The sequence below is a fragment of the Hirsutella rhossiliensis genome, assembly GCF_020360975.1.
Source record: "Hirsutella rhossiliensis strain HR02 chromosome Unknown scaffold00003, whole genome shotgun sequence".
Classification (NCBI taxonomy): domain Eukaryota; kingdom Fungi; phylum Ascomycota; class Sordariomycetes; order Hypocreales; family Ophiocordycipitaceae; genus Hirsutella; species Hirsutella rhossiliensis.
Window position 1 is genome coordinate 8,258,934 of NW_025408669.1, and position 72,089 is coordinate 8,331,022.

At 34.3% G+C, this 72,089-nt stretch overlaps 2 protein-coding genes across 2 annotated transcripts; one reads left to right on the plus strand and one right to left on the minus strand.

The window, feature by feature from the left end:
• Window positions 1–29,284: 29,284 nt before the first annotated feature.
• Window positions 29,285–34,028, minus strand: HRG_04175 (cytochrome b5-like heme/Steroid binding domain-containing protein; the record flags this gene model as incomplete). Its single annotated transcript, XM_044862646.1, has 7 exons — window positions 29,285–29,335; window positions 29,425–32,536; window positions 32,596–32,887; window positions 32,952–32,992; window positions 33,047–33,721; window positions 33,777–33,817; window positions 33,873–34,028. The coding sequence occupies 7 exons, from the start codon at window positions 34,026–34,028 to the stop codon at window positions 29,285–29,287; spliced, it is 4,368 nt and encodes a 1,455-aa protein (XP_044723672.1).
• An 812-nt stretch (window positions 34,029–34,840) lies between these two features.
• On the plus strand, window positions 34,841–37,889 carry HRG_04176 (uncharacterized protein; the record flags this gene model as incomplete). Its single annotated transcript, XM_044862647.1, has 2 exons — window positions 34,841–35,160; window positions 37,883–37,889. The coding sequence occupies 2 exons, from the start codon at window positions 34,841–34,843 to the stop codon at window positions 37,887–37,889; spliced, it is 327 nt and encodes a 108-aa protein (XP_044723673.1).
• Window positions 37,890–72,089: the final 34,200 nt, after the last annotated feature.

Here is a 72,089-nt window from a genome sequence, read left to right on the forward strand (position 1 = left end):
CCTACGGCTGCAAGGCATACGCAATGACTGCCGATGCACAGCTAAAAAGGAAGAAGAAAAGAAAGCTTAATCCTAGAGCCTTTATTAGTTACCTCGTTAGTTATAATTCTACGAATATCTTCCGGATCTAGATTCCTCTTCTACGGAAGGTTATTTCGACTAGGGATGTGATTTTCGACGAATCTAGCTTTTTCGACGGAAAGAGGGATCAACAGCCCCTCTTACTCTCTCAACGTCAGCTAATTCAGAAGATTCAAATCCCCCCTTCCCAACAGTCTTAAGAAGAGGTCCTAGACGAGGAAACGGAAGAAGAAACCGACGTCGAAGTAGTCGAGGATAACGCCGACTTCGAAGAAGAGGAAGCTGCTAGATCAGATGATCTAGAGGAAGAAGGAGACTATAGGAAAGCGGTAGAGCTGGAATACGCCTACCTACCTACGCCTCCTCCTACGCAAGAAGAAGATCTAGAAGCAGCTTTTTTAGTTAGTCTTCCCGTCTCGACCCCTAAGGGGGTGGGAAAGGCACCTCTCTCGAAGGATTACCCGGCTGCCTTTTTGTCCCTACTTCGAGAAGCAAAGGAAGGTATAGGGCCCGATACGAAAGAAGACTAGTTTCTCCCCTATTTCGATCGTTTTTCCGACTTCTACCCAACGCTAATAGAAGACGGTTCCCACGGAGCGTTCACAGCAGGCCGGCTTTTCAAGCCTCTATCAGCAAGGAAGGTACACAAAAGAGACCTCCCGGACCCACCAGCAAACCAGAAGCAGCTAGAAAGACACCCTTTTAGAGACCAGTTTTTCTAGGCCCAGAAAGACCACCTAGCCTCACACGAAGAGATAGGGTCTTTCGAAGAGGTCCTTAAGGAAAAAGCAAGAGGAAAACAGGTCCTTAGCTATAAGTAGGTCTTTATCTATAAGACTAATAAACACGGCTTCCTTTAAAAGTGCAAAGCCCGGCTAGTTATCTGCGGGAACTAGCAAGAAAAAGGGGATCTTCCTACTAGGGCAACTACCCTAGCAGGGATGTCTTTTCGGACCCTTATAGCTATAGCAGCAGAATTCGACCTCGAGCTCGATTAGATGGATGCAGTCAACGCCTTTATTAACTGCCCACTCGAGGAAGAAGAAGTTATCTATATGCGCCTTCCACCAGGCTTCCAACAGCCAGGAAAGGTTCTACGGCTTAGGAAAGCTCTATACGGACTGCGAAGATCACCCCTTCTTTAGCAACAGCATTTAATAGGTTCCCTCGAAGCCCTAGGCTTTAAGAAAGTCCCTTAGGAACCGTATATAATGCAGAAGGGTAAAATCACGGTCTTCTTCTACGTCGACGACATCATCTAGGCCTACCCGAAAGAGGAAGAAGCAACTGCTAGGGAGGCTATAAAAGGCCTACAATAAAGGTATAAGATAACCAGGCTAGGGGAGCCAAAGTAGTTCCTAGGGATACGAATCCTTCGGAATAGGTCCCAACGGACTATCTAGCTTACCTAGGACGCCTATATCGACAAGGTCGCTTATAAATTCCTCCCTAATTCCCTCGATAAGAAGCTTCCCTCTACGCCTATATTAGACGAAGAGCTTTTGCCAGATCCGTCCTTTCAAGCCAGGGAGCAAGAGAAACACTAATATCAACAGAAGGTGGGCTCCCTGCTTTTTTTAGCTATTTCTACTAGACCGGATATCTCTTTTACGGTCTCCCGGCTAGCTAGGCACAACCAGAATCCTAGCCCTAGGCATTAAGAAGCAGTAGACAGAGCTATCCTTTATCTCTATTCAACGAGATCATACGGTCTGCGCCTAGGAGGGCAGGGAAGGAAACTAGCTGCCGAAATCTTCCTTTATTCGAGCGATTCGTCCTTTACGGACGATTCCTTAGATAGAAAGAGCTCATAAGGGTATATTATATCCCTTTTTAGAGGAACTATTTCTTAGAGAGCTTCGAAGCAAGCCACCGTTACGACTTCGAGTACGGAGGCAGAGCTACTAGCTCTTTTAGAAGCGTTAAAAGAAGCGATTTTCCTTAGCCGGCTGCTAATATCTTTACGACTGCAAATTCCGTCCCCGTTAGCTATAGAATGCGATAACACGCAGACTATACGAATTCTTACGGAGGAAAACAGTAAGCTGTCGACCCGGCTACGGCATATCGATATCCACCAGCATTAGTTACGCCAAGAGGTCTAAAGGGGACTAATTTCCGTCCGTTAGGTTCCAACGGCATCAATAAAAGCCGACGGTCTTACGAAGCCCCTGCCGAAGCAGAAGCTAGCTGTATTTTTACAGCAAATTGGGCTAGAAGACGTTCGAGAGAAGCTGTCCTTAGAGGCCCGCCTTAAGAGTCTACGAGAGGAGCTAATGGCACGTACGAGAAGGTGACGTCTGCAGCCGAAGAAAAGGAAGAGGTTTTTCCCTTTAGAGGGCCCCCTATTTTGATTGGGTTTTTCCCTTCTAAGAAGGCCCCCTTTCTTATAGGACTTTCCCCTCTTTAGGCCCCTATTCCTTAAGTAGGTCTAAAAGAGCCCAGGGACCCGAAAGGGCCCCTGCTTTCCTCGAGTAAAGGGAGAAGTGCAGAGCTAAGAACCTCCTCTATACGCTCACCAGCCCGAAGCCGTATTAGCTATGCCCTTACTATAGGGGCAGGCCATAGCTAAGGGTGTCGTCGAAGCGTGGCCTGATTTCGCAGTTCCCGGAGATATCCTTGGTACGAGGGACTAAGGAAGCTAAAAACACCCGGTATAGAAGAAGGAAGAAGGAGCTGAAAAGAGGTATAGGGAGGAGGGTAGGAGCATAAGGGGAAGTATAAGTGGCGAGAGATAAGAAGGATAAACCGGTAACGGCTAATAAGGAAGGGAAAACCGGCAAAAGGCTCGGTAGTCGAAAGGACATTAGTGGCTTCTTTAAGCAGGATCTTCTTTGTTAATTGAGGTGCTAGATAGGTATAAAAGGGGGCGTTGGATAGAGGAAAGAAGGACAATTAAGGCAATACAACAATCACTCCCCTACTGCAATTGCTGCCCCCGTAAGATTTAAACATCTCTGCCCTGCATATCCGACCCCTTACTTCTAATTTCACCTTCGTGCATTTTATATACACTTCTCGCATCTCTATACGCGAGAATACTATTAATAGTAACTAATAAGTTCTTAAAAATAAAGCTTTTTATCTTAAGCTATAATTAGTTTACTAATAAGGACTAAGCTAAGGTATTATTTACTAAGTTAATATACTATAACTAAGGGATTCCTACTTAGATTATCTCTAACTAAGACCTTAAGTTCCTTTTAGCGTTTTAGAAAGGACTATAGATAGTATATAGGTCTAAGTTACTAGTATTTATAGCTTAGTATCCTTAGACTAATAGCTTATTAAAATAATATAACTAGGTAGTTAAAACTATACTTTAGTTCTTTATAACCGACTTCCTATCCTATTAATAGGTTAACGCGTTATTATTACTTTAATTTACCCTTAATAACTCTTACTTTTTAGTAATTAATACCTTTCTAAGTAAGCTACTAACTAGGATATAAATAGATAATAGTAAGCGATACCTTAAAGAAGGCCCCTTATAAATAAATAAGGAGATACTTTAAGACTAAGCTAGGATCTTAATTACTCTAGCTTAAGTAAGAATAAAAAAGTAATATAACGTAAAGTACTAAGTATTAGAGTTTAAGCTAAGAGACTAGGTATAGCTCTAGCTTAGGAGAGGATATAGTATAGCTAATAGATAGGTAGTAAAGTTAAAAGAACGCTATATAGGACTATTTAAAGTCCTTAAATAAATCGGCTATCTAGCTTACTACCTCGACCTAGCTAGATCCTTAAGTATCTATAATATTATTTCCGATATATAGCTATAGCTAGCTAAATAACTAAACGCTTAACCTAGCCTAAAACCTAATACTAACTATTAGGAAGTAAAAAGAATCTTTAACTCTAAAACTTATAAATATAGCTAAGGGACCGCTTATATAAAATACCTTATTAGCTAGAAAGGCTAGCTAAGTAGCTATAATTCCTAGGTAGCTACTAAGGATATTATCGCTAAAGACCTTATTAAAGAATTTAATATATAGTAAGGAGCGTTATAAGGTTATATTACCTATACTTAAAAGCTTTACGCGCGCGCTATATAATAGTATAAGCCGCTATAGCTAAGGGAGAAATAATAGTATATAGTATATACTATTACTATTTATTCTCTAGAAGTCTAAGGAGAAGTTAACTAGCTAATAAGTATTAATAGGCCGCCTATAGTAAATAGTAATTTAATTTTATATTTTAGTACCTATATTTATTTTTATTTTAAGAACCTAATTTCCCTATCTTTTTATACTCCCTTTTTTATACTAAACCGCGCCCCTCTTATACCTATATTTAAGGTTCCTGCTATCTAAGGCTATAAGTATCGTAGTAAGGACTTAGTACTTTACTAGTATTTCTCTAACTAAATCTACCGCCGACCGCTACGCTTAAGCCTTAAGGGATTCTATTAAGTAGTCTAATTATATAAAAAAATAGTAGAGCTCCTTTATAACCTTAAGTTTAATATAGCTATATTTACTAAGTAGAAATAAGATAATTATAGTATATATACTAACTACTATAACCTCCTTACTAAAAAAGGGTATAATCTTAACGTAGGCCTAGTAAAAAACGGTATATACTATACCCCTTTATCTCTTCTTTTATTTAAAGCCTATAATCTATATAAATATAACTAGCTATACTTCTCTATACCTTATAGCGCCGCCGCTTATTATATTACTACTATAACTCTTATAACTACTTAAACTAGTAAGAATATAACGTTAACTATCTAACTATAGTAGGTCGGCGCTTTTTATCGCCTTATTCCTAGTACTCCTTTATATATTTACTTTAATAACTATGCCTTATCGCTATTAAGCTTTAGTAATTCGTTTAGTAACTTACTACCCTTAGTTTTAGGCATTATAAGGAAAACCCTTAGTACCCCTTAAAACGCTTATAGGTAGTTTACCTTCTTATTTAATAAGGATGAGCTTCTTCCCTTATTACTACGTAACCTAGATAGGGCTATCTTCCTTAATAAAACTAAGATAATAACTTGCGCCCTTAAAACTACGTAGATCGCTACTATCTTAGCTAACGTTATTAATAAGCTCCTATCTAAATAGGTCGCCTTTATAAACGCTAAGATACTTAAGATCGTTACTATTATTATTAGTATAAAGTACCCCCCTACTTATTTAAAGATATTTAAGGCCGCTACTATAAAGGAACGTAAGGCTATTAATATACTAAGAACGAGAAGCTTAAGTATACCTTAGCTAGGACTAAAAGATCTAGTATAGTAGACCTTACCTTTAACGAGCTATTAAGGAACCTATTTACTAAACGCTTACTCGCCGCCGCTATAGCCCTGCTTTTTACTCCCTCTAAGCGGGCTAACCTATTTACTAAGGAATAAGCCCTAATACTAGTTTAATAAAAGCTTAACCCTTTCTAGGTTCTAAGCTATAGAAAGCCTAGACTATTCCCTATTATACCTTTTATAGTATACTATAATAACCTAAGCAATATAGATAGCTATATAAGTATTATTTACTTTAGGTTAAAAGCGCTAGTTTATAAAGCCCTAAATATAGCTATAATTTAGGTAAATCTATTTACTACTATCTATAAAAAAGCTAACGCCGACCTCTCGCTTAGCTAGTATATATAACGACCGGTATTATTCTTAAGGGATAAACTTATTAAGGGGTTTATATTAGTAGATATAATAGGGCGTAGTCTAAGTAATAATATATATATTACGTTAGTAATAAGTCGGAGGTTATAGACTATAGACTATAACTAGGTAATTAAGTAATTAGAATTAAAGATAAGATCGTAATAAAGATCGTAATAATTATAATATTAAAAGCTATTAAGCTATCTATCTAAAGGAGTATTCTATTCCTTCTTTATATATCTTAAGAGCTTCCCTAGATTGCTAAGAGCGCTAGGTAATCCTATTATCTAGGAGCGCTAGAGCGCTAGAGCGATCCTACGATCCTAGCTATAGAGCGTTAAAGCGCTAAAGTAACCCGTCGCTTTAAACTTAATTAGCCTATCGGTCTATTTAATATTCCTTACTCTCTACGTTATATAACCTTATAATATATATTAGTCCCCGCGGTTCGCTAGACTATAGTCGTAATAAGATACCTCCCCTCCTTTTAGTCTTATCCTTAAGACCTACTACTTTAGCCGCTATATATAAATATACCCTTATCGCGTTATACGTAAGTATATCGTTCCTTATTCTTTTATCCTTTTAGGATATACTACTAATAGTATATCTAGTTATATTTAAAAATCCTATTCTTATAATTCTAATAAATCGTGTTAATAATCGAAGCTAGTATCCTAGACCGAGATCTATAGTATTAAAATTATACCTTACTCTTATTATTTTCGGTTAAGCCTAACTTATAAAGTTAGCGAGCGTTTTAATCGGTGTTTTAAATATACCTCTATAGGCCGTTCTTATAATAGTTATAATATAGCGTCCGCCTATTTATTTTATCCCTTTCCTTCCTTATTATTCTTTTTTACTAATATTCCTTCTTTTTTAGTTTATTATATTATAAATTAGTAGTAAAAGATTAATTAGGATAAATAGAAAGTAAAAGAAGCGTTAAAGGAAGCGATAGCTTACCTAGCTTAGATTAAGAAATAGAAGCGTTTCTTAAAGGACTAAGGTAATAAGTTATTTTAGTAGGGTATATAAGCTATTAATAAAGAAGATAGTATAACGCGTTCTTCTTAAGATAAATCGGTTCGTTTATTAAATAAGGAAACTATTACTATTAGCGAGGTTTAATCGTTTAAGGCCTTAAATATATTAGACTAAGATACTATTCTTAGTAACCCTATATTTTTAATTAAGGGTTCGCTTAGTAAAACTATCGGAGTAGAGAGCTATAGTAGGTTAAGTACTTAAGTAGTTCCTAGGTATTTTCCTTTAGTCTATATCCCTTTTACTTAATAAGGTATTCCTATTACTAACCTTATTTTCTTATATCTAGTATTTATTTAGCTTTATATTCCTAATTATTATCGACTTTAATTTTATCCTATAGTTTAGCGTTTTATAGTACTAGTTTTAATAATAAGATATAAAATACTAGGTATATCTATATTATTATTAGTAGCGAAAGTTTATAGTTAACTTTTAAAATAGCTTTCTTAACTTTAAACGGTCTAAGTTTCTTAAAATCTAATTTATTACTTAGCTATTTTATTTTAATATTTTATCGTATAAGGTAGATAATATCTTCCTTTTAAAAGATTAGTCCCTATAATCTTTTCCGATTATAATAAGTAGATATTCGTTTTCTAATAAATTAAAGTTCTTATTATATTTCTTTATATAATTTTTATAGCTAATCTACTTATAGTATCGCTCGTTTTACTTATAGTCCTTATTAAGTAACCTTAAATACTTCTAGGTTATATCTATAATTAGTATATACTAGTAAGAGCTTAGTTATTTTTAAAATTAAGCTATTATAAGCTAGTTACGCTATTAATAGCTATTTAACTTAATCGTTTTATTTATAACTAATATAGTATTATAAATATTATTTAAGCGTTTAGTTAAGTCGTTCTATTTATCTATTTATTTATAGGTAATAAGCTATACTAAGCTTATATTTCGTCCTTAATTATACTATAAGAGCTTACTAAAATTTAGCTATAAATATACTTCCTCTATTAAAGATAATCTTATTTAGTAGTCTATAATTACTAATAATTATTCGTAAGAATATATATACTAGCTCTTTTATATTACTTACTTCTTTATATAGTAAAAAGTATTTATATTTTATTAATCTATTAGTAATAATAAATATACTATTATACTTAACGTTAGTTATAAGTTCTTTTAATAGTAGTAGCTTTATAATATAATTAAAAGCTATTAAATCCTATAGTTTCTCTAGTACTAATAGCCGTTAAAATTTTTTATATAGTTTATATTATTTAGCTTTACTTTATACGTAAAGTTTATATTCTTTAATAACTTATTATACTACTTCCTTAAGCTATAGGAAGTTATATTATCGTTTAATCCGTTTTATTATTTTTTAGATTCCTTAATATCTATATATTAGATATTTATATATATCTTATATAACTTTATCTTATAATTTTAGTAGTATCTAGATTTTATTTTTATATATTAAAACTTCTAAATATTCTATATTATATCCGTTTAATACTTTATATTCTTTTATCTATTTTAGGATCTTTTAGTATATTAAGTTATTAGGTTATACCTTAAATATTATATTTAGCTATCGTTACTAGTAGTTTCCGTTTTTATTAATTTCTAAGAGCTATCCTTTTACTATAAGTGCTCTTATATTATAGTTACTTCGTTAACTAAAGGTATTAGCTCGACCGTTTTCTATTCCTCTTTTATAGATTATTTCGTAGTCGAATTCTAATAAATATTCGGCCTATTAGATCTATCGTCCGTTTAACTATTACGTTATTATAAAATATAAGATATTCTTATAATCTATATAGACCTTAACTTTATATTTACTTTTAAGAAGGTAGTATTAAAATTCCTTAAAAGCTTAAATAATTATAAGGAATTCTTTATTATAGATAGGGTAGTTACGTTCTACGCTATATAGCTTTTTTAAATAAAATATAATTAGTTATAGTCTTTCTTTATTATCTTTTTATCCGATTTATACTCTTAAAGTAAAGTTTAATATATTAGTTTTAAGTTCGATTTATTATTTTAAATTAAAGGTAATTAAGACTAGTTCTTATATAATCGTAGTTATAATATAATCGAAAGCTTTATTAGCTTTATCGTCCTATATAAATTCTTTTTCCTTCTTTATTAAGTTATATAGTAGTACTATAATCTTTCCGAAATCTTTAATAAATTATTAATAGTAATTTATAAATCCTAGGAAACTTTATACGTCCTTAATATTCTTTAGCGTTAGCTATTCTTTAACTAAGTTAATTTTATCTTATTATATTTATATCTCTCTTAATAAGATCGTATATTTAAGGAAGTCTACTTCCTATATATAGAACTTACTTTTCTTTAGTTTAACTAATAACTTTATATTCTAAAGTATATAGAGTACCTTATAAACGTATTCCTTATATTCTTCTAGGGTATCTAAGAAGATTAAGATATTATCTAGGTATACTACTATAAAGATATCTAAGTATTTATATAGGATATTATTAATTATCTATTAAAAGGTAGCTAGTATATTTATAAGTCTAAATAATATTACTAGATATTTAAATAGTCCGAATTTCGTTTTAAAGGCTATTATCTATTTATATCCCTTTTTTATATATATTAAGTTATAAGCGCTTTTAAGATTAAGGGCTATAAACTATTTTTTACTATATAGTTAATCTTATAGTTTAATATAAGCGGTAATAGTATTCGGTCCTTTATTATAATATCGTTTAAGCGTCTATAGTTAATAACTAGTTATAGCTTACCGTTTTTCTTTAAAATAAATATAACTAAGTAGCTTACTTTAGATATTAACGTTTATATATATCCCTTTTATAAATTCTTATCGAGGTAGTTATATAGCGTTTATAGTTACTTTTCGTTTAAGTTATAGATTTTATAAAATATTAGCGTTATTGTATCCTTAAGATAAATTTTATAGTCTTATTAGCTATATTTAAGTAACCTTATCTTAAGTTCTTCTTTAAAGAGTTTATTTTATTTCTAGTATTCTTAGGGGATATTCTTTATTCTATCTTATAGGCTTTATTCTTTCTTTTAAGAGCTAGTTTCTCTTAACTTAAGCTCTTTATTAATTTATTTAAGGTCTTTCCTTAAAGTAATAATAACTCTTTAAATCTTTATATTATATCCTTTATTTTATTTATATTAGATACTAAGCTATATAGCTATATTAGTTTATATATAGGTCTTATTAATCGATTTTATTATATTTACTAGTTCGGTTACTATTTTCGTTTATATTACTAAAGCCTATAATAATTTACTTAAACGGTTATCCTTTTTATCTTATTTAGTAGCTAAATTATCGTAAAAAATTACTTTCTCTTAATTCTACTAGTCTTAGAAACTTACGTCCTCGTTTTAATATAGCTAGCTAGTTTTCTAGTTAATTAGTAAGTTACTCTCCTATAGTTATAAAAGTCTTAATATAAGGTCGTATTCTTTAATATTTATAATATCGAAGTTAACTTATTTATTATAGCCCTAGATATTAATATTAAGGTAATTAATCTCTATATTAATAATTCCGTTATTATAGTTAAAGGCCTCTCCTTTAATATTTATAAGTTTATATAGATCTTTCTTATATCTTTATATAAGTTAGTAACGATTAATAACTTTAAGTAAAACGTAATTACCTATTACGCTATAGTCTAAAAGTATATATATATAATATTATTCGATTTAGATATCTAATACTATTTAGTTACTATAGTTTACTATTACTATATATAGGGTCCTTAGATCTTATTATATCGTGCTAGTCTATAGCCTTTTTATAAATAGCGTACCTTATTTTTTACCTAGTCCTTATTTATTTTATTTAAGTATTCTTCTTTAATTTATTATTAATATCGTTTCTTTATATTTTCGTTATATAGTATTATATTAAGGCTTAAGAAACTAATTTCTTATAGCTAATTAAAGATTTCTTATTTCTTAACGCTATATCGTTTATATTATACTACTTCGTAGTTAATTATATACTATACTTCGTAATTCTATTTATTTTCGTACTAAAGGTTAAGTTTTTATTTAGCGTCTTTTTATTTTTCGCGTAGTATTTCTATATTAATTTTTCCTTAGTTAAATATAGCTTATAGCCTTTATATATATTACTAATAATATTTTAGTATACTATTATATCGTTTATACTATACTTATACTTTTTTATATTTATAAACTCTATAGTTTAGGTATATATATTTATTATAATCTTCTTCGCTATATTTAACTTATTATATAAGTCCTTAAAAGATTAAGGGTTTAAATACTTTAAAGTAAGTAGCGTTATACTATTCCTCTATTTTAGTATATTTATAGATTTTATATATCTTTAAAAGATATCTTATTTATAAACCGTAATTATTATAGTATTTAAGTAGTATACTATAATCGGGTTTTAATAATATAACTTAGTCGTTTAGGTAGCGTTAATCGATTTTCTAGTAGTTTAGTTCTATACTTAAGTAGGGTTTTAAAAGTACTTATCCCTTAAACCTAACTAAGAAAGCGTTATATTATACCTTTATCTAAAAGTATATTATATAATCTAAGTAAACGTATAATATCTATAAGATATACTTATAGTACTTATAAGTAAGTAGTATTTATAGATCGTCTTTAAATTCTCCTTATAGTTACTATTCTTATTATAGAGCTATAAAGGTATCGACTATAGTAATAGCTATAGTATAGTCTCCTTCGCATAGTACTAGTTAATATCGAATTAATATAGCTTATTAGTTTTCTATAAGAATTTAAGGTATTTATTAGGTTTTAATTTTAAGTAATTTTTTAAATTCTTTAAAGTATAAAGCGTATTCTCTAATTATAGTATTCTCCCTTAATAGTAAGGGGGGTAGTATAAGTTCGTTCTTATCTTCCGTTTCTCTAGGTATTTCTTATTCTTTAGAGCTTATATCGTTAATACTTTATTATTCCTCCTTAGGTTATTATCTAAGTTTTATAAGTATAAGGGCTATATCTATATCTTCTTTATTATATTATTTATAGACTACCCGTTATTATTATTAATTTTTATTTTATATATCTTCTTAGAATCGTTTACCGTTCTTCTTAATCTAGTCTTTAGAGACTCCTTTAAGATAGGGGTATTCTAGTTCTATAAATTTAACTTATTTTTATATTTTAGGATCCCTTTATTATATTATTATAAGGGTTTTCCTTAGTAGCTTTAGGAACTATCTAATATTATTCTTTTTACTTAAGTATACTATATATTTATCGTCGTAGTATATAGTCTAACTAAGGAGTTTATACTTTAGTTCCTATTTATTAATAGCGTTTAGGTATTTCTTACCTTTTAAGGCTAGTACCTAGTAGGTTTTCTTCTCCTTATAAGGTTATCTATATTCTTTAGAGTAATATCTAGGTTTCCTATAGTTAAAATACTTTCCTTTACTTTTCTATATTATATCTAGATCTATCTTACCTAAGTTAGTTATATAAGTATAGGTAATAGGAGTTTCTCGCTTTTTTTTATAGTTAGCGCGTTAGTTAAAGTTATTCCTATAAAAAGGGTTTTAGTTTCCTCTTCCTTATTTCTTTTCTTAGCGTTACGTATACTATCTATTATCGATTTATACTACTATTATAATATAGTTTAAGAGGTTATTAGGTCGATTTTCCTTATAGAGCTCGTTCTTAACTTCTTTTTTAAGCTTATTATAGAATCGTAATATAAGAGGTTTATCGTCTTAATTAAGTTTTAAGGTAACTTAATAGAACTTTATAGTATAATCTAATACTAAGATCCTTTATTAAAGTTCTTAAAGTTTTTATTTAGCTTCTTATTCCTTATTAGTTATTTTAAATACCGTTATAATAGCCTCTTTAAATCCTTAGAAACTAGTAAAGACTTTATCTATCTTATTATCTCGTTACGTTAGTTAGTTATTAAGAAAGTCCCTTATAATAGGTCTAAACTAAGTAAGTGCTATTCTAAATAAATAATTTCTTATATAGAGTACTTTTTTAACTAGGTCTAAGAGTTTAGTAGGGTAAAACCGGTAGTAGGCCTTAAGTTAGGTAAGAAAGTCTCGAAGCGTGCTATAAGTACTATCGAATAGTCCTAGCTATTTTAGTTTAACTACTTCTTTAAGGTCCTTAACTTATCTATTGCCTCCTTTATTCCTAAGTAACTATACCTTATATTAAAGGGTAATAATCTTACGTATTATATCCTAAAGCGATATAGTAGCTTTAGAGTTAGTTAATCTAGCTTACTATATAGGTATATTAATAGTTACGATATTACTTAGAGTAACGCGGTATTATACTAAATAAGAGCTTTTAAAGTATAACGACCGGTATTATTTTTAAGGGATAAACCTATTAAGGGGTTTATATTAGTAGATATAATAGGGTATAGTCTAAGTAATAATATATATATTATATTAGTAATAAGTTAGAGGTTATAAACTATAGACTATAACTAGGTAATTAAGTAATTAGAATTAGAAATAAGATTATAATAGAGATTATAATAATTATAATATTAAAAGCTATCGAGCTATTTATCTAAAAGAGTATTCCGTTCCTTCCTTATATATCTCGAGAGCTTCCCTAGATCGCCGAGAGCGCTAGGTAATCCTATTATCTAAGAGCGCTAGAGCGCTAAAGCGATCCTACGATCCTAGCTATAGAGCGTTAAAGCGCTAAAGTAACCCGTCGCTCTAAACTTAATTAGCCCGTCGGTCTATTTAATATTCCTTACTCCCTACGTTACGTAACCTTATAATATTAGTCCCCGCGGTTCGCTAAACTATAGTCGTAATAGTACGCCGCCCTTACTAAAGTACCTACTAGCTTTATCTATTGGTCTACTTTTACCGCTTACCTCCTAGACGACTTACCTAAGCTTACTATAATATACTAAAATACTACTTATTTCGGCCCCTTATATACGCTAGTAGCGGCCCGCCCTTATATAGCTAATATAATAGCTTATTTTAACTTATTTAACTAAAAGTTTACTAATATATACTTAGGCGGATTCTAGAACCTAGGCCTAACTATATAGATACTAGTAGTAGCAATCTATAATTAAATTCTAGCTTCTTATAGTAAACTAGCTATAATACTCTTAGTAGAACCGGCCCTAAATAATACTTATAGTATGCCTATTTATAGAGCCTTTAATATATAAGATGCCCTAGCTAATATATTAGTAAGCCCTAAGGAACTAATAAAAGAGGAAGCTAAGGAGGAGATTCCCTGCCCTACCCTTACCCTTATAGCGTAAGACGGTCGGTTACTAGATTAGCCTCGTTATATCCCTAGCCCTATTTATTTTATTACTAGCTTAGCTATAAAGCGCCCTTAGTTATAATTAGTTTTCCCTAGCTTAGCTATATTATACCCTTAGCCCTACTTATTTATTGCCCCGGTTTAACTACTTAGCGCCCTTAGTCTTAATAGTATTTTACTCCTAGCTTAGCCGCCTCGCGCCCTTAGTATTAGTTATACTAGGTTATATTTTAAATAAGATATAAGTTATCCCTTATACTAACCTTAGAAATCTATAAAACTTTATTATAATTCCTTATTAGCGCGACTCCTACTTAAATACTATAGGAAACTAATAAGGATATTAGTTAATTCTTTTACCTTAGGTATTTATTATAGGATACCCTATAGTTAATAATCTAGGTACTTATAACGATATTTACTTTCCTTAGGGAAGTTACCCTTAACTCCTTAAGGCTCTTTATAAAAGAAGGAACCTAAAAGCTACTAAGTAAACTCTAGGAAATTACCTAGAAATCCTAAAAATAATAACTAAGCGGATTATATAGATATTTTATAGAGATTTCTCCTAAGGATATATTATATAAGGAGTATACTATAATTTCCTAACTAATAATAGCTTCTTAGGAACTATATTAAGATTTCCCTAAGAAGTTACTATAAGAATATAGTAGGGAAATTATAGAGAAATACCTATGCCTACCTAAGGAAAATACTAAGAAATATAGCTAATATATTATACTACTATTATATAATTATAAGGTTAGGATATTGCTTAGTTAACGCCTTAAGTAAGGTCTTACGCTTATTATAGTGTATATAGAGGATAGAGAACCTATTAAAGCTTAAGTAAGTAGAGATAAATATAAATAGTTATTACTACTCTTACTTTAACTTATAAGACTAGTAGCTAGTCTATATTTAACGCGCGTAATAATATATAGTAGCTAGTCTATATAATATATTTAATTATATATAGTAGCTAGTCTATTTATTTACCTATTAGACCTATACTAGATCTAGGTAAATAGCTAGGTTAAAGTATTAGCCTTATACTAAGGGACTAGTATATATTAAAGTAGCTATAATATACTCTCTTAATTATATAAGCTAATAAGTAGTATATTAATTATAAATAAAATCCTATATTATAAAGTAAGAATCGTATATTATCTTAAATATTATTATATATTAAACGGGTTAGTAGTTATTATATAATTAAGAATCGAAGAAATAGAGCTAGCTTAGAATACTAGCTAAGACCTATTAAGAATACTAGTATAACTAACCTCCTTTAAATATAAATATTAGTAGAACTAAGACACTTCTTAATATACCTAAGGTATTACTAAATTCCTTAGTCTTAGGGCTATATAGTAGCTTAAATCTAGTCCTAAAAGGTTCTTCTATTTAGCTATAATTATCTATATAAGATAGTATATCCGCTAGTAAATAAAAATAGAATTATTAACTTTAATACCTCTTCTATATACTAATATACTACTAATAAATTCCGTTGAAATTCCTACTTTATACTCCTTCTTCCCGTCTATTCTATAGTCTTATATAATTCCTTAAACTCCTAAATTTCCGCTTTTACTTATATACCTTAAGATAAAGGCTCTAAGATTAAGCTTTCTTTTCTTCTTCCTTTTTAGCTATATATTAGTAGTTATAGTATATACCTTATAGCTATAAGTATAAAGGTAAGCTAGCGAGGCCCTATTTTTTATAAAGAGCTTAAGGAGGGACTTTTAGTTTATTCCTTAGGTAGTCCCTCTAAGGGTCTAGTTCTATAAGTAATAAGCGGTCTTAACGACTTCCTTTTAAAGGTTATAGGGAAGCCTTATAGTAAGTCTTATTATATAGGCCCTTTTTATTATAGCACCCCTTAATCTTTCTACCTTTTTATTTTAGGCTTAGGTACTTAGTACTAATAAAAAGTATAAAATACCCCTTTTTTAAAGCTAGTTTAAGATATCTTTTATAAATAGCTTTTTATTAAACTATATCTTCTTTACCTTATAACTAAAGTAGGATTTTATTTAGTTAATAAAGTATTAAAGGGTAAACTAGTTATACTTACTTAGGTAGGTCTATAAGAAATAAGGGAAATCTATCCTTAAAAAAGTATTTATAAAAAACATTACTTTAATAAAGCTTTCTTAGTTATTAAAGATATTAGTTTAGTCGACTTAAATTTCCTTATATAGCTAGTCTAGCTATAAAGAGGTTTATTTAGAAATTCGTTTCCTAGTTTTTCCTTAGCTATAGTATTTATATTTAATAATCTTTAGGCCCTTAATTTAAACGCCTTATTATTAGCCTAGCTTATATAAAGGTAGAGGGCCTAGGTAACTAAGTTATATATACTAAAATAGACCGTCCCCTTAAGCTACTAAAAGAGGGTCCTTTATAATAGACCTATTCCTCTTAGTAAGGAAAGCTAACTTCTTAAGAGATTCCTTTCTAAGGATAGGTTAGAATTCGAGAATAAATTAACCGAATTTTTCCTTAATAAGCTTAACCGTTTAATTCTTTTAAACTAGCCTTATAAGCTTAAACGTTATATCCTAGAAGATTCCTTCCTTATAAAGAAAGTAGAAGGAAATTAAGCTTATTAAAAATCGAATATAAAAAGCTACCCTTTTTCTTCGAAGAATTTATATAGACCTATTAAGTAATTTTATCGTAAAATTTACCCTTTTATACCCCTTTATTTATACGGTTAATTCCCTAGTAATAAGATATTCCCTTTATACCTTCTTAAAGGACTAGAATTATAAGAGGGTATTATAGATATTAAGGGAAGTACTAAAGTTAAGGATAGCTAATTCTTATAAGGGATAGTTAAAGGGTCCTACTAAGCGGTCTTACTAATCTATAGGAAAGATAAAGGCTAGATTTACTATACTAATAATCTTACCTTAAATTTATAGCTTTAATAAGGGTAGTAGTATTAATTACTATTTCTTAGTAACCTAGATCTTATCTATCTTCTTTTATAATAAAGGGTCCTCCTTAAAAGACTATTATATTATTTCTTATAGCCTCTTTAAAAGGTTAAATCCTTTAGGTTGGTTTTCCTTAAAGACCTACTAGTATTATAATAACCTATAGCCTAGGGACTTTTAGGCTAAGTAGCTATTTCGTTTTTTAGTCTTTTATTTCTTTAAGGAATCCTCGTCTTAGTTTAGAAGGCTAGCTAAAAACCCCCCCTTTTTACCCCTTATTACTAATTTTAATAAAGAGGTTCGAATTCTATTAGTTCCTTAATTTTTCGACTAACGGACTAAAAGGTCTATAAAGGGACTAGTCGGGCCGGACAGACTAACGGGGCCGCGCTTAGAGTAGTAGGTAGAGCTAGGGCTAGGACTAAGGCGGCCGTTAAAGATAGGGTTAACGCTCTTAAGGGGGGAGGAGCTAGAGAGGTAATAGTAGTAATAGTAGCGGGGGCTATAGTAAGAAGGGCTATAGTAGCTATAGGGGTATTAGGTCGAGCTATCTAGTTAAGTGCTAGTTATAAAGAAATAAGACTACTTATTATTATACTTTAATAGCTTCTTTATTTAGTTCTTAGCTAGCTTCTTAAAAGATAGTTAAGTATCTATTACTAATAGGCTTTATTAATAGAGATATATCTTATAGCTACTAGCTAAAAAGAGCTTTTATTAAAAAGTATTAGTTAGCTTATTTATAGATCTTATCTTACTTAGCTAGCTATAAAGAAGCTAGTAGGTTCTTAGTAGAAAAGGCTCCTAGGTATATTATATAGGTCTTCTTAATATAGTTAGTTATATAGCCTTTTAAGGGAGCTATTAAGATCTTAAGCTTTAAAAGCTACTACTTAATAGTATCTTTCTCTTAAAGAGAGATTAGCTTTATAGTACTAATAGATTCTATTATCGCTATATATATAATAGTTAGTAGCTTTATCTTATAGTAGTATTCCTTATAGTAACTCTTATAGTTACTTAAGGTAGTAGAAAAAGCTCTTTACTATATAAAGGTTAGCTTAAAAAAAAGGGAAGCTCCCTTTATAAATTCTATTACCTTAAGATAAAGAGGGGGCTTAAGAGGGTCCTATTTATTAAAGAAAACTAAATTAAAAATAGTTTTATTTATATAAGCTTATAGCTCCTTTACCTACTTATCTTAATTTTAAGGCTTTATAAGAATCGTCTTATATACTATAGGGGCGGTAGAGTCGTTTTTTAATATTATTATAAAAGAAGGTAGAAAAGTTAGTTAAAAATTAGCTTTTCTTATAAAAGGGGTAAAAAGAAGCTATAAAAGATATAAGAAAGGTGCCTTTTATAGTAGCTAAAAGGTATAGGAGTTCTATTCCTCCTAGGCTTATAACTCTTATAAAGAGAGATATAAGAAGTATATAAAAATATATAAAGGAAAAATTAAAAGTAAGGGGTTAAATAGGTAGGCTAAAGCTTTTTAATTCTTATAAGGGTAGTAGTTATAGTAAGAGAGAAATTATTATATTACCTTATTTATCCCCTTTTCTTTTATTTAACGCCCTTTTTTATACCTATTTAGTATCTCGATTAATAAAGAAGATCCTATTTTAATAAGTATAATCGTACCCTTATAGATATTAGCCTATTAAAGGGATAAGACCCTTAGTACTCTTTATTTAACTTCTTTCTAAGTATACCTAAAGGCTTTATAAAGACCTTAATTATTTAATTAGGTATCTACCTTTAATATAGTTAATTCGAATTTTTATTTTTCCCCTTTAAAGTAAAGGCCGCTAGTTATATAACTTTAGTAAAGATAAAGAGGTATAAAGTAAAGAAATTTCTAAGACTTATATTAATAGCCTAAGACCCTTAGAGCTATATATAGGACCGATAATTAAATAATTATATAGTTAATTACTCTATTAATCCTTAGCTATATACTATACGTACTTTAAGTATATACCCTCGTCCTTATTAAACTACTTAAAGAAGCTACTAATATCCTTTTAACTACTAAGCTTTTTACTAGTTTTTCCCCTCTTTTCTAGCTATTACTAGTATATCCGTCTTATCTCTTACTACCTTTATAAGAAGCTATTGCTACTTTTACTTCCCCTCTTACCTTTACCCTCCTCTTTATACCTCCTTTTAGATCCTTTTTTAAGCCGGTTTTTTAGCTTCCTTAGTCCCTCTTACTAAGAAATATCTTTAAGAGCTATAAAATTAAGCTATACTTTATAATAAAAGTAAGCCTAGCTTATTATATTATTATATATATATAAATAGTAACGAGAAAACGATGTTCTATCTATTAAATCTAACGCTTAGCTAAAGTTAGTAAAACCCTTTATATATAGATAGGTAAAGGAGATATTATAATTATATTTAATCTTTAGGCTAGGGAGTTTATTTAAATATTTCTAAATTATATTTAAAGCCTTAAAATATATTTAGTCGGGCTTAGCCGCGAATCTAATATAGGAAACTATAGATTATAAGATATCTAGCTTAGTAAATAAAGCTAAATATAATAGAGATCCTATTTCTTTTTAAAACTATAATAAATCTTCCTTAAAAGGTAATTCCTTCACTTTTATAAGCTTAAAGCTTACTATAGTAGGTAAATTTAAAGTTCCTAAGCCTTCTTTATTACGTTCCTTTAATTTATTTAAGTTGTAATTTTCTTAGTATATATATAGCTCTTTATTATTATAGTTTAATTTAATATTTAGACCTAAGAAGTCTTTAATATCTCCTAAGATAATAAAATCTAGGAATTTAAATAATTCTTTAAATAACCTTTCTTTTATTATAGATTTAAAGGGCCCTATAATAAGAAAGTCGTCGACGTAGATTACTAAGGCTATACTATAGTCCTTATTTATAAATACTCTTTTATCTATTAAAAGAGGAAGAAACCTAAGTTTATTTAGTATAATTTTTAAATAATTATACTAGAGCTTAGGACTTTATTTTAGGCTATATAATACCTTCTTTAGCTTTACTTTAACTTACTAAGTTTTATAAAGGTCTAGGAATTTAGTTAAATTAATTCCTTTAGCTTTATAAGCTAATTTATATCTTAAATAATATTCTTTAAGAGTATATTCTTCGTAGCTTATAAGAAGATTAATATCTACTTTACTATTAATATTAGTATATCCGAAAGTATTTATTATATCTATTTATAAAGCTTTAAATTTATAGATATTAGCTAAAATAAGTAGAATTCTAATTAATTTAGGTCTAGCTATAGTTAAGAAGGTATCTAGGAAATCTAAGATATAGATTTACTTAAATCCCTATTTTATAAAACGGGCTTTATTTTTTATTATATTATTTTAACTATTCTTCTTTATAGTATAGATATAGTAGCCTTTTATAGCCTCCTTATCCTTAAGGAGGAAGGAAAATTCCTAAGTTTTATATTTAATTAGCTAGACTATTTCCTTAATTATAGCTTCTTCTTAAAATACTACTTTAGAGCTATTTATTACCTATTTATAGGTCTTTAGAATTTTTAGATCCTAATTTTATATACTTACTAAAACTAACTCTCTATAATCCTAGTTTAGAAATAAGGTAATATTAAGGTATTCGATATAATTAGAATCGAACCCTTTTAGATTCTTAGGTAATTCTATAACTATTTTACTAGTAGTTAAAATAGGATTATTATTTAAAGACTCTTCTTTTATAAGCGGTAAGGGATATTTATCTCTAGGTTCTTTAATAGCTTCCTCTATAATAATATAGCTTTCTAGCTTATCTTTATTTTAAATAAAATTAATATTAAAGGTATTATTACTTCTAGAAATTTCTAGAATTTCTAAAAAAGAATTCTAAGTATAGTAATATCTTTAAATATAGTTATCTTTCTCTTAAAGAAAACCTAGAGTTTATATATATTTTCTAAAAAGCCTATTATTATTCCCTTAAACGCTCTATTATCTAGCCTATCTTTAAAGGCTTTATTCTTATAATATATAAGGCTTCTAAAGGTCTTAAATTTATTTAAGGTCTTAAAGGGTAGAATAATATTATCCCTCTTTTTTATAAGACTTTTTAAATCTTATTATAGAATATAGTAATTTATTATATAAATAGGTAGCTATTAAAATAGCTTCTCCCTATAGGTATTTAAGAAGCTTAGTAGTAAATAAAAGAGCTTAAATATTCTCTAATATAGTATAATTTATTCTTTTTATTCTATTATTAGATTCTAGCGTCCTAGTAAGACTAAAATTAAAGGTAATTCCTTCTTTTTTAAAGTAAAGCTTTATTTTGTATATAAATTCTTTAGTATTATTTAAAAATACTTCTTTAATCCTAGTATTTTTAAGGTTATTTTCTACTTTATTCTTAAATTCTAGGAACCTATTTAAAGATTCCCTCTTATTTTAAAGAAGGTATATTTCTAGATACTAAGTTCTTATATCTAGGAAAGAAATAATATAGTAATATTTACTATAAGTAAGTACTTTAATAAGCTCTTAAATATCTAGTACTATTTTTTCTAAATAGGAATAAGACTTATATAAGGGTTATTTATAAACCTTATTTATTACTTTAGCTTTAATATATATTTCGTACTACCTTATTTTATTTTCCTCTCTTAAAAGTATTTTCTTATAAAGAGAGATATAAGAAGTATATATAAAATATATAAAGGTAAAATTAAAAGTAAGGGGTTAGATAGGTAAGGTAAATTTATTTAATTCTTATAAAGGCAGTAATTATAATAAGGGAGTAATTATTATATTACCTTAATTATCCTTCTTTCTTTTATTTAACGCCCCTTTTTATACCTATCTAGCATCTTAATTAATAAAGAAGATCCTACTTAAAGAAGCTATTAATATCCTTTTAACTACTAAGCTTTTTACTAGTTTTCCCCTTTTATTCTAGCCGTTCCTTATAAATCTATCTTATCTCTTACTACCTTTATAAGAAGCTATCGCTACTTCTACTTCCCCTTATACCCCTACCTTCCTCTCTATACCTCCCTTTAGCTCCTTATTCCTCCTTCTATACTAGTGTTTTTTAGCTTCTTAGGTCCTTCTTACTAAGGGATATCTCTAAGAATATAAATTAGGCTATGCTTTACGATATACCCTATTAGTTATAGCTTACCTATTAAGGGTAAAGCTAAATAACTAGGCTAGTAAGTATATTAAGGAGGTCTTAGTCTATACTTATCTTTTACTTAAGAAATCTAAGACTTTGCCCTAGGTTCTTTTAGACTTACTTTTAGGAAAAAGGGGCCTAAGAAGGAATTAAGTCTTATAAGAAAGGGGGTCTTCTTTAAGGATAAGTCCTTAAAAAGGGGGCCTTTAAGAAGAATAAGTCTTAATTAAGCTAAGGGCCCTCCTTTAAGATAAGTCCTAGTTACTCTCTTTAGCTATAGACGCCTCCTTCCTTATATATACTATTAGCTCCTCTTATAGACTCTTAAGGCGGGCTTTTAAAGATAGCTTCTCTCGAACGTTTTCTAGCCTAATTTATAATAAAAAGATAGCTAGCTTTTACTTTAGTAAAAGCTTTATAAGACTATTAGCTTTTATTAATACTATTAAAACCTAATAAACGGAAATAAGTCCCTTTTAAACCTCTTAGTATAGCTAATACTAATAGATATTAATATACTATAGCTAGGTTAATAGCTTTACGTTTTCTATAATAATTTATTTAGTTTATATATTATTATATTCTATAGCTAATAAGGTTAAAATTTCTAGTCGTAAAGATATAAGTAGCTAGCTAAGAAAATCGCTTCTTTTAATACTTTTAAAAGAGCTAGTAGCCCTACCTCTATACTAAACGTTATAACGGTAGGTTACTTTAAAGCCTTTTAATTAATCGATCCTTAAAAAAGGGATATAATATACCTTTAAGAGCTCTTTCTATCTAAGGAATTATCTATAAAAGACGAATCGCTTAAATAAAAGAAGATTTCTATAGCTAGTTTCTTCCTTCTTTACCCTCCTTAGTATAGATTATATAATCTCGTTAAATAGAGAGAAAGGATAGCTCTATCTACTACTTCTTAGTGCCTAGGGTTAGGAATCTAGTTATACCTAGCTAGCTAAGAGACCGTAAAAGATATATCTAGTCTAGTAGAAATAGTTAAAAAACGTAAGGAGCTTATATTCTATTAATATAGGTGTTTAACTTACTTCCTATCTTAAAGGATAGATTAAGTAAAAGCTCTTTATTTAATATAAGTATAAAGGGAAGCTTCTTATTAAGGGAATTAAGAAGGAATTTATAAGCGACCTTATCGATATAAGCGTCCTAGGTAAGCTAGATAGTTTATTAGGACCTATTTTAAAAGATTTAAATCCCTAGAAACTACTTTAGCTCCCTTAGCTTAGTTATCTTATACCTTTATTATAGGCCTTTTATAGCCTCCCTAGTAGTTACTTCTTCTTCTTTTAGGTAGGCTTAGATAATATTATTTATATAGAAGAAGACTATAATTTTACCCTTTTATATTATATACAGTTCTTAAAGAACTTTCTCTAAGCTTAGGGCTTTAAGGGAACCTATTAAATACTATTACTATAAAAGGGGTAATCTTTATAGTCTATATAAAGCTTTCCTAAGCTATAGAACCTTTCCTAGCTATTAAAAGTAAGCTTTATACTTTTAAAGGAAGCTATATTTATTAGTCTTATAAATAAAGACCTACTTATTTTCGCGAAGTATAGCCTAATTTCGTAGTTCTTAGAGATATCTTTAGTATAAGGGGCCTAGGAAGCTAAAAAATAGGTTTAGAAGAAGGAGCTAAAAGGAGGTATAAAGAGGAAGGTAAGGGTAAGAGGGGAAGTAAAAGTAGCGATAGCTTCTTATAAAAGTAGCGAGAGATAAAATAGATATACTAGTAATAGCTAGAATAAAGTAGGAAAACTAGTAAAAAGCTTAGTAGTTAAGAGGATATTAATAGCTTCTTTAAATAAGATCTTCTTTATTAATTAAGATACTAAATAGGTATAAAAAGGGGCGTTAGATAGAGGAAAGAAGGATAATTAAGGTAATATAATAATTACTCCCCTACTATAATTACTACCCTTATAAGAATTAAATATCTTTGCCTTACCTATCCGACCCCTTACTTTTAAATTTACCTTTATATATTTTATATATACTTCTTATATCTCTTTCTATAAGACTTATAGCCTAGGACTTAATTTCCTATTACCGTTTTTTAAAGGACCTCTTTAAAAGACCCTATCTCTTTATATAAGGCTAGGTAGTCTTTCTAGGCTTAGAAAAACTAGTCTTTAAAAAGGTATTTTTCTAGCTACTTTTAGTTTACTAGTAGGTTTAAGAGGTCTCTTTTATATACCTTCCTTACTAATAGAGGCTTAAAAGGCTAGCTTACTATAAATGCTTTATAGGAACTATCCTTTATAGGTATAGGATAAAGGTCGGAAAAAGAATTAAAATAAAAGAAAGATTAATCTTCTTTTATAACCGTATTAAGCCCTATACCTTCCTTTGCTTCTTAAAGTAAGGATAAAAAGGCAGCTAGGTAATCTTTTAAGAGAGGTGCTTTTCCTACCCCTTTAAGGGCCGAAATAAAAAGACTAATATAAAAAGCTACTTTTAGATCTTCTTATTCTATAAGAGGAAGTATAGGGAGGTAAGTATATTCTAGCTCTACCGCTTTCTTATAGTCTCCTTCTTTATTTAAATTATTTAATTTAATAGCTTCTTATTCTTTAAAGTTAGTATTATCCTTAACTACTTTAATATTAGTTTCTACTTTTATTTCCTTATCTAGGACCTCTTCTTAAGGCTATTAAGAAGGGGGAATTTAAATATTTTAAATTAGCTAACGTTAAGAGAGTAAAGGGGGCTATTATTCCCTCTTTTTATTAAAGAAGCTAGATTTATAGAAAATTATATCCTTAGTTAAAATAACCTTTTATAAAAGAGGAATCTAAATCTAAAAGATATTTATAGAATTATAACTAATAAAGTAACTAATAAAGGCTCTAAGATTAAGCTCTCTTTTCTTCTTCCTTTTTAGCTAGGCATCGGTAGTTATAAGGTATACTTTATAGCTATAAGTATAAAGGTAAGCTAGCGAGGCCCTCTTTTTTATAAAGAGCTTAAGGGGTAATTTTTAGTCTATTCCTTAGGTAGTACTTATAAGGTCCTTAGGGTCCCTAAGGGTCCGGTTCTAAAGGTAATAAGCGGTCTTAATAACTTCCCTTTAATGGTTATATAGAATCCTTATATTAAGTCTTATTATATAGGCCCTTTTTATTATAGCACCCCTTAATCTTTCTACCCCTCCGTTCTAAGCCTAGGTAATCGGTGCTAATAGGAAGGGTAATATACCCCCTTTTTAAAGCTAATTTAAGATATCCTTTATAAATAACTCTCTATTAAACTATATCTTCTTTACCTTATAGCTAAAGTAGGACTTTATTTAGTTAATAAAGTCTTAGAGGGCCGACTAGTTATACTTACTTAGGTAGGTCTATAAGAAATAAAGGAAGACTATCCTTAAAAAAGCGTCTATAAAATTTATTACCTTAATAAAGCTTTCTTAATCCTTAGAGAAGTTAGTTTAGTTAACTTAAATTTCCTTATATAGCTAGTCCGGCCTTAAAAGGGTTCGTTTAAAAATTCCTCTCTTAGTCTTCCCTTAGCTATAGTATTTATATTTAACGGTCTTAAGGCCCTTTATTTATACGCCCTGCTATTAGCTTAGCTTATATAAAGCTAGGGGGCCTAGGTAACTAAGTTATATATACTAAAGAAGACCGTCTCCTTAGGCTGCTAAAAGAAGGTCTTTTATAGTAGACCTATTCCTCTTAGTAGGGAAAGCTAACTTTTTAAGAAGTTCCTTTTTAAGGATAGGTCGGAATTTAAGAATAAATTAACCGAATTTTTCCTTAATAAGCTTAATCGTCTAACTCTTTTAGACTAGCCTTATAGGCTTAGAAGTCGTATCTTAAAAGATTCCTTCCTCTTAAAGAAGGTAGAAGGAAATTAAGCTCGTTAAAAATTAAGGGTAAAAGGCTACTCTTTTTCGTCGAAGAATTTATATAGACCTATTAAGTAATTTTATTGTAAAATTCACCCTTTTATATATTTCTATTTATATAGTTAATTCCCTAGTAATAAGGTATTCCCTCTATGCTTTTATAAAAGACCGGAATTATAAGAGGGTATTATAGATATTAAGGGAAGCGCCGGAATTAAAGATAGCTAATTTTTATAAGGGATAATCGGTAGGCTCTAATAGTTAGTCTTATCCTTATTAACTTATATAGAAGATAAAGGCCGGATTTACTATACTAATAATTTTTCTTTATATTTATAGGTTAAATAAAGGTAGCGGCGCTAGTTACTATTTTATAGTAACCTAAATCTTATTTATCTCCTTTTCTAATAAGGGGTCCTCCTTAAGAGACTATTATATTATTTCTTATAGCTTCTTTAAAGGGTTAAATCCTTTAAGTCGTTTTCCCTTAAAGACTTACTAGTATTATAATAACCTATAGCCTAGGGATTTATAGGCTAGGCAGCTGTTTCGTTTAGTCTTTTATTTTTTTAAGAAATCCTTGTCTTAGTTTAGAAGGTCTACTTAAAAACCCCCCCTTTTTACCCCTTATTACTAATTTTAATAAAGAGGTTCGATTTCGACTAGTTCCTTAATTTTTCGACTAACGGACTAATAGGTCTATTAGGGGACTAGTCGGGCTAGACGGACTACTAGGGCCGGGCCCGGAGTAGTAATCGGAGCCGGTGCCGGGATAGGGGCAGCCGTTAAAGATAGGGTCGAGGCTGTCGAGGGAGGAGGATCCGGAGGGGCAGCAGCAGTAGCAGCAGTAGCGGGGACCGTAGTAGCAGGGGCTATAGTAGCTATAAGGGCAGTAGGTCGAGCTATCTAGGTCGAATACTAGCTATAAAGGAATAAGACTACTTATTATTATACTCTAGTAGCCTCTTTATTTAGTTCCCGGCTAGCTTCTTAAAAGATAGCTAAGTAACTATTACTAATAAGCTTTCTTAGTATAGATATATCCTATAGTACCTAGTAGAAAAGAGCTTTAATTAGGAAGTATTAATTAGCTTCTTTAAGGATTTCTTCTTACTTAGCTAGCTATAAAGAGGCTAAAAGGTTCTTAATAAAAAGGGCTCCTAGGTAGGCCGTATAGGTCTTCTTAATATAGTTAGTTATATAGCCCTTTAAGGGAGCTATTAAGATCTTAAGCTTTAAAAGCTACTACCTAAGAGTCTCTTCTTCTTAAAGAGAGATTAGCTTTATAGTACTAACGGATTCCGTTATAGCTATATATATAGTAGTTAATAGCTTTATCCTATAATAGTATTTCTTACGGTAATTTTTATAGTTACCTAAGGTAGTAGAAAAAGCTCTCTACTATATAGAGGTTAGCTTAAAGAAGAGGGTAGCTCCCTCTATAAATTCTATTACTCTAGAATAAAGAGGGGGCTTAAGAGGGTCCTACTTATTAAAGAAGACTAAATTATAAATAGTCTTATCTATTAAAGCCTATAGCCCCCTTACTTACTTATCCTAATCTTAAGGCTTTATAAGACTCGTCTTATAGACTATAAAGGTAGTAGAGGAATTATTTATTAATATTATTATAGAAGAAGGTAGAAAGGTTAGTTAAAAATTAGCTTTTCTAGTAAAAAGGGTAAAAGGAAGCTATAAGGGATATAAGAAAGGTGCCTTTTATAATAGCTAGAAGGTATAGGAGTTCTATTCCTCTTAGGCTTATAACTCTTATAAAGAGATATATAAGAAGTATATAAAAATATATAAAGGAAAAATTAAAAGTAAGGGGTCGGATAGGCAGGGTAAAGCTTTTTAATTCTTATAAGGGTAGTAGTTATAATAAGGGAGAAATTATTATATTGCCTTATTTATCCCCTTTTCCTCTATCTAACGCCTATCTTTATACCTATTTAGTATCTCGATTAATAAAGAAGATCCTACTTAAAGAAGCTACTAATATCCTCTTAACTACTAAGCCTTTTACTAGTTTTTCCCCTTTATTCTAGCCGTTGCCGGTATATCTATCTTATCTCTCGCTACCTCTATAAGAAGCTATCGCTACTTTTACTTCCCCTCTTATCCCTACCCTCCTTCTATACTTCTTTTTAGCTCCTTCTTCCTTCTTCTATACCGGTCTTTTAGCTTCCTAAGTCCCTCTTACTAAGGGATATCACCGAGAACTACGAAATTAAGCTACGCTTCGCGATAATAAAAGGTAAGGCTAGGACCTTATATAAAGGTATTTACCTTTAATACTAGTTTAAGTATTAGCTTAAACCTTAGCTATTATATATATAAAGTAGTATAGGCTATATATATATATATATATATATATATATATATATATATATATTAAATAGTAGTAGGTATATAGTTAGATCTTTTATAATATATTATTACTTTTAATAATAAATACTTATAATATATCCTTTTACTTATTATATAATACTTATATAAACTCTTATATAAAGCTTTTTACTAGACTCTTATATTTATACTTAATACTTATACCTTCTTATACTTATATATTATAATTATAACTAGAAATAATAATAATAATAATAATAATAATAATAATAATAATAATAATAATAATAGTTTTCTTTTCCCTTTAGCTTTAAAAACTTATTTAGTAGAATAATTAATTAAAGATAAACTAATTAAGCTATTATATTTAATACTTAATCTTAAACTTAGCCTTAAACTTTAAGCTTCTTTAAGTAAAGACCTAACATTATAATATAAACGCTTTTATTCTATTCGCATTAGTTATCCCTATCTATTTTAAAACGCCGCCGCTAAATCTTCTTTAAAATGCTTCGCGGCTTAACGGGACGCGACCCGCTCCCGGAATGCTCTCTTATATGCGTTTGAATAACGCTCCTAGGAGTATTACTTCCTCCCGGGAGATTATCAGAGTTTCGCCCGAATGACGTCCGTCCAAGTACATTAAATCCCATAGGGAGCGGCGAACTAGCCCTCGAAATAACAGCTTGGGAGCGTTGGCGTGTGTTGAGGTGCGACATCATGCTCGCCATAACCGTGTGCGCATCTCCTACCTGCGAGGGCGGCGTCGATGGCATCCCGAGAACCGGATAGGCCGTCATAGAACCGCGGCTTGAGGGTCGGCTAAGGGGGCTGTACCGTGCTTCGCTTGCCAGTGTTAGACGGTCGTTATAGACAGGGGCTCTAGCCAGGGACCGGCCGGCTCTAGGCGACGATGCAGTAGAATTCCGGCTTGGTGACGAGGCGCCGGTGGAGCTATAAGCCACGGTTTCTATTCTCGCCTCCTCTAGGCCGGCGGGCGTGTCACTTTCGGCTCGTAATGATCCCGGGTCCTCGTTAGTCACCGCCTTTCGAAGCTCTTCGAGATCTAACGGGCCCGAGGGCAACTTGCTCAATCTCCGTATTGACCTCTTGTTCTTCTCCACGAATATACTCATTGCCCTCGACGCTCCGGCATTCTCTCGATTGGCAACCACACTCAACACGCCAGTGCTCTTCCCTCGCTCCTGGTGCACGGCGTTTAGCGTGGGTTGGGCCGGCGTATTGGCGCGCGCCCCTTGACGTGCATATTCCAGACTGGATTGGACCTGCGACATGAGCTTATCAAAGTCGATCTTCTGATTTGGGCTACTTCGAGACAGGTAGCGTGAAGAATGCTGCTTGGTGGCCACATTGCTCTCCGCTCCATTCGCGAGGCCGAACAGGCTGCCGTCGTGTATGTACCGCCGGACCAGAGCCCATCGCGAACGGGCCGGGTTGAGTTCCAACTCGGGACGATAGACTGAACATTGCGCCAGCTGGGCGTAGAATGTAGCTAGTCGACAAGCCATGCGCTCCAGTATCTGGAGCAGGACCGCAGAAAGGGCGATGAGGCGGTCAGAGCTGTGGTCGGGGTCATCTTCAGTATCCGGCGTGGGAAAGTCTGCGGCAATGCTATCAAACGCGTCCATGCCAATACAGGCCTCCTGCCGAAGGTCCTCGAGAAGCTCAATGTCAAGTTCGACGCTCTTCGCTGCATAGGCAAAGACGCCGCGTTCTTGAAACCGCAACGATGCGTCCCCGTCACATACAAATTGTCCCACGAGCCCTACCTCATTAGTACAGGCCGCGGCGTCGGCGCTTAGTTTTGCTCGGGCGACGGTGCCGAGTACATCCGGCAGCTTCGTGTCCGATCCGGGACCGCTCGTGTTGGCGAGGACAAAGGACAGCCTGAGAACAAGCTCCTGCAGCTTAGCCCCGAATAGAGCTGCGAAGCCCCCTTGTAAAAGTCGGCTTTGATAAGCATAAAACGTTCGCACAGCGATGATGTTCGGAAGCGTTTCCCGCAGCCAGATGTTATTGCTGCCGGCTGGACTGTGCGACGAGGACGATTCCAGTGACGCGCCCATGATCTCGTACATCTCGAACTGATGCGACACCAGCGTTTCAACCGTTGTGCGGAGATAGGAAGCCCATAGGTCATAGAAAGTCGACAGCTCGTTTTCCCCATGATACTCTGGCTTTGGCGTCAAGTGCCCGACAAAGTACTTGGTCAGCAAGCTTCTCACCTCGGGGTTGTTCGTGTGCGCCAGGTTATCAAACGATTTTGAGCAGTCAACCCCGGCATTTGATTTTATAATCAGTGTTCCTCCCGGGTGCATCGGGCAAAAGTCCGTAACATCGTAGATGCTTCCATGTACGCCGATCCACATACGCGATTCTGGCCGGTGGCCGGTGTGCAAAGCTAGCTGCGAAAGTGGGATAGTAGGCAAATTGCAAGGGAGAGGCCTCGGCGTCACGAATATGTCGAGCATAAACCGTCTTTCAGCAAATGCCTTGTTTAGTATGAGGTCAACATTGTCCATCGTAGCCGTTCGGTACTTGTAAATTGCATTTCGGATTCCAGTCATTACTGCGTCGAATACGCCAAGGGATCCGCAGACGTAGAGATGGCCGCCCAGGCCTCCTTGCTTCTTCGACATAACGAGGTCGCAGATTGTTGAGCCTTGCTCCACGAGGAGGGCGTCGATGTAGCGCGGTGGGACTTGCTTCTCCACCAAGTCGTGTGCCTCGGAGTCGTAGGCCAGGCCCCTCGAGTCTCTCGAAAATGCCACATGGACTTTCATAAAGTCCAACTTTACAAGTTCGCGCAGTTCGTCTTCGAAACAGAACTTCTCGCGAGACTGGACCCCCAAGTACAAGTGATTTGTGCCACCAGACAGTCCGCTGGCGGCTAGTCGAGCCTGCCAGAATCCTCGAAACGGGGCAACCCCGCTCCCCCCCGCGAAGAACGCGCAAGGCGCCATAGAGTCAAAGGGCAACTGGAAAGCTGCGGGGCGAGAGACGCCAATGAGAATCTCATCGTTGGATGGCATTTCTTCGCAAACTGGGAGTGGGTTCAAGAATCCACTGCTGACACCGACTTGTGTCGTGTCTTCCTGTCTAGCAAACGTGGAGTAGAGTTTGTACTCGGCGCGTGACACAACCAGGTCGACGGTGCTCGGCAGAAGTTCCTCGGCATAACTCGCGATCGAATATGTCCGGGGGACTTCCAGAGGAATTAGCTCGGCCAACCACGACAGGTCTTCCAGGCTGAAAGCCCTGTCCCAGATGTGCGGCGATGTGTCCATGAGCGCGTCCTGGAGCATGTCTCCCAACGAGCCACGTACTGGCCACTCGTCTGTAGCCAAGACTTGGAGAACAGAGGGAGATGAAGCGTGCAGGAGGGTGTGCACCTTTAGCGCAAGATCCTTGGTGATGGGTGCAAGGTGCCCGTGACGGAGAATATCCGTCACCGTCAGCTTTCGCCAGTTGTTCCGTTTAACAGACGCGAGATGATTACCGAAGCGATTCCACGTGTCTTTGAAGTCGACTACACTGTCGATATGCTCCTCCAGGCCAAACGCAGCGGCAACTTTGGCGCACTCCTTCCAGCTGTTCAGTGGCATTACCGCGAGACGATCACCGGGCATGAATGTGATTCCTGTCTCCTGTATGTCCAAAGTTACGAGGGCCATTGAACGGTTCGGATCCGAGTCGACGGGCATTCTGTTCAAGACTCGGGAAACATAGCGACACTCTTCAAAGGTGCCTCGCATCTGGTGGGGCTCGACAGACAAGTTTCCGCGGTAGGGCTCAAGACGTTCTTTCATGGCTTCAGAGAACTGGCGATGTGTCTCCTCCCATGGCCTGGAGCCATCAGCCGCGCCAGAGGCGCCATTGGTCTCCGAGCGGCCTGTCTTGGCCGCAACCTCGAGTATGCCGAATACCTTGTATCGGTGTACTCCCATAAATCCGCGTTCGCCTGTGTATGCTTCGACAATGCCATCCAGAACGCCAATAAGGCGTGGATCTCCAGACTTTTCGACAAACTCGGGAACTCGATAGTGATACTCTATAGCCGCAATAAAAGCACGCAAGTTGGATGGAAGCCAGGCTCTGAGGTGGACACCCTCGGCGCCGAGAAAGGAAGTGTACCTACCACAGGTAAGTCGGTATTTGTTCTGCGCAATATCCTACCACGAGGCATCACTTACTTCTTCCGACCCAGAAAAGCATCCATCACCAGGTAAGGGGGAAATTGCAAGCCAGACGACGCAGGACATCGCTTGGATAGGGGCGCCGAAAATTTGGCCCAGCGTACCCACTGTTGAACTGGTACATAATTTTCACCAGAGTTGGGGTTTGTCGAGATGGAATGAAAGGCGTTGGGCATTCGTTCGAGGATCTCTTTCAGGCGAATCATTTCCTGCAGCAGATCTTCAACGTTCCTATGCATTACATGTTCTTGACAGGCGGCAATTGCGTCTGGCCCATGCTGGAAGGATGCTATTCAAGACGTCAGCCTGTGTAATTTGCAAACAGTAAAACAGACGGCCACAACCGAGCGTACCTGAAGTCTCTGCTACGCCCTTCAAAAAAGTCACTTCTGCTCTTTCGCCAAACATGGGCCAGCGTAGCTCCATGTTGTCGAAACGGGCGAGATACGGATAAGTAGAGGTGGCGTCCTTGATCTTCAGATTGTAGGAGGACTGGTCGACAAAGGTCAGGTGCGGCAGCGCTCGTCCCATGCGATGAGAAACGTGATAGTACGGCAAAGCGATGCTTCTTGGAATACCACACAGTTCTTCGCCGAGGTCGTCACCCATGAGACAGTTTGGCCGAGTTTTCGTGGCGAGGACCGAAGTCACGCCCTCATTGCCGTCGTATTTGTCTTCAAAGCGGTATATGGAACAGAGCAAGCCCAAAGACACAAGGGCAGCCCAAAGGGCACGATCTGGTATGACCGCCTCTGTCCCTTCGACGATTGGAAGCGCAGCAATGGCCTCACGAACACGGCCCCGTGAAACGCATCCCGGCATCCTCTCGCAGAGGTCAGACCATATGCGGCCGGCTGATCTTGCAAGAGCACCAGCTGCTTCGTCGTAGTCTGGCGGGCAGAAGCCGTGCTCGGTGCTAAGGTATCCGTCACGCCAGCCTGTTCGTGGGCCAATCTCTTCCGCTCGCAACATGACCTGCCTTGCTGGTGCTCCCAGCGCAACGGCAAGAACGTCTTGCTCTTTGCCATTGAGTGCGTCTAGCTCCGCTTGGCTCTTGGTAGCATCGATCTCTTTTGTGGAGGGGATGTTTCTGTACAGCAACTGATTGATGGACTTGCGTTCTCTGATGGCGAATGTCAGTATATGAACAAGTCATGAAACATAGAAGAAACAAGTACCTCATGCGAAGCCATTCGACAGGATCAACACCTCTGGGAATCTTCTTCTGTCAGTTTCACTACTGATACACTGACCTCGATGACCTGTTGGCTTACGTCAAATGCAACATGAAGGTCTCCTGGTTGGGAAAAGCCAGAGAAGGAGCAGCCTCGTGGCCCTCTGCTCTGTGGGCTAGATTCGGCAAAGCAAGAAGGGTACTTCTCCCTAATAGACCCGGCCACTGGGCAAGATCGCTCGGAGGCGGCTGTCATGTTGATTATAGGCCTGTTGAGCGAGGCTATACGTTGTGGCGGCCAAGACAAAGAAGTAATGTATATCTAGGAGTAAAAGAAGGCCAAAGGTCGAAATCCTGTCAAGAGCTTAGGCGAAGTTTTAAAGGAGTATGGAGAAGTGCTAGGCTAAATAAAAAGGACTTATCCGCATCGCTTTATATGCTCAATTGCTCTAACGTCTGCTGCCTCCATGACTCGATTAGACCGGACCAGAGACCATAAGTGTAAAGCTGAGACTGTTTTAGCTGTTTATGGGACGCAAATGGTTTGATTGACACAAAGTTACCCTTTGGACCTTTAAGGCTGAAAATTAACGGCTTCTAGTAGAGCGTCCTTTTTCCTTCTGTTCACTTTTCTTTATGAAGTATGAATTTATAGATTAATAATAGAAAGTGCTGTCGGGGCCACCGAATCGGGTGGGAGGTGCCGCCGCTTTCGGTTGTCTCGACAGTGAAGGGCAGGAGCAGCCCCCGATGCAACTACAGTATATTACCCTACCCGGCTTGGGTCAGTCAGGCTACGTAGCTATTAATAATACGTAGCAACCCAGCCAGGGGGCGGGCCGTCTACATGACTAACTTTATGGGGCCAGCTGGGTTAAATGATTGGTCCCTGACAGCGAGGACCAGATTTCATGTCAGAAATCTTCGTCTCCCGGCTCTTTTGCTGCGGGACTACTTCGTACACGTCCTCGGGAACTTAAGCCGCCAAGCATACTCGCTCTAGGGGGGCTGTTGGTTGCAGTGTCCATCAACTCCAGGTCAACTACAGAATCCCCCTCTTCGACCATCATGTCCCTGAACCGACTCCCCGCAGAGATTCTGCTTTATATCTTCCGCTTGCTGGGTTCAGCCTTCTTCCGCCAGGATCTTCATCGCCTCCTCATCTCTAAGTGGTGGTATCAACTTGCTTGGCTAGTGTTCCTCCAAGATCTCGACTTCTCCGCAGAATCGCTTCAGAACTTTATTATCGCATCCAAGAGGGAGGGCATGATTGGTTCGATAGAGAACCATGTCGTGACAGTCAGCCTTGGCCTTGATGGCTTCGAGGACTGGCATTCGGCACAAAATGGCGCGGAACCATCAGAGATCGACTTCCACGTCGTCGATACGTGGACATTCGAGTTAAATGGGTGCCTTGCTGCTCTTGCCAGTATACTCCAACGATGTACCAGGTTGCAGTCTCTCAAACTTAAAGCGCGACCGGAGCGCCATGACCCCCGGGCGGGCCTTGCGCGGCGGGATTATTTGAAGGTGTTGCCTCTAGCCGGCCTCGTGTCAATCGGCCATCTTACTTGCCTCGAAATTGATACAGCCGGCACATATCTCCTAGGTGAAAGCAATACCCCCAGAACCTACCTTCACCTTTGCGATGTGATCGGTACAATGCTTCCGACTCTTCGGCGACTACGCTGCCGCATTAGCACCATTTGTCCTTATATCTTAGATGCCCCGGAAAAAGGCCCCCTTCTTAGTCTCGAGGACGTTATTATCAACTTGAGTCTCTCAGAACTCTCTAGCTTAGATACTTCATATAGGTACCCCAACCGCTGTGGGTACATCGTTACAAGCAACGGTTTTCCTCGATTAAAGGCAGATATGGAATCCCACGCGAGAGCGCTGGTGCAGGTAATGAAAAATCCCCGTATTGTCAGGATCGTGTCACACACGTTTCCTGGCATGAAAATGCATTCGTTTGATGCTCTAACGGGACGTAACATGGTACTTGCGCCCGCCGCGCTATGGGATGCCGACGGTGAAGAGGTGGAAGAGAGAGTCGCAGCTGAAGATCTCTTCGACTCTGATTCTTCATCCTAGGAGTTCTTGTTGCAGAGTCTCGGAGGTTGACATGGAAAATAAGATGGATATCATGTTCGACTATAGGCACGAGGAATTACTCAGGACATGAAGCAGAACACGGGGCAGTTTATCATCTCCTCTATTCCCTCGGCCTATTTAATAAAATTTGATTCCTCTATACACGGCAACGAGTTGCTCCCGCGACACATTAGCCCCGTATATAAGGCTAGGTACCAATCGCTCGTTATATATTGCGCGATGTGGACGGCTATAACTGCATCTGTAAGTGATATCGGCCTGTCTAAAGCCGAGAATTATAGAGAGCGTTGTTTTCCGATTTACAGCCGGTGATGATGGTTCGGCTTGATTGAAAAGGTCTTGCAAGCAGTCGCGTATAGTGTTCCTAAAGTTAACGATGATTTGGGTTTCTTCGTCTGGCAAGCCGGGGAACGTAATGAACTCTGGTGAGACGGCTAGACGCTGTAATAGAGCGGTCGCGGTCTGACTCTAATTAATAACATCTGTTAAATTTTTACTCGGCGACGAATAGATGGTTTCTACAATAATGGTCGAAGTGGTATAAGGGGAAAGGGCCATAGAGCTTATCTTTAATAATAATATGAGATATAGCCGTCTTTAAAATCTAGTAAGCGGTCCTCCACTCTATATCTTCGGCATTTGTCTTAAGAGCCTGCGGGTTTTCATCTTGTCTGAGTTTATAGAACCACTCCAGCGATGTTTGGGTGCGTGTCGTGGTCGTGGCCTTATTGTCTCGCTCCCAAGGAATGATGCGGGGAGCCTCATCGTAGGTTTCTCCGCCCTAGATCCGCCCAAGGCAATCAAAAGTCAAATTTTCAAGCTAGAAAAGGACATTTACTAGCTGCCATGCGCTACGTGGTTGGTACTTAGCAGGCACTTAGCTTGCTATAGTAGAGTTAAGAACCCGACCCTTAAGGCACTCTATAAGGACGTATAGAAAGCTAAACCTATTAGACGGCGAAGTATTAAAGAAGAAAACGTATAGAACCGGTATATTTATACGGCTATTAAGTAGTTTTATCGTTGCGATTTCGCTTAGTATATCTATAGTAAATTCGCGGGCGTAAGACGGATCTACTAGTATATAGTAAATCCTAGCAGTCTAGTAGACGCTATCGGAGAAGGCGACCTTTAATACTAGGTTATTTATCCTATATATAAAAGACTTTAAAATAATAGTATAAGAAATGCCTCTTCTTATAGTTTTATCTTAAGCCTTAAGGGAAAGAAGTACTACTACTTATTATAGGCTAAGGCTACTTACTTATTAGCTTCGGAATATATTAATACCTAATACCTATAAGTATCACGACCTAACGAGAATCTTAAAGACCTAATAAGGGTCCTAGTAGGCTATAGACTAATATATAGCTATTAAAAGTTAAGCTTACGCCTATACGTATTAATAGGCGCGCCCCTTATCCCTATAAGCGGAGACGATACTATCGCTATATCCGGAAGCATAGAATGCGGTAGTTAACCTAAGGGATACTAAGAAAGTTACTTAATAGATCCGGATAACTATAAGCTATCGGATTAGTAGGGAAACCTATTCCCCCTTATACTTTATATATATATATATATAGTTATACCTATCGACTCCTTCTTTTAGGTAGGATAGAGTAATATATACCCTCTTTCTTTAATATTAAGACCTAATAACTAGTAATAGTTATAAGCTTAGTATATAGCTATAGCTATTATCCCTTTATATTATTTAATTAATTATAATATTAGGAAGTAAAGCTATTTATAGCCCCCTCTTATTATCGCGTACTCTATATACGTTAATTAACGCTGTCGCTTATATCTAATAGGCGGCTATATCTTTTTTATAAGAGTTATAAGCCCGGGAGGAATAGAATTCCTATACCTTCCGGCTACTATAAAAAGCCCCTTTTACCCCTCTTACTAGAAAAGCCGATTTTTAACCGACTTTTCTACCCCCTTCTTCCGTAACGATATCGAAAAACGACTCCTCTACCATCCCTATAGTCTATAGGATGATTCTTATAGAGCCCTAAGATTAGGATAAGTAGGTAAAGGAGCTATAGGCTCGTATAAATAGAACTATTTATAATTTAGTCTTCTCTAATAAGTAGAACCCTCTTAAGCCCCCTATTTATCCTAGGATAATAGATTTTATAGAGGGAGCTTCCCTCTTCTCCGAGCTAACCTCTATATAATAGAGAGCTTTTTCTACTACCTTAGGTAACTACGAGAGTTATTAAAAGGAATACCTCTATAAAATAAAACTGCTAACTACTGCTTATACGGTAATAACGGAATCTATTAGCTAATCTCTCTTTAAGAAGAAAAGACTCCTAGGTAGTAGCTTTTAAAGCTCGAGACCTCGATAGCTCCCTTAAAGGGCTATATAACTAACCGTATTAGGAAGACCTATACGGCCTACCTAGGAGCCTTTTTTACTAGGAACCTACTAGCTTCTTTATAGCTAGCTAAGTAGGAAGAGATCCTCGAGGAAGCTAATTAATACTTCTTAATAAAAGCTCTTTCCGGCTAGTAGCTATAGGATATATCTCTGCTAATAAAGCCTATTAGTAACGGTTACTCGACTATCTTTCGATAAGCTAGCTAAGAACTAAATAAAGAAGCTACTTAAGTATAATAATTATAATAATAAGCAGTCTTATTCCTTTATAGCTAGCACTCGACCTAGACGGTTCGACCTATAGCCCCTATTACTACGGCCCCCGCTGCTACTACTATAGCTGCTGCTCTTCTAGCTCCTCCTCCCTAGAAAGCCTTAACGTTATCTTTAACTATAGCTACGGCCCCGGCCCCGGCCCCGGCTCTGCCTCTTACTCCGGGCCCGGCCCTAGTCCCGTTAGTTAGACCGGCCCGACTATTCCCTTAATAGACCTTTTAGTCTATTAGTCGAAAAATTAAGGAACTAGTCGAAATCGAACCTCTTTATTAAAATTAATAATAAGGGGTAAAAAGGGGGGGTTTTTAAGCAGACCTTTTAGACCGGGATAAGGATTCCTCGAAGAAATAAATAAGGAGGAATCGACCTACCTACTAAGTATATAAAAAGCCTTATCGGCTAGAAGACTACTATTAAGTCTTTAAGGAAAACCAACCTAAAGGAATTAACCCTTTAAAGAGGCTATAAGAAATAGTATAATAGTTTCTTAAGGAGGACCCCTTATTATAGAAAAAGATAGATAAGATTTAGGTTACTAAGAAATAGTAACTAATAACGCTGCTTCCCTTATTTAAGCTATAAATTTAAGGAAAAATTATTAGTATAGTAAATCTAGCTATTATCTTCCTTACTATTATAGAGTAGGTAGAGGTATATATATAGGTACCGTTTATAAGATAATATTAATAAGCTATATAAAGCTCTTTTATATATAGCTAGCCCGCCCTTATATATATAGGTATAACGACCGGTATTATTCCTAAGGGATAAACCTATCGAGGGGTTTATATTAGTAAATATAATAGGGCGTGGTCTAAGCAATAATAAGTATATTACGTTAGTAATAAGTCGGAGGTTATAGACTATAAACTATAACTAAGTAATTAAGTAATTAGAATTAAAGGTAAGATCGTAATAAAGATCGTAATAATTATAATATTAAAAGCTATCGAGCTATCTATTTAAAGGAGTATTCTATTCCCTCCTTATATACCTTAAGAGCTTCCCTAGATCGCCGAGAGTACTAGGTAATCCTATAGCCTAGGAGCGCTAGAGCACTAATACGATCCTACGATCTTAGCCGTAGAGTATTAGAGCGCTAAAGTAACCTATCGCTCTAAACTTAATTAGCCCGTCGGTCTATCTAATATTCCTTGCTCCCTACGTTACGTGCCCTTATAATATATACTAGTCCCCGCGGTTTGCTAGACTATAGTCGTAATAGGATGCCTCCCCTCCTTTTAGTCTTACCCTTAAGACCTACTACCTTAGCTGCTATATATAAATATACCCTTATTGCGTTATATATAAGTATATTATTCCTTATTCCTTTATCCTTTTAAGATATACTACTAATAGTATATCTAGTTATATTTAAAAATCCTATTTTTATAACTCCGATAAATCGCGTTAACGATTAGAGCTAGCGTCCTAGACCGAGATCTATAGTATTAAAATTATACCTTACTCTTATTATTTTCGGTTAAGCTTAACTTATAAGGTTAGCGAGCGTTCTAATCGGTGTTTTAAATATACCTTTATAGGCCGTTCTTATAATAGTTATAATATAGCGTCCGCTTATTTATTTTATCCCTTTCCTTCCTTATTATTCTTTTCGCTAATATTCCTTCTTTTTTAGTTTATTATATTATAAATTAATAGTAAAAGATTAATTTAGATAAACGGAAAGTAAAAGAAGTATTAAAGGAAGCAATAGCTCGCTTAGCTTAGAATAGGAAATAAAAGCGTTTCCTAAAAGACCGAGGTAGTAAGTTATTTTAGCGGGGTATATAAGCTATTAATAAAGAAGATAGTATAATGCGTTCTCCTTAAGATAAATTAGTTCGTTTATTAAATAAAGAAACTATTACTATTAGCGAGGTTTAATTATTTAGTGCCTTAGACGTATTAAACTAAGATACTATTCTTAGTAACCTTATATTTCTAAGTAAAGGTTCGCTTAGTAGAACTATTAAAGTAGAGAACTATAGTAGGTTAAATACTTAAGTAGCTTCTATATATTTTCCTCTAGTTTATATCCTTTCTATTTAATAAGGTATTCTTATTACTAACCTTATTTTCTTATATCTAGTATTTATTTTATTTTATATTCTTAATTATTATTAACTTCGATTTTTTCTTATAGTTTAGCTTTTTATAGCGCTAGTTCTAATAATAAGATATAAAATATTAGGTATATCCGTGTTATTATTAGTAGTATAAGTTTATAGTTAACTTTTAAAATAGTTTTCTTAACCTTAAATAGTTTAAGGTTCTTAAAATCTAATTTATTACTTAGTTATTTTATTTTAATATTTCGTTATACGAGGTAGACTATATCTCTCTCTTAAAAGATTAGTCCCTATAATCTTTTCTAATTATAGTAAGTAGATATTTATTCTCTAATAAATTAAAGTTCTTATTATATCTATTTATATAATCTTTATAGTTAATCTACTTATAGTATTACTTATTCCGCTTATAGTCCTTATTAAGTAACCTTAAATGCTTCTAGGTTATATCCGTAATTAGTATATACTAGTAAGAGCTTAGTTATTTCTATAACTAAGCTATTATAAGTTAGTTTTACTATTAGTAGCTATTTAACTTAATTGTTTTATTTATAGCTAATATAGTATTATAAATATTATTTAAGCGTTTAGTTAAGTCGTTTTATTTATCTATCTATTTATAAGTAATAAGCTATATTAAGCTTATATTTCGTCCTTAATTATACTATAAGAGCTTACTAAAACTTAGCTATAAATATACTTCCTCTATTAAAGATAATCTTATTTAATAGTTTATAATTACTAATAATTATTTATAGGGATATATATATTAGCTCTTCTATATTACTTACTTCTTTATATAGTAAGAAGTATCTATACTTTATTAATTAATCGGTAATAATAAATATACTATTATACTTAACGTTAGTTATAAGTTCTTTTAATAGTAGTAGCTTTATAATATAATTAAAAGCTATTAAATCCTATAGTTTCTCTAGTACTAATAGCGGTTATAATTCTCTATATAGCTTATATCGTTTAGCTTTACTTTATATATAAAGTTTATATTTTTTAACAACTTATTATACTACTTCCTTAAGCTATAAAAAGTTATATTATTATTTAATCCGTTTTATTATTCTTTAGATTCCTTAGTATCTATATATTAAATATTTATATATATCTTATATAACTTTATCTTATAACGCTAGTAGTATCTAAATTTTTTTCTTATATATTAAAACTTCTAAATATTTTATATTATATCCCTTTAATACTTTATATTCTTTTATTTATTTTAGGATCTTTTAGTATATTAAGTTATTAGGTTATACTTTAAATATTATATTTAGCTATTATTACTAGTAGTTCCTATTTTTATTAATTTCTAAGAGCTATCCTTTTACTATAGGTGCTCCTATATTATAGTTACTTTATTAACTAAAGGTATTAGCTTAACCGTTTTCTATTTCTTTTCTATAGATTATTTTATAGTTAAATTCTAATAAATATTCGGCTTATTAGATCTATCGTCCGTTTAACTATTATATAGTTATAAAGTATAAGATGTTTTTATAATCTATATAGACCTTAACTTTATACTTACTTTTAAGAAAGTAGTATCGAAGTTCCTTAAAAGCTTAAATAATTATAAGGAATTCTTTATTATAGATAAGGTAATTAAGCTCTATGCTATATAGCTTTTTTAAGTAAAATATAATTAGTTATAGTCTTCCTTTATTATGCTTTTATTTAATTTATACTCTTAAAGTAAAGTCTAATATATTAGTTTTAAGTTCGATTTATCGTTTTAGATTAAAGGTAGTTAAGACTAGTTCTTATATAATTATAGTCTTAATATATTTAAAAGCTTCGTTAGCTTTATTATCCTATATAAATTCTTTTTCCTTCTTTATTACGTTATATAGTAGTGCTATAATCTTTCCTAAATCTTTAATAAATCGTTAATAGTAATTTATAAATCCTAGGAAACTTTATATATCCTTAACGTTCTTTAGCGTTAGCTATTCTTTAACTAAGTTAATCTTATCTTATTATATTTATATCTCTCTTAGTAAGATTATATATCTAAGGAAGTCTACTTCTATTAAGTTATACCTAGTAGACCTAAGAGAGTAGGTATAAGAGGCTATAGTTATGCCTAGTAGACCTAAGAGAGTAAGTATAAGAGGCTATAGTTATACCTAGTAGACCTAATATTTATATATAAGGAAGCTTACCTAACTAATATAACTCCCCTAGCCTAAGGATATTATATAGGCCTAACTTAGGTATAGGAATATCCTAATACCCTCTTTTAGCTAGCTATATATAGTTACTATACTTATATAAGCCCCTCCCTTATCCTAATAAATAGACTAGGAGATATATTATTAAATTTACCTTTCTATGCCCCTATTTCTTCTACTATGCTCTTAAGCCTCTACTTAAGAGTTATAAGCCCGGCCTATATAGCTAGATTATCTTTTGCCCGCCGATATTACCTTTAAAGCTATTTACGAGCTATTCACGCCGTTATAACGCTTAAATCGTAGTATTAAGGCAAGGAACCTAGCTATACTAGGGGCACTACTAGAAACACACGAATTATATAAATTATAATTACGTATCCCTTAAAGAAGGATATTACTTATTAAGCTAGAACCCCTTATTTTCCTAAGATAACGTTAAAGGAAGTAAGAGCGGATAATTATATCGTAAGACTAAAGGAAAGCCTCGATTAGACCCTATAGATTAGAGGGATTAAATCGTAGGCTTAGACTTATAAGATTTAGGAATATACTAACCTAGACAGCATAAAGAAGCTTAAATAACCCTAATAGCTAGACTAAGAGTAATTTATTATTAACCTTAGAAGGAGACCTTCTTAACGAGAAGATAAAACCGAGGCTACGTTCCTAGCAAGGCGAATAGGCTATAACGAACGATACTAGGATATAAAGGACTCCTTTCGCAACCTTAAGAAAAGGTTCTAGCTATAATTCGATCGCTATAAGGTCTAGTAGAAAGCCCTAATCGCACTCGAAGAATTAATTAAGAAAACGATTAGTAAAGGGCTTTAGGGGATAACCCTAATATATAATAGCCTAAGAGAGAAAATCAGGGAATTAAAGAAGTAAGCCCTGCCTTTAGGGGCAGAGGAGAAAAAGCTAATTTACGAGAGATATACGACCTCTATTAATAAAAGAGGCACGCGAGACTAGAAAGCATAGGCAGAATAGCTCGACTAAATTATTATAGATTTACGAGACCTTAAGGTTAATATACTTAACGATATAAGAATTAGATAGGATTTTCTTATAGCGGTAGACGAGTAGGACCTATATTAGTCTATAATAATAAGGGCTCTCGACCTCTATAACGAAAGATACGGCAAAGATTAACTTCCCCTAAGGAACCTAATCGCTAACTTTAAATAACAATATACCTATAGGAAGAAGTCGTAACTACCCGTAAAAAGGGGAAGCGCTAATTAAATCTCTAGGAAATTAGACACCTAAGCTAAATGCGCTAGCTATAAGCAGTACGTTAATAGCTTAATAAGCTAGTAGGAAAATTGCTACTTACTATAGGTAATATATAATAAGAAGCCCCCGTTAGGCTAGAAATATAGTAATCTAGCTAAATAGAATATCGAAAAACGGCTAAAGGACTATTTAGACGAGAAAGCAAAATATATAGCCTAGACCCCTAATTCCTACCCTAAAGGAAGAGAACTAGCAGACACTATTATTAGCAATAACGGGCTAGGAAAGACTATTAATACGGTCACTCTATCTAAGGTAAACACGGCTATTAAGGGAACGCCGTTACTTACCGATAAATTAATATACGACTTAGGGGCCGATATTAACCTCTTTAATAACCTAGGTTAGTTCTAGGAAGGAACCTTTAAGTAGGGTTCTAACGACGAAGTCTAGGTTAGAGACTAAGCCTTTAAGGTATAAGGAATAAGAATAGTAGTTATCCCTATAATTAACGGTAGAAAGATAACCCTGCTAGATGCCTACTTTATCCTAGAAATACCGATAAGTGTTTTCTTAGCTAGGCTAGGGATAACGGTAGGGATATTCTAGAACTAGCTCCTAGGATACCTCTATTCGGAACCTACGAAGGAGGTTCGTATTAAACTAACCGACTTTAAAGGTTAATTTATAATAGGAACACTCCTATAGTATAAGCGGGTATTCGTAGTTATATAAGCGCCTAAGCCGCTAACTAGGGGGGTAGGTAACTTATAGTATCGCTGCCTTAGGTATCCTAGTCTAAGATTACTAGAGAAGTTATTAGAAGCCTGCCTAGGCACTAAGCTTTAAGGCCCTATAATATATAGCTATTAGATATACGTAATAGGGAAAGCTAAGAGGGAAGTCTTAAGAAAAATACTATCCTTAAGGCCTAAAGGTCTAGGGGTATAAGTTAGCTTCGACCTTTACCCTAGCCCTATAATAGTATATAATAAGGAAAAGAACTTCGCTTTATTTACCTATATAGATATATCTATAAGGTTCTATTACCTAATAGAAAGAAAAACGGGTATTAGGGATATCTTTAATAACTTCGTAGCGTTACTTAAGACCTAGTATAAAGTTAAAATAACTATATTAGTTACTAACGGGGAAAGGGCTCTTTTAATAATAGAATAAATAGATTATATAACTAATAGAGGGATATAAGTTATATAGTTTGCCCCTTTAACGCTTATATAAAATAGTTACGTAGAGAGATTAAGGGTAATAGTAAAGGAAAAAGCAAGGGTTATAAAGCTTAACTTAAAGCTTCTAAAAGAGCTATAGCTAGAGATATACCGTACGGCGGTATACCTACTTAATATAATACCCTTCGAATTATATAGTTATAGCTAGCAGAGCCTATACGAGCGTTAGTAGACCTAGATAAAAGAAAATAATCTACTATATTACTATATTAAAGATATTAAACTAGATATTATATATTTAAGGGTCTTTAGCTATATAGCGTTCTTAATAATAATTATAGTATTAGAATATATTAAGTTATATAAGATATAATTACCCCTTAAGTAGAGAGCTTATATCGGCTACCTAGTAGGCTATAGGTCTACTTAATAATACGTCGTATAGATACCGTTAATTAAATAGAATAAACTAATAGTATCAGCTAATATATAGTTTAACGAGTCTATAAGCTACGATATAAAAAGAGAAGAGTAAGCCTAGCTAGTCTAAATATATAGCTACGATATCCTTAGAGATATAGCCGTAACCGACGTTATAGATAGCGGGGAACCTAAAACCTTTAGGGTACTAAGTTTATCTAACGATAATATAGATAACGGTTAGACGCTAGAAGAAGTAATTACCCTCTTATAGGACCTATTGCCCTTATATACTCTAGAAGATTAAGGATTAAAGACGCCCTTATAGGGATTATATAAATATATATATCTTTCCCCTCTAGAAATAGTAGGCCTAGGGATAGAGATTTTAATATTACCCCTTCTACTTAATACTATATTTAATACGAAGTTACTAAGCTCTATGCCTCCTACGCTTATAATAAATACTATAGCTAGCAACCCCTCCTATATCGTATTAGGGAGATAGCTTAAAGATACAATACCTATATTAATCGACTTATTTCCTTAAGATAAACGCAATAATATACCTCTTAACCTAGGGGGTAAAGGAACGATTATAGTATAGGTTTAAGAAGATAACTCTTAGTCCGAACCCCGCACCCTTAACCTAGCGGTTAATAGGGCCGGCTTATATCGCGAAGCGTGGCCTGATTTCGCAGTTCTCGGAGATATCCCTTGGCACGAGGGACCTAGGAAGCTTAAAAACAGGTTTTAAGGAAGGAGCTGAAAGGAGGTGCAGAGAGGAGGGTGGGGGTATAAGGGGAAGCAGAAGTAGCGATGGCTTCCTATAGAGGTAGCGAGAGATAAGACGGATATGCCGGCAACGGCTAGAAAGGAGGGGAAAAACCGGCAAAAAGCTCGGTAGTTAAAGGGACATTAGTGGCTTCTTTAAGCAGGATCTTCTTTGTTAATTAAGATGCTAGAAGGGTATAAAGAGGGGCGTTAGATAGAGGAAAGAAGGACAATCAAGGCAATACAACAATCACTCCCCTACCTTTATTGCTACTTCTGCAAGAATCATATCTCTCTGCCCTGCCTGTCCGACCCCTTACTCCTAATTTTACCTTCGTGCATTTTTATGCACTTCTCGCATCTCTCTACGCGAGAGTTATAAGCCCGGGAGGAATAGAATTCCTATACCTTCCGGCTGCTATAAAAGGCACCTTTCTTGCACCCCTCGTGGCTTCCTTTTACCCCTCTTACTAGAAAAGCCGATTTTTAACTGACTTTTCTACCTTTCCCCGTAATAATAACGAAAATCGACTCCTCTGCCGTCCCTACGGTCCGTAGGACGATTCTTGCAGAGCCCTAAGATTGGGATAAGTGGGTAAAGGAGCTACGGGCTCGGGTAGATAGAACCATCTATAATTTGGTCTTCTCTGACAAGCAGGACCCTCTCAAGCCCCCTCTTCGTCCTAGGGCGACGGACTTTGCAGAGGGAGCTACCCTCTTCTCCGAGCTAACCTCTATATAACAGAGAGCTTTTTCTGCTGCCTTAGGCGACTACGAGAGTTACCGGAAGGAATACCTCTACGAAACGAAGCTACTAACGGCTGCTCGTACGGCGATAACGGAATCCGTTAGTGCCGCAAAGCTAATCTCTCTTCGAGAAGAAGAGACTCTAGGCAGTGGCTTTTAAAGCTCGAGACCTCGACAGCTCCTCGAGAGGGTATATAACTGACCGTATTAGGAAGACCTATACGGCACACCTAGGAGCCTTTTCTGCTAGGAACCTACTAGCTTCTTCGCTAGCTAAGTAGGAAGAAATCTCGAGGAAGCTAACTAATACTTCCTTATAGAAGCTCTTTCCGGCTAGTGGCTACGGGATATATCTCTGCTAATAAAGCCTATTAGTGACGGTTACTCGACTATCTTTCGAGAGGCTAGCCGGGAACTAGACGAAGAAGCTGCTAGAGTATAATAGCAAGCAGTCTTATTCCTTCGAGGCTAGCACTCGACCTAGACGGTTCGAACTACAGCCCCTGTTGCTACGGCTCCCGCTGCTGCTGCTGCGGCTGTTGCTCCTTCGGCTCCTCCTCCCTCGAGAGCCTCAACGTCGTCGTTAACTGCAGCTGCGGCCCCAGGCCCGGCCCCGGCTCCGCCTCTTGCTCCGGGCCCGGCCCCGGTCCCGTTAGTTAGACCGGCCCGACTAGTCCCCTAATAGACCTTTTAGTCCGTTAGTCGAAAAATCAGGGAACTAGTCGAAATCGAACCTCGTTAACATTAGCAATAAGGGGTAAAAAGGGGGGGTTTTTAAGCAGACCTTCCGGACCGGGACGAGGATTCCTCGAAGAGACAACGTACGAGAAGGAATCGACCTACCTGCTAAGCATGCAAAAAGCCCTATCGGCTAGAAGACTGCTAGCAGGTCTTCGAGGAAAACCGACCCGAAGGAATCAACCCTTTAAAGAGGCTACGAGAAACAGTACAACAGTCTCTTAAGGAGGACCCCTCGTTGCAGAAGAAGATAGACGAGATTCGCTAAGAAATAGCAACTAACGCCGCTGCCCTTATTCGAGCCGCAAATTCGAGGAAAAATCGTTAGTATAGCAAATCCGGCCTTCGTCTTCCCTACGGATCAATAAGGCCAAGACCAACCGTTAGAACCCTCCGACTATCCCCTACGAAAATCAGCTATCCTTAACTCTAGTGCTTCCCTCGATATATACAATACACTCTTACGATTCCGGTCCTTTAAGAAGGCACGAAGGGAATATCTTATTGCCGGGGAATTAACCGTACGGATAGAGGGATACGGAAGGGTGAATTTCACGATAAAATTACCTAACGGATCTATACGAATTCTTCGAAGAAAAAGGGTAGCTTTTTGCCCTCGATTTTTAACGAGCCTAATTTCCTTCCGCCTTCTTCGAGAGGAAGGAATCTTCTAGGATACGACGTCTAAGCCTACGAGGCTAGTCTAGAAGAATCAGACCATCGGGCTTATCGAGGAAAAATTCGGTTAATTTATTCTCGAATTCCGACCTATCCCTAGGAAGGAACCTCTCGAGAAGTTAGCTTTCCCTGCTAGGAGGAATAGGTCTACTATAAAGGACCCTCTTCTAGTAGCCTAAGGAGACGGCATTCTTTGGCACGCACGACTAGGTTACCTAGGCCCCTTAGCTTTACATAAGCTAGGATAATAACAGGGCGTACGAATAAGGGGACCAAAGACCGTCGAATGCGAATACTACGGCCAAGGGAAGACCAGGAGACGAATTTCCAAACGGACCCCAATACGGCCGGACCAGCCGTGTGAGGAAATTTAGGTCGACTAGACCGACGTCTCTAGGGATTAGGAAAGCTTCGTTAGGGTGATGTTTTTCACAGACGCCTTTTTAGGGATAGTTTTCCCCTATTTCTTACGGACCTACCTAAGTAAGCATAACTAGTCTGCCCTCCGGGACTTCGTTAACTAGATAAAATCCTACTTTAGCTACGAGGTAAAGAAGATACGGTCTAACGGAGAGCTATTTACGAAGGATATCTTAAATTGGCTTCGAAAAAGGGGCATTTTACCCCTCCCGTTAGCACCGAATACCCAGGCCTAGAACGGAGGGGCAGAAAGATCAGGGGGTGCTGTGATAGAAAGGGCCCGTACGATGAGACTTACTGTAAGGCTTCTACACGACCTTTAGAGGGAAGTCGTTGAGACCGCCTGTTACCTACGGAACCGGACCCCGAGGGACCCTAAGGACCCTAGGGGACTAAACCAAGGAATAGACTAGAAATCCCCCCTCGAGCTCTTTACAAAGAAGAGGGCCTCGCTAGCCCACCTTCATGCCTATGGCTGCAAGGCATACGCTATAACTGCCGATGTATAGCTAAAAAGGAAGAAGAAAAGAAAGCTTGATCCTAGAGCCTTTGTTGGTTACCTCGTCGGGTATAATTCTACGAATATCTTCCGGATCTAGATTCCTCTTCTACGGAAGGTTATTTCGACTAGGGATATGATTTTCGACGAATCTAGCTTCTTCGACGGAAAGAGGGATCAATAGCCCCTCTTACTCTCTTAACGTTAGCTAATTTAGAAGATCTAAATTCCCCCTTCCTAATAGTCTTAAGAAGAGGCCCTAGACGAGGAAATAGAAGAAGAAACCGACGTCGAAGTAGTCGAGGATAACGCCGACTTCGAAGAAGAAGAAAAGGAAGCTGCTAGATCAGATGATCTAGACGAAGAAGGAGACTATAGGAAAGCGGTAGAGCTGGAATACGCCTACCTCCCTACGCCTCCTCTTACGGAATAAGAAGAAGATCTAGAAGCAGCTTTTTTAGTTAGTCTTCCCGTCTCGGCCCCTAAGGGGGTGGGAAAGGCACCTCTCTTAAAGGATTATCCGGCTGCCTTTTTATCCCTGCTTCGAGAAGCAAAGGAAGGTATAGGGCCCGATACGAAAGAAGACCAACCTCTCCCCTATTTCGATCGTTTTTTCGACTTCTACCTAACGCTAATAGAAGACGGTTCCCACGGAGCGTTTATAGCAGGCCGGCTCTTTAAGCTATAGCTATCAGCAAGGAAGGTATATAAAAGAGACCTCCCGGACCCACCAGCAAACCAAAAGCAGCTAGAAAGACACCCCTTTAGAGACTAGTTTTTCCAGGCCTAGAAAGACCACCTAGCCTTACACGAAGAAATAGGGTCTTTCGAAGAGGTCCTTAAGGAAAAGGCAAGAGGAAAACAGGTCCTTGGCTGTAAGTGGGTCTTTATCTATAAGACTAATAAACACGGCTTCCTTTAAAAGTGCAAAGCCCGGCTAGTTATCTATAGGAATTAATAGGAAAAGGGATCTACCTACTGTGGCAACCACCCTAGCAGGGATGTCTTTCGACCCTTATAGCTATAGCAGCAGAATTCGACCTCGAACTCGATTAGATGGATGCAGTTAACGCCTTTATTAACTGCCCACTGAGGAAGAAGAAGAAGTTGTCTATATGCGCCTCTACTAGCTTCTAATAGCTAGGAAAGGTTCTACGGCTTAGAAAGCTCTATACGGACTACGAAGATCACCCCTTCTTTAGCAACAGCATTTAATAGGTTCCTCAAGCCCTAGGCTTTACGAAAGTCCCTTAGGAACCGTGTATAATATAGAAGGGTAAAATCACGGTCTTCTTCTACGTCGACGATATTATCTAGCATACCTAAAAGAGGAAGAAGCTGCTGCTAGAGGCTATACGAGGCCTATAACAAAGGTATAAGATAACTAGGCTAGGGGAGCTAAAGTGGTTCCTAGGGATACGAATCCTTCGGAATAGGTCCTAACGGACTATCTAGCTTACCTAGGACGCCTATATCGATAAGGTCGCTTATAAATTCCTCCCTAAATCCCTCGATAAGAAGCTTCCCTCTACGCCTATATTAGACGAAGAGCTTTTGCCTAATCCGTCCTTTTAAGCTAGGGAGCAAGAGAAACACTAATATTAATAGAAGGTAGGCTCCCTGCTTTTTTAGCTATTTCTACTAGACCGGATATCTCTTTTACGGTCTCCCGGCTAGCTAGGCATAACTAGAATCCTAGCCCTAGGCATTAAGAAGTAGTAGATAGAGCTATCCTTTATCTCTATTTAACGAGATTATATAGTCTGCGCCTAGGAGGGCAGGGAAGGAAACAAGCTACCGAAATCTTCCTTTATTCGAGCGATTCGTCCTTTGCGGACAATTCCTTAGATAGAAAGAGCTTATAAGGGTATATTATGTCCCTTTTTAGAGGAACTATTGCTTAGAGAGCTTCGAAGCAGGCTACCGTTACGACTTCTAGTACGGAGGCAGAGCTACTAGCTCTTTTAGAAGCGTCAAAAGAAGCGATTTTCCTTAGCCGGCTGCTAATAGCGTTATGACTGTAAATTCCGACCCTATTAGCTATAGAATGCGATAACACGCAGACTATACGAATTCTTACGGAAAACAGTAAGTTGTCGACCCGGCTACGGCATATCGATATCTACTAGCATTAGTTACGCTAAGAGGTCTAAAGGGGACTTATTTCCGGCCGTTAGGTTCTAACGGCATCGATAAAAGCCGACGGTCTTACGAAGCCCCTACCGAAGCAGAAGCTAGCTGTCTTCTTACAGCAAATTAGGCTAGAAGACGTTCGAGAGAAGCTATCCTTAGAGGCCCGCCTTAAGAGTCTACGAGAGGAGCTAATGGCCCGTACGAGAAGGTGACGTCTGCAGCCGAAGAAAAGGAAGAGGTTTTTCCCTTTAGAGGGCCCCCTATTTTGATTGGGTTTTTCCCCCTTTCTTATAGGACTTTCCCCTCTTTAGGCCCCTTTTCCTTAAGTAGGTCTAAAAGAGCCTAGGGACCCGAAAGGGCCCCTGCTTTCCTCGAGTAAAGGGAGAAGTGCAGAGCTAAGAACCTCCTCTATACGCTCACTAGCCCGAAGCCGTATTAGCTATGCCCTTAAGGGGCAGGCCATAGCTAAGGGGGTGTGTCGCGAAGCGTGGCCTGATTTCGCAGTTCTCGGAGATATCCCTTAGCACGAGGGACCTAGGAAGCTAAAAAACAGGTTTTAAGGAAGGAGCTGAAAGGAGGTGCAGAGAGGAGGGTAGGGGTATAAGGGGAAGTAGAAGTAGCGATGGCTTCCTATAGAGGTGGCGAGAGATAAGACGGATGTGCCGGCAACGGCTGGAAAGGAGGGGAAAAACCGGCAAAAAGCTCGGTAGTTAAAGGGACATTAGTGGCTTCTTTAAGCAGGATCTTCTTTGTCAATTGAGATGCTAGAAGGGTATAAAGAGGGGCGTTAGATAGAGGAAAGAAGGACAATTAAGGCAATACAACAATCACTCCCCTACCTTTATTGCTGCTTCTGCAAGAATTATATCTCTCTGCCCTGCCTGTCCGACCCCTTACTCCTAATTTCACCTTCGTGCATTTTTATGCACTTCTCGCATCTCTCTACGCGAGAGCTTAAGGATATTATAAATATAAGAATAACGTAGACGAAAAGATACGTTATAAGGGATTAACCTAAGCAATGTTATTAAAGGAAAACGGGCTCGTAGGCCTAAGAAATCCCTTATTAATAATATTATTATAAAGGTAAGTAAGTATAAGCTTTACGTTAAAGATATACCGCCTCCCCCTACCTCCTTTAACGCGGTAATAGCTTTAGAATTCGTATACGAGTAGAAGGAAGCTATAGACCGCGAAATAGAGGAAAACCTAGTAAGGGGCACGTAGAAGACTATCCTAAAAGCTATTATTAAATAGAAAGGTTACTTCCTAATCCCCTTACGTTAGGTCTTTATATATAAGACCGATAAATAAGGGTATATTATACGCTTTAAAGTACGTATTATACTTCGTAGAGACCTATAACCTAAAGGTAACGAGGATATATATATAGCTACCCTACGAGCACGAATATTTCGACTACTAATAGCCTTCTACTACCTCGAGGACTTTAAGATAGAATAATATAACGTAAAAATAGTATTTCTATATATAATCCTACGCTAAGAAGTCTATTACTAGCCTCTACCGGGATTCTTAATACCTAGGCTATGCCTAAAGCTATTAAAAGCACTATATAGGCTCTATATCTCTTTAAAGCTATAGTTTAAAGAGATATCTAGTTTCTTTACTAAACTAGGAGCCTAGCAGCTAGTAAAAGACGCCTATATACTAGTCTATAAGGGCGTTATTATCTTTATCTTCGTAGATAATATTATTATAATATATCCGAAAAGGCAAAAATAATATTAGGAAGAGCTATATAAGGCTATTATAAAGAAATACACCGTTACGTATATAGGAGAGCTACGCTAGTTCCTTAGTATTAAGATTATTAAGGATAGGGATCTTAAGAAGATATAGCTCTTATAAGCTTCTTATATCTCTAAGACCGTAAAGAAATATTATATCCTTAATAATAATATCCTTTATAAGCCTAAGATCCCGCTAATAATAAAAGAGCTCGTCCCCTACGAAAAGCAGGCCTTAAAGGAAGAGATATATAAATATATCTCTTTAATTAGGTCGCTTATTTATCTAGCAATTTATACTAAGCTAGATATCGTATTTATAGCTAGAAAGCTAGCCTAATATAATTATAACCCTAGGCCGCGCTATAGGCACGAAGCACGTAAGTGCCTAGCTTACCTTTATTATACGAGAAACCGCTATATCTACTTTACGGCGATAAACCTAATAAGGCGGCTAATATATATATCCGACTCCTTATATGCTAATAACCTAGAGACTAGGAAGTCCTTATAAGGATACGTATTCCTACTTCTTAGTAGGCTAATTAACTAGAAAGCTATTAAGTAAGCTACTATAATAACGTCCTTTATAAAAGCTAAATTATTAGCACTCTTATAGATAGCTAAGGAATAGGTAGCATTTAGCTAACTAATTAAGGAGCTTAGCATTAGTATTAAAGGGACTATAAAGCTCTAATATAATAACCTTTAGACTATTAGGCTTCTAACTAAATTAAGCGCGAAGCTTAAGATAAACCTTAAGCACGTTAACGTTTATAGATACTAGCTTCGTTAAGGGGTATAGTAAGATCGGATATAAGTTAGCTAGATCGTATTAGTAAACAACCTAGCTAATAGTATAATAAAGGCGCTTATATACTAGAAGTATTAGAGCTTTATTAAGTAACTAAGACTAGTAATATAGCTAGAAGATATATTAAGAGATAATATACCTAACTACTATATTAAGGCGTAATGTCTCCTTATTATAGTAAACTTAATAATCGCTAGATCCCGATAAGAAGAGCACTACTATATATACTAAGATTAGGGGATTCTAATAGCGTAGTTAGATCTTAATTTAGTTAAGAAACTATAAAGATCTAAGGGGTAGAAGTTAGCCTTATTTACTACTAAGAAGTAAAGCTATTACTAAACTACCCCTTAATTAATATAATACTATAGCGCTTAAACTTACGATAATCGCGATAGCTTTACTAAATTAAGACTAATTAATATAAGGAATATATTATTAGAAAGCCTACCTTTAGGATTACTTTTATCCTAAATAATAACGTCGCTAGCAAAGGTACTATAGTACCTAGGCTACTTAAAGGGATGCCCTACTATGCCCCTCCTTATAAGGAAGGTTATAAATATAACTTATAACTACTAGTTAAACGGTAAGAGTAGGTTATATAACCCTATTAATCGTAAGTTTAACTCCCCTTAGGGCGGAAGAGTAGGTTATATAACTATGCCCTAGGGGGGGCGCGGTTAATAAACTTAGGGGCCTAAGGAGATAGGATATATAGAGGAGGGTTCTCCTTATATCCTATCCTCTTAGGTCCCGGCTTTTGCCTTTTACTATATTTACCTCCTTAAATAGATAGCAAAGCAATAATTAAGAGCCTCCCCTATTTTTAGATAACCTCCTTAAATAGATAGTAAAGCAGCCGAATTTAATATCGGAATAGCCTTATATTTATTAGACTAAACCCTCCTCTACCTATTGCCCTACTATCTAGAAGCTAGGGTAGTAAGGGGGTATATTAAGGAGAGTAGGTATAAGAGGCTATAGTTATACTTAGTAGACTTAAGAGAGTAGGTATAAGAGGCTATAGTTATACCTAGTAGACCTAATAGTTATATATAAGGAAGCCTGCCTAACTAATATAACTCCCCTAGCCTAAGGATATTATATAAGCCTAACTTAAGGATAGGAATATCCTAATACCCTCTTTTAGCTAGCTATATATAGTTACTATACCTATATAAGCCCCTCCCTTATCTTAATAGATAGACTAAGAGATATATTACTAAATTTACCTTTCTATGCCCTTATTTCTTTTACTATGCTCTTAAGCCTCTACTTAAGAACTTCCTATATATAGAACTTATATTTCTTTAGTTTAACTAGTAATTTCGTATTTTAAAGTACGCGGAGTACCTTATAAATATATTCCTTATATTCTTCTAAGGTATCTAAGAAGATTAAGATATTATCTAGGTATACTACTATAAAGATATCTAAGTATTTATATAGGATATTATTAATTATCTATTAGAAGGTAGCTAGTATATTTATAAGTCTAAATAGTATTACTAGATATTTAAACAGTCTAAATCTCGTTCTAAAGGCTATTATCTATTTATATCCCTTTTTTATATATATTAAGTTATAAGCGCCTTTAAGATTAAGGGCTATAAACTATTTTTTACTATATAATCGATCTTATAGTTCCGATATAAGTAGTAATAGTATTCGGTCTTTTATTATAATATCGTTTAAGCGTCTATAGTTAATAACTAGTTATAGCTTACTATTTTTCTTTAAAATAAATATAACTAAATAGCCTACTTTAGATATTAATATTTATATATATCCCTTTTATAGATTCTCGTTAAGGTAGTTATATAGCGTTTATAGTTACTTTTCGTTTAAGTTATAGATTTTTATACTAAAGGTTAAGTTTTCGTTTAGCGTCTTTTTATATTTCGCGTAGTATTTCTATATCGAATTTCCCTTAGTTAAATATAGCTTATAGCCTTTATATATATTACTAATAATCTTTTAGTATAATATTATATCGTTTATACTATAATTATACTTTTTCGTATTTATAAACTCTATAGTTTAAGTATATATATTCGTTATAATCTTCTTTATTATATTTAACTTTTTATATAAGTCTTTAAAAGATTAAGGCTTTAAATACTTTAAAGCGAGTAGCGTTATACTATTCCTTTATTTTAGTATATTTATAGATTTTATATATCTCTAAAAGATATCTTATTAATAAACTATAGTTATCGCGGTATTTAAGTAGCATACTATAATCGGGTTCTAATAATATAACTTAGTTGTTTAGGTAGCGTTAATTAATTTTCTAGTAGTTTAGTTTTATACTTAGGTAGGGTTTTAAAAGTACTTATCCCTTAAACCTAACTAAGAAGGTATTATATTATACCTTTATCTAGAAGTATATTTTATAATTTAGGTAAACGTATAATATCTATAAAATATACTTATAGCGCTTATAAGTAAGTAGTATTTATAGATTATCTTTAAATTCTCCTTATAGTTACTATTTTTATTTTAAAGCTATAAAGGTATTAACTATAGTAATAGCTATAGTATAGTCTCCTTTATATAGTACTAGTTAATATTAAATTATTATAGCGTATTAGTTTTCTATAAGAATTTAAGGTATTTATTAAGTTTTAATTTTAAGTATTTATTTAAATTCTTCGAAGTATAGAGTATATCCTTTAATTATAGTATTTTCCCTTATTAATAAGGGTAGTAGTATAAGTTCGTTCTAATCTTCTATTTCTCTAGGTATTTCTTATTCTTTAGAGCTTATATTATCGATACTTTATTATTTCTCTTTAAGTTATTATCTAAGTTTTATAAGTATAAGGGCTATATCTATATCTTCTTTATTATATTATTTATAGACTACCTATTGTTATTATCGATTTTTATTTTATATATCTTCCTAGAATTATTTACTATTCTTCTTAATCTAGTCTTAAGAGACTCCTTTAAGATAAGGGTATTTAAGTTCTATAAATTTAACTTATTTCTATATTTTAAGATTCTTTTATTATATTATTATAAGTGTCTTCTTTAATAGCTTTAAGAACTATTTAATACCGTTCTTATCGCTTAAGTATACTATATATTCGTTATTATAATATATATTCTAACTAAGGAGTTTATACTTTAGTTTCTATCTATTAGTAGCGTTTAGGTATTTCTTACCTTTTAAGGCTAGTACCTAGTAGGATTTCGTCTTATTATAAGGTTATTTATATTCTTTAAAATAATATCTAAGTTTCCTATAATTAAAATACTTTCCTTTTCTTTTTTATATTATATTTAGGTCTATCTTACCTAGGCTAGTTATATAGGTATAGGTAATAAGAGTTTCGCGCTTCTTTTTATAGTTAGCGTATTAGTTAAAGTTATTCTTATAAAAAGGGTTTTAGTTTCCTCTTCTTTATTTCTTTTCTTAGCGTTATATATACTATCTATCGTTAATTTATACTACTATAGTAATATAGTCCGAGAGGTTATTAAGTCGATTTTCCTTATAGAGCTTATCCTTAACTTCTTTTTAAGCCTATTATAAAATCGTAATATAAGAGGTTCGTTGTCTTAATTAAGCTTTAAGGTAACTTAACGGAACTTTATAGTATAATTTAATACTAAGATCCTTTATTAAAGTTCTTAAAGTTTTTATTTAGCTTCTTATTTCTTATTAGTTATTCTAAATACCTTTATAATAGCTTCTTTAAATCCTTAAAAACTAGTAAAGACTTTATCTATCTTATTATCTCGTTGCGTTAGTTAGTTATTAAGAAAATCCTTTATAATAGGTCTAAACTAAGCGAGTACTATTCTAAATAAATAATTTCCTATATAAAGTACCTTTTTAACTAGGTCTAATAGTTTAATAAGGTAAAACTAATAGTAGGCCTTAAGTTAGGTAAGAAAGTCTTAAAGTATACTATAAGTACTATTAAATAGTCCTAGCTATTTTAGTTTAACTACTTCTCTAAGGTCCCTAACTTATCTATTACCTCTTTTATTTATAAGTAACTATACCTTATATTAAAGGGTAATAATCTGGCGTATTATATCCTAAGGCGATATAGTAGCTCTAGAGTTAGTTAATCTAGCTTACTATATAGGTATATTAATAGTTACGATATTACTTAGAGTAACGCGGTATTATATTAAATAAGAGCTTTTAACGTATAACGACTAGTATTATTCCTAAGGGATAAACCTATTAAGGGGTTTATATTAATAGATATAATAGGGCGTAGTCTAAGTAATAATAAGTATATTATGTTAGTAATAAGTTAGAGGTTATAGACTATAGACTATAACTAAGTAATTAAGTAATCGGAATTAAAAGTAAGATTATAATAAAGATTATAATAATTATAATATTAAAAGCTATCGAGCTATCTATCTAAAGGAGTATTCCGTTCCTTCCTTATATACCTTAAGAGCTTCCTTAGATCGCTAAGAGTACTAGGTAATCCTATAGCCTAGGAGCGCTAGAGCGCTAAAGCGATCCTACGATCCTAGCTATAGAGCGTTAAAGCGTTTAAGTAACCTATTACTCTAAACTTAATTAGCCCGTTAGTCTATTTAATATTCCTTACTCCCTATATTATATGCCCTTATAATATATACTAGTCCCCGCGGTTTACTAGACTATAGTCGTAATAATAGGATCTAGCCTTTTATATATAACTATATAGCTTAGGCCGCGGCTTAAGCCTATAACCTATAATAGTTAAAGACTCTTATATAATGCTCTTCCTTAAGCGCGGTATAGCGCTGCTTTATTAACGGCTTCTATATAATTAAGCCTATCCCGCTAGCTCCTCCCTACCCTTTCCTATTAATTAAGCTAGCTTTACTAGCTTTATTATCCCCGCGCTTATTAGCCTAGGTAGCTAGAACTTAGTTCTATACTTATCGGCTAGCTAGCTATTTAAATAAGCGCGTAACCTATTATATACGCCCTTAGGTAGCCGGCGGCCGGCCTAGACCTATATAAGTATTAGGTTACCTATCCCCTTAGCTTTAAGTAGCCTCCTTTACTAAGGGGTATATAAGGCGGTATCCCCTCCTTCTCTCTTCCTTTCCTTCTTTCCTTCCTTTAACTATAGTAATAGTATTAATAAGTAGATTTTACTTTACTTAAAGCGTTAGTATATTCCTAGCTATATAAGCCGCTCTATTAATATATACTTAGAGTAGTAGTAGTAGTAATAATAATAGCCCTAATAATAATAATAATAACTTTAACTAGTAAGTTCCGCGCCCTATAAAGTAGGAGGCTATATTCTATTATACTAACTTTTATAATAAATATATCTACCTCTCCCTCTCTTACCTCCTCCTTCTTAGAGTATATAGAGTCGTTTATCGACGCTGTGCTAGCCGCGGCCGACGATAGCTCTACCGCTGCCGCCGCTCTTACCCGCGCCCTTACTACCGCTCCTACCGCCGCCGCCGCTACCTCTATTATACTATTTACCCTTACGTCGCCCCTTAAGGTAATAACGCTGTCCCCGCCGCTACCTATAACGCCCGGCCCCTCGGCCCCCGCCTTTATATCCGCTACCCCTATAAGTCTATAATTAAATAAGTATAATAAATATTATCCGCTAACCTCCTATAGTATAAGAGCTAAGTATAGGCCGGCGCCGCTTACTCGGCCCCCTATATACGTTATATATTATAAGAGCTCGACTACTCTAACTAGGCCGGGCGCCGCCGCGGTAGTAGCTACTATTAATATATATACGCCGGCCGCGCTTATAAGGCGGCGCCTCCTATCTTACTCGCTACGGCGTTAGCTTAGAAGGCCGGCTTATATAAGTAGGCGTAGGGGGCTACTAAGAAGCGCCTTACCACCGCCGCCGCTATATATCGTAACCTCTACGCCCTTAAGCGATAAGGCCTTATACTTAAGTTAGTCTTTACTCCTCCGCTCCTTTACTTCCGCCTTTAATATACCTAGCGCTAGGGATACTGCCTTTATTACCCTATCGGCGGTCCCTTTAGCCGTGCCCGCCTCTACTACTACCGCTACCCCTACTACCGCCGCTAGCCGCTACCCCTTTACCCTTAGAGCCGCCGCTGCCGCCGACTAGCTTATAGGCTTAGAGGGCTGCCTTAGCGCCTTAGAGACCGCCGCCGCCGCTAATAAGAAGGAGGAAGAGGCCGAAAAGGATAATAATAAAAAAGATAATAATAAGGATAACGATAATTATAAGGAATAAGCTTAGGTAGTTTAAGGGCTTTACTTTATAATAAACGCTATTTTTATCTTTACTTATACTATTATAATAACTAGTAATATTCTTAAGGGATAAACTTATTAAGGGGTTTATATTAATAGATATAATAAGGCATAGTTTAAGTAGAAATAAATATATTATATTAGTAATAAGTTAGAGGTTATAAACTATAAACTATAACTAGGTAATTAAGTAATTAAAATTAAAGATAAGATTATAATAAAGATTATAATAATTATAATATTAAAAGCTATTAAGCTATCTATTTAAAGGAGTATTTTATTCCTTCTTTATATATCTTAAGAACTTTCTTAGATCGCTAAGAGTACTAGGTAATCTTATTACCTAAGAGCGCTAAAGCGCTAGAGTAACCCTATAATCCTAGCTATAAAGCGTTAGGGCGCTAAAGTAACTTATTACTTTAAACTTAATTAGCTTATTAGTCTATTTAATATTCCTTACTCCTTATATTATATATCCTTATAATAGGTATTAGTTATTATAGGTCGCTAAACTATAGTTATAATAAGATACCTCCTTTCTTTTTAGTCTTATCCCTAAGGCCTATTACCTTAGCCGCTATATATAAATATACCTTTATCGCGTTATATATAAGTATATCGTTCTTTATTCTTTTATCCTTTTAAGATATACTACTAATAGTATATCTAGTTATATTTAAAAATCCTATTCTTATAATTCTAATAAACTATATTAACGATTAAAGCTAGTATCCTAGACTAATATCTATAGTATTAAAATTATACCTTACTCTTATTATTTTCGGTTAAGCTAAACTTATAAAGTTAGCGAGCGTTTTAATTAGTATTTTAAATATACCTTTATAGGCCGTTCTTATAATAGTTATAATATAGCGTCTACTTATTTATTTTATCCCTTTCCTTCCTTACTATTCTTTTTACTAATATACTTTCTTTTTTAGTTTATTATATAATAAATTAATAATAAAAGATTAATTTAAATAAATAGAAAGTAAAAGAAGTATTAAAGGAAGTAATAGCTTACCTAGCTTAGATTAAAAAATAAAAGCTTTTATTAAAAGACTAAGGTAGTAAGTTATTTTAGTAGGGTATATAAGCTATTAATAGAGAAGATAGTATAATATATTCTTCTTAAGATAAGTTAGTTTATTTATTAAATAAGGAAACTATTACTATTAGCGAGGTTTAATCGTTTAATATCTTAAATATATTAAACTAAGATAGTATTCTTAGTAACCTTATATTTCTAAGTAAGGGTTCGCTTAGTAAAACTATTAAAGTAGAGAACTATAGTAAGTTAAGTACTTAAGTAGTTCCTAAGTATTTTCCTTTAGTTTATATCCTTCTTATTTAATAAGGTATTCTTATTACTAACCTTATTTTCTTATATCTAGTATTTATTTAGCTTTATATTCTTAATTATTATTAACTTTAACTTTTTCCTATAGTTTAGCGTTTTATAGTACTAGTTTTAATAATAAGATATAAAATATTAAGTATATTTATATTATTATTAGTAGCGAAAGTTTATAGTTAACTTTTAAAATAGCTTTCTTAACCTTAAATAGTCTAAGTTTCTTAAAATCTAATTTATTACTTAGTCGTTTTATTTTAATATTTCGTTATATAAGGTAGACTATATCTCCCTTTTAAAAGATTAGTCTTTATAATCTTTTTAATTAAAGTCCTTACTATATTTCTTTATATAATTTTTATAGCTAATCTACTTATAATATCGCTCGTTTTACTTATAGTCCTTATTAAGTAACCTTAAATACTTTTAAGTTATATTTATAATTAGTATATATTAGTAAGAGCTTAGTTATTTCTATAACTAAGCTATTATAAGCTAGTTATATTATTAGTAGCTATTTAACTTAATCGTTTTATTTATAGCTAATATAGTATTATAAATATTATTTAAGCGTTTAGTTAAGTCGTTTTATTTATCTATTTATTTATAAGTAATAAGCTATACTAAGCTTATATTTTATCCCTAATTATACTATAAGAGCTTATTAAAATTTAGCTATAAATATACTTCTTTTATTAAAGATAATCTTATTTAGTAGTTTATAATTACTAATAATAGTTTATAGGAATATATATACTAGCTCTTTTATATTACTTACTTCTTTATATAGTAAAAAGTATTATTCTTTATTAATCTATTAGTAATAACGAATATACTATTATACTAAACGTTAGTTATAAGTTCTTTTAATAGTAGTAGCTTTATAATATAGTTAAAAGCTATTAAATCCTATAGTTTCTCTAGTTCTAATAGCGGTTATAATTCTCTATATAGTTTATATTATTTAGCTTTACTTTATATATAAAGTTTATATTCTTTAATAACTTATTATACTACTTCTTTAAGCTATAAGAAGTTATATTATTATTTAATCCGTTTTATTATTCTTTAGATTCCTTAGTATCTATATATTAGATATTTATATATATCTTATATAACTTTATCTTATAATTCTAATAGTATATAGATTTTAATTTTATATATTTAAAATTCTAAATATTCTATATAATATCTATTTAATACTTTATATTCTTTTATTTATTTTAGGATCTTTTAGTATATTAAGTTATTAAGCTATACTTTAAATATTATATTTAGCTATTATTACTAATAGTTCTTATTTTTATTTATTTCTAAAAGCTATCCTTTTACTATAGGTGCTCTTATATTATAGTTACTTTATTAACTAAGGGTATTAGCTTAACTATTTTCTATTCCTTTTTTATAGATTATTTTACAGTTAAAATTTAATAAGTATTTAGCCTATTAAATCTATTATCCGTTTAACTATTATATTATTATAAAGTATAAGATATTTTTATAATCTATATAAACCTTAACTTTATACTTACTTTTAAGAAGGTTATATTAAAATTCGTTAAAAGTTTAAATAATTATAAGGAATTCTTTATTATAGATAAAGTAATTAAGTTCTATGCTATATAGCTTCTTTAAATAAAATATAATTAGTTATAGTCTTTCTTTATTATCTTTTTATCCGATTTATACTCTTAAAGTAAAGTTTAATATTCTAGTTTTAAGTTTAATTTATCGTTTTAAATTAAAGGTAGTTAAAACTAGTTCTTTTATAATTATAGTCTTAATATAATCGAAAGCTTTATTAGCTTTATCGTCCTATATATATTCTTCTTCTTTCTTTATTAAGTTATATAGTAGTATTATAATCTTTCTAAAATCTTTAATAAATCGTTAGTAGTAATTTATAAATCCTAAGAAACTTTATATATCCTTAATATTCTTAAGCGTTAGCTATTCTTTAACTAAGTTAATCTTATCTTATTATATTTATATCTCTCTTAATAAGATTATATATTTAAGGAAGTTTACTTCTTATATATAAAACTTACTTTTCTTTAGTTTAACTAATAACTTTATATTTTAAAGTATATAAAGTACCTTATAAATATATTCCTTATATTCTTCTAAGGTATCTAAGAAGATTAAGATATTATCTAAGTATACTACTATAAAGATATCTAAGTATTTATATAGGATACTATTAATTATCTATTAAAAAGTAGCTAGTATATTTATAAGTTTAAATAGTATTACTAGATATTTAAATAATCTAAAATTTATTTTAAAAGCTATTATCTATTTATATCCCTTTTTTATATATATTAAGTTATAGGCGCCTTTAAGGTTAAAGGCTATAAACTATTTTTTACTATATAGTCGATCTTATAGTTTTTATATAAGTAGTAATAGTATTCGATCTTTTATTATAATATTATTTAAGCGCCTATAGTTAATAACTAGTTATAGCTTACTATTCTTCTTTAAAATAAATATAACTAGGTAGCTTATTTTAAATATTAACGTTTATATATATCCCTTTTATAGATTCTTATTAAGGTAGTTATATAGCGTTTATAGTTACTTTTTATTTACGTTATAAATCTTTTAAAACGTCGGCGTTATTCTATCCTTAATATAAATTTTATAGTCTTATTAGCTATATTTAAGTAACCCTATCTTAAGTTCTTTCTTAAAGGGTTTATTATATTTCTAGTATTCCTAAGGGATATTCTTTATTCTATCTTATAGGCTTTATATTTTTTTTAAGAGCTAGTTTCTCTTAACTTAAGCTCTTTATTAATATATTTAAGGTCTTTCCTTAAAGTAGTAATAACTCTTTAGATCTTTATATTATATCTTTTCTTTTATTTATATTAGATTCTAAGTTATATAGCTATATTAGTTAGTATATAGGTCTTATTAATCGATTTTATTATATCTACTAGTTTAGTTATTATTTTTATTTTTATTACTAAAGCCTATAATAATTTACTTAAATAGTTATCTTTTATATCTTATTTAGTAGCTAAACTATTATAAAAATTAATTTTCTTTTAAATTTACTAGTCTTAGAAACTTATATCTTTATCTTAGTATAGCTAGCTAGTTTTCTAGCTAATTAATAGGTTGCTCTCTTATAGCTATAAAAGTCTTAATATAAGGTTATATTCTTTAATATCTATAATATTAAAGTTAACCTATTTATTATAGCCTTAAATACTAATATTAAGGTAATTAATCTCTATATTAATAATTTTATTATTATAGTTAAAGGCCTCTCCTTTAATATTTATAAGTTTATATAAGACTTTCTTATATCTTTATATAAGTTAGTAATAATTAATAACTCTAAGTAAAACGTAATTACTTATTACGCTATAATTTAAAAGTATATATATATAATATCCCGCGATTTAAATATCTAATACTATTTAATTACTATAGCTTACTATTACTATATATAGGGTCTTTAGATCTTATTATATTTTACTAGTCTATAGCCCTTTTATAAATAGTATACCTTATTTTTTACTTAGTCTTTATTTATTTTATTTAGGTATTCTTCTTTAATTTATTATTAATATCGTATCTTTATATTTTTATTATATAGTATTATATTAAGGCTTAAGAGACTAACTTCCTATAAGTAATTAAAGATTTCTTATTTCTTAACGCTATATCGTTTATATTATACTACTTTATAGTTACTTATATACTATACTTTATAATTCTATTAATTTTATTACTAAAGGTTAAGCTTTCGTTTTATATCTTTTTATTTTATATATAGTATTTCTATATCGATTCTTTATTAGTTAAATATAGCTTATAGCCTTTATATATATTACTAATAATCTTTTAGTATACTATTATATTATTTATACTATACTTATACTTTTTTATATTTATAAACTCTATAGTTTAAGTATATATATTTATTATAATCTTCTTTATTATATTTAATTTATTATATAAGTCTTTAAAAGATTAATAGTTTAAATACCTTAAAGTAAGTAGCGCTATACTATTCCTTTATTTTAGTATATTTATAGATTTTATATATCTTTAAAAGATATCTTATTAATAAACCATAATTATTATAGTATATAAGTAGTATACTATAATTAGGTTTTAATAATATAACTTAGCTATTTAGGTAGTTTTAATCGATTTTCTAATAGTTTAGTTTTATACTTAAGTAAGGTTTTAAAAGTACTTATCCTTTAAACTTAACTAAGAAAGCATTATATCTTACCTTTATCTAAAAGTATATTATATAATCTAGGTAAATATATAATATCTATAAAATATACTTATATTACTTATAAGTAAGTAGTATTTATAGGTCGTTTTGAAATTCTCCTTATAGTTACTATTCTTATTATAAAGCTATAAAGATATTAATTATAGTAATAGCTATAGTATAGTCTCTTTTATATACTACTAGTTAATACTAAATTAATATAGCTTATTTATTTTCTATAAGAATTTAAGGTATTTATTAGGTTTTAATTTTAAGTATTTCTTTAAATTCTTTAAAGTATAAAGTATATTCTTTAATTATAGTATTTTCTCTTAGTAATAAAGGTAGTAGTATAAGTTTATTCTTATCTTTTATTTCTCTAGGTATTTCTTATTCTTTAAAGCTTATATTATTAATACTTTATTATTCCTCCTTAGGTTATTATCTAAGTCTTATAAATATAAGGGCTATATTTATATCTTCTTTATTATATTATTTATAGACTACTTATTATTATTATTAATATTTATTTTATATATCTTCTTAGAATTATTTACTATTCTTTTTAATTTAGTTTTAAGAGACTCCTTTAAGATAAGGGTATTTTATATAAGAGTCTTTAACTATTATAGGTTATAGGCTTAGGCTACGGCCTAAGCTATATAGTTACGTACGGAGGGCCGGATCCTATACGTATATATACGGGCTAGCCGCGTATAGGAGAGCTCTATATAGCTTATTAATATTATCCTATAGACGGCACCTACGCGTACGCCTCTACCTACTCCGTGATAGTATAAGCTATTAATTAATAGATCTAATAGATATCTCTCTAGAGAGGGCGCCTCCCCCTCGAGGAAGTACTCCGCCCTTCCCTAGACGGATAGGAAGTATCGTAGCTATCCTAGAAGCGATTAAAAGCGCGACGGCTAGCGAGAAGGATAAGGTTCTCGCTATACTAGGGGAGCCGTCTATAAGACCGGCTTTAACCCCTACGACCTCCGTAACGCCGGTTACGGCGGCGATACTACCGACGAGGAAGCCGCTCCCTTAGCTAACTTAGGACGGTAAGCCGGAGTCCTTTTACTTCTTCCTTAGCCGGCTATAGACGAAGTTTATAACCGACGAGAAATAGGGCCTAAATAGCTATCGCGATATAGCGTGGTATTCGCTCCTCTATACGCTAATAGAGCCCTAGATACGGCGAATCTCTAGATTCTAGGATAAGGGCGGCCCTAGGGGCAGACGCGACCTATAAGACTTCTTCTAATACCTTATATATACGTTCGGCAACGTATAGGAGCGGGAGAAGGCGTAAGATAGGCTATAGACCCTTAAGTAGAGAGACGGATAAACCTTTAGCGAATTCCTTCCCGATTTCGAAGAGACGCTCTTACGGGTAGCGGGGACTATAGTATAGGAAGATAGCGCGAAGCTTATATAGCTACGGAATTCGATTACGCCGGCCCTATAGGAGCTGCTTATCCCCGTAATTATACTTACTAACTACGGCGAGTACGTAAGCCGGTTAATAAAGGTAGCTTAGGGCTATAAGTAGACGCCGCGTTTTTAGAAGCTCTATAAGCGCACGCTATATAGCGGCGACGGGATTACCGCCCCTCTATAAGATAAATAACCGGCTATCGATATAGATAAGGATACCTTAATATCGGCTACCTATATAGACCGGGCTAAACGCGGTAAGAAGACGCCGTCGACTACCCCCTATACCGCCCTATACTCTAAGTAGCGGGCGAAGTAGGTAACGAGCGAGGAAATCGGGAAGAGGAAGGCTAACGGCCGCTGCCTACGTTACGGAGCATCTACGCACTTTATATTAAAATGCCCCTTTCTTTTAGCTAAGCGGCCCGTAGCGGTTTAAGTAGCGAAGATAGAACCGCTCCTTACCTTAGACGATAAGAAGGACTCCGCCCCCCTAGGCCTAGAGGAAAAAGAGTAGCTCTAGAGTAAAGACGGGCTCCGGAGCCCTAATTGCTAGCACTAGTAAAGGAGAAGGAAGAATTATCCGCCTATATAGAAGAGGAGCCTACTTTAATATAGGTTATAATTAATAACTTCTTACCCGTTGCCGCCCTTATAGACGAGGGCTGCTAGTGCTACGCCGTAGTTAACGAGGCGCTTACGCGAGAGATATAAGTACCGGTAGAAAAGATCGCCCTAAGGCGAGTAAAGGGCGCCTTAGGCGCGATAGAGGGTATAGTAATTAGGGGCATTACGTGGCTAGCTATAGAGGTCGACGGTTACTATAAGCTTATTATGGCCTATATAATCCCTTAACTAGAGTTTCCTTTAATCCTCGGGAAACCCTAGTTATTATATATAGAGTTATACTCGGTTCCGTACTAGAGGAAGCTATAGTTTAGGCCTACGTAACGGTAGGTCCGCTATAACGACGGTTCTATAGGCGTAGGACTAGGCGTGCGAGCTTTATACTCGGTATAAGAAGTCCTTGCCTCTATCTTCGTAGGAACTATATAACGGGTAGAGCGGGGGCAAGGCCGGGCAGCGGCTAACGTAGCGGTCTACGTAGTTAGCCTAGCGGACATCGATAAGGCCCTTTAGATAAAGAAGCCGAAGTCGCCCTCTAAGCTATAGTAATATATACCGGAGCGCTTTTACGACCTCCTACTGCTATTTAAGTCCTAGGAAGCGGATAAGCTTAACCTATATAAGCCGGGGGTAGACTATAGGATCGTACTCTATACCGATAAAAAGGGGTAGGAACTACCTATACTATTTAGACCGCTATATAGTATATTATACGCAGAGCTGCTAGTACTAAAGAAGACGCTAAGGGACCTCTTAGATAAGGGTTTTATTTAAGTAAGTAGCTCTAAAGTAAGAGCGCTAGTCCTATTCGTGCGTAAACTAAGGGGCGGGATATAGTTCTATTATAACTATAGGGCCTTAAACGTAATTATAAGGCTAGACCGCTACCCCTTACCCTTAATCTTAGATATACTCCGTAACCTTTTAAAGGTAAAGTAGTTTATAAAGCTAGATATAAAATAGGCGTTTTATAAGGTATAGATCTTAGAGGGTAACGAGTAAAAGACAGCGTTCTATATACGCTACGGCTTATTTAAGTAGCTTATAACGCCCTTCGGCCTCTTAGGAGCGCCCGCTACCTTCTAGTATTATATTAATAACGTGCTTTAGGACTTCCTCGATAAGTTCGCCTCTATATATATAGATAATATCTTTATTTATACGAGCGGCTCTTATAAGGACTATATACGGAAAGTATAGAGGGTCCTAGAGCGCCTCTAACTTTATAAGCTCTACCTCGACCTAGATAAGTACGAATTTAGGGTTAAGAGGGTTAAGTACCTAAGCTTTATTATCTACGTAGGCGTAGGTATATAGGCGGACCCTATAAAGATCTAGGCGATTCGGGACTAAGCTGCCCTAACTATATAGATAGGCATATAGAGCTTCCTTAGGTTCGCGAACTATTATAGGATATTTATTAAGGGCTTCTCTTATATTATAATGCCCTTAAACGAGATTACCGAGAAGCAGACCGCCTTTCGCTAAGGGCCTATATAGGAAAGAGCGCTCCGTACGCTGAAGGACCTATTCTCTTAAGCCTTAGTGCTGCTCTAGTAGGACTTCGACCGGTCTACGTTAGTTAAAGCGGACTATAGCGGCTAGGCACTTAGAGGAACGCTCTCCTAGGAGGTAAACGGGCGGAAGTAACCGGTAGCGTTCTACTCCTATAAGCTAACCCTAGTAGAGCGGAATTACGCTATTTACGATAAGGAGATACTAGTAATTATTAGCTGCCTTAAGTAATAGTAAGCGAAGCTCTAGAGCTATAAGAGCTTCGAGGTTCTTATAGACTATAGGAACCTCGAGTACTTTATAACTCGCTAGCACCTCTCGGAGCGGTAAGCCCGCTAGGCGGAGTATCTCTTATACTTTAACTTCTCGATTAAGTACCGCCCTAGGCGGGACTCCGCGGTCCTAGACGCGCTTTCCTAGAGGGATTAAGACCGGCCGACGGGAGCGGATATCGAGGCCCGGGATCTATAGCTTATCCTATAAGAAGCACTACGGGCTTATATAGGAGCTTCCCTAGTAGAGGAAGACGCGGTGCTAGCAAATAAGCTTCCCCCCGCGCCCTTACCTTAGTCCGGCGAGGAGGGATAGACCGGCCTAGGGGCGCGCGCGGCGAGAGTGTTCTAAGATAAGGCCCTTTAACGCTTATAGGATAGGATAGCGGCTCTAGACCGTACCTACGAGGGCGTGCGCCGCGCCGTTAAGTCCGGCGCTCGACGCTTAGATCTAAAGCTAAAGCTAAAGGTATAGGTAGCCGACTACTATATCGACCTACGGGGGCATCTAGGCTAGCGGGGGAGACTATAGGTACCGGGCGCACCGTATACTACGGAAGCTAAGGAGAAGGAGGGACCGCCGGAGCTAGACAAATAAAACAAGCTCTAAGGGAGGCTAGTCTAAATTATCTATAACTCTAGCGTCGTAGGTTACCTAGGTAGATAGGGTATAGTAGTAGGCCTTACGAGGGACTTTTACTAGCCCCTCCTATAGTACTACGTTCGTCGCTTCCTCCGTAACTACGATATTTATAGCTATATAAAGATCTAGAAGGCGTAGCTTAAGGGGCTGCTTAAGTAGCTTCCGGTACCTAACCGGTTCTATACGTATATATAGATAGACTTTATAACGGACCTCCTACTTATAGAGGGCGGTAACCGCTATATATAGGTAATTAAGGACCGACTTAGTAAGTCTATAGTATTAGATCTAATACCGTCTATAAATATAGAGTCTTACGTAGAGCGCTTCTTATAGTACTAGGCCCGCTCGTATAGCTAGCTAGCCTCTATTATAAGCGATAGGGGATCGAATTAAACTAGCCGCTTTTAGTAGTACCTATACTAGCTACTTTAGATTATATAGCTACTTAGCACGGTATATTACCTATAGACCGATAGAGGGCCCGAGAGGGTTAACTAGGAGGCGTAGGCTTACCTATAGGCTATCGTAGCCTATAACTAAGTAGACTAAGACCGGTAGCTCCCCGCGGCCTAACTTATATTAAATAGTAGACTATATACCTTTATTAAGATAGCCCCTTTCTTTATAACGTATAGCTTTAAACTACCCTTACTAGTTCCTTTTACTATAGATATAGTAGCGGAGTAGTATAGTAATTCGTTACTAGAGGGCCGCGCCTCTACGTTCGTACGAAAGCTATAGGAGACTATAGATTATTACTAATCCGCGATAGCCGCTATAGTATAAGATTAAGAGCGGCACGCTAATAAAACTAAGGCCCTAGTAGATAGGTTCGCGGTAAGAGATAAGGTATAGCTAGACCTCCGTAACTATAGGTCGGCACGACTAAAGAAGAAGCTTAACTAGCTATACGCGAAGTTTATAGTACGGAGGGTTATTAGCCCGTAAGTTATAGAGCTCGATAGTCTCTTAACGGGGGTCTATAATAAGATTAACGTAGACCTCCTTTATAGAGCCTCCTTTAACCCACTGCCTAAATAAGAAGTAGCGGACGCTTAACCGCCTATAATTAAGGTAGAGGGAGAGGATAAGTTCGAGGTCGAAGAGATATAGGCCGCGCGCTAGAAAAAGGTCGGTAGGGGGAAACGCTAGGAGGTCCTCGTTAAGTAGCGCGGGTATCTCGACCCTATATAAGAACCTATACGTAAGTTTACGGGAACTATAGCCCTCGATAAGTTTAAAGCCTTATTTAGAATAATAAATAAGAACGATAGACTAATAGACTACCGATAGTAGCCTAGGCTAGGACTATAAAGTAAGTAAAGTAAAATAAGTAGTTACGATAACGCGAGCGTAATTATATAAGCGGAGATAAAAATAGCGTTTATTTTAGGGCAGAGCCCTTAGACTACCTAGACCTACTCCTCGTCCTTATCGTTATCCTTATCCTTATCCTCGTCGTCCTCCTTTACCTTATTAACGGCGGCGGCGCTCTCTAGGGCGCTTAGGCGGCCCTCTAAGCCCGCGAG